Source organism: Solea solea, chromosome 10, assembly GCF_958295425.1.
Source record: "Solea solea chromosome 10, fSolSol10.1, whole genome shotgun sequence".
NCBI classification, from domain to species: domain Eukaryota; kingdom Metazoa; phylum Chordata; class Actinopteri; order Pleuronectiformes; family Soleidae; genus Solea; species Solea solea.
This window is the reverse complement of record NC_081143.1, coordinates 11,720,201-11,781,148: the sequence shown is the minus strand read 5'-3', so window position 1 is coordinate 11,781,148 and position 60,948 is coordinate 11,720,201. Positions and strand designations below refer to the sequence as shown.

Genomic DNA, 60,948 nt, shown 5'->3' with positions numbered 1-60,948 from the left:
TGAGGTAATAGTGCTAGCCATGTGTGTGTGTTATATGAAAAACAATTATTAATTAAAACATATTTCACAGTTAAGACCAGAGCTATATAGGAAAATAGCTTGTGTTTTGTGGGCCACACAGAATATTTGTCAAAAAAATAATTAAATAATAATAATTTTCCAGAAATAAAGGTATAATTATAGCAAATATTGAGACAGGGAATACAATTAGCCTAACATATTTTCACTTTAATTTGGCATTATAATCAAATCCAGTCAGCAGCCAGTCCTCTTTACAAGTGGTGGACATTCAAGAGATGTTCAAGAGTTAAATCCCATGCCAACACAATGGGCTCAGATATTTGTCCCGGCTATTGTTTATGTTTACCCACAATGCCCTGCATTGTAGTCTGCATTTGGTTCTCTTAAAGCAAACCAAGACCTTTGTTTTTAGGTGGACCAGAGTTCACTTCTTTGTTGCGCATCAGAGTTCAGTTGCGTTCAAACTGGCCACACTTTTGTTGCAGGCATCACATTATACTTTTTTGTAGTGGAAAAATACAATTAGGTTCGTTTGTGAAAACAATGAACATCTTTTCTTTGTACTTGAATCTGTTAAATAAAGCATTAAGTGATTCAACTAACTACAGATTTTAGTTTGAAAAGCATCCCAACTTTTCTAGAAATTTTAACATTAATATAGCTCTACGCTATTAATAACCTGAAGGGGGTGGCATGCAATCCGTCCATTTTATGTGAAAATAGTGTGAAATTATGCATCAAATGGGCCTTTTCATGTAAACACACGCAGAGCATGAAAAAGCAAGACTATAACCGCTGTCGTAATACTCGTTATCTCTGACTGAGGCTGTCAGCTTACTAAAAGAAAGTCTTGGTCTGTTGAACATGTTTTGCATAACAGCCCTCTGGTTCCTAATTCGTGTTAGTCTAATGTTTGGTGTTCAGCAGGTAGCAGCAATGTGTCCTTTGTTTTTGTTTTAAACAGCTGCTTAATGCATCAAATCATTTTGATGAGAGCAGCTAAAACACTAAAAAATACAAAAGCCAAAACATCAAATAGCTTAATGACAACACTTGGAAAACTACAGGCTGCTTTCCTTAGAAGCCTCCACAGCACATCAAGCACAATTATTATTTAATTATGATTGTACTGTAAGTGAACCTGTCATGCACCGTTCAGTCTTTTGCTCAGGCAATTGTGGACCTTCAGTAGACAAGAGTTCATGCTTTTTAATGAAATTGGTTTTAAAAAAACTTTAAAACTGTCGTTAGAGGTGGATTTCTAGGAAGTCCATGACGACACGACACAATGAACTTGAGGAATGTCGGCACGCCTCAACTCTATACGGTTTGGTTGGTTTTCCACTACAACGTGACAACGTGGGCGGAGTCATCACAGCACGGCTGCATGAAACTGGCGAGACTTCGTTTTTATACGCAGCACACACAAATGAGTGACTATTGACTTCTAAAGCAGCTTTCAGTGTAACTGAAAACATTAGAATCAGTTAATTAAAAAAAAGATTTGCTCACTGCTTCCTCCATGGCGAGAGCACAGACTCCATCTGACACAGTCACTGGACTGAAATACAATGGCTCGTCGCTCACGATCACAGGCTTTCAGCAGTGCTGTCGCTAAATACACTAGACTCCTCTGTTAAATATTGAGATTTTAGACATTTCCCTTGTAATTGTTGTAGATTAACGCACGTTTTCAGGATTGTTAAGTCTTTTTTATCTCATCTACAGTTCGGCATTGTTCGCTTTGATTCTTGTGTCGGACGTCTTGCTCGTGCCACTTCCAGTGACGACACTCTAATCAATCAGTCTAGAACTCTACTCTCAAAATACTGCCTAACAAAACATGACACTAACTCAACAAACAACTGACCGTACAAAGGCAGAATATATATGCTGAGAGAGCAGACCATTTTAAAATGAAAGGGGAACGAAACACACAATAATACTTATTAATAATTAAATAATTAAATAATTAAATAATAATTAAATAATTAACTCTATACCCCCCTTTGATAGTTCCACCAAGTTCCAGGTATTTTTAAAAACAGATGAGAATATTTTCAAAATTGCCCACCTATGTATTGACTAAGGGGCAGAAACATAAAAAACACAGGAAGTGAAACTAAGCAAGGGACACATACTAGGAAGAACTCTAAATTAAAACATGAAACTAATAAGAAGAAAAACAAAAAAAAACAGAAACAAAATAAAAACCCATGGTTGCTGAAAACAACAGAAAGTGAAATGCTACAGTCCAAACGGAAAACATGTCCCAAAAAAAGAAGCACAACCTCTTTGTAGCACGGAGCATGAGGCTGAGACAAAGACAACCAACTGAGAAGCACTCATGGGCACCGCATACAGGTCACGCAGACACAGCAAGGCAGAGAGGCAGCGATAAAGAAAGATAAAGTGAAACTTAACTCACAGCAAATGAAAAAGAAAATGGCTAAAACAGAGAACCAGTGGTGACCAATTTTGTGGGAAGGGGATCTAATGTACAAGTTGAGAATCATCTTTGATGTATAGATGGTGGAGGATATTTCAGTGTTGGATGGGAGATTGAAGCTAGATAGTTAATAATTAATGGGAAGGTGCAAAGCTAAAACGTTTGGTCTGTATTTGCAGTTAATATAGGGCTCACAGATCCTGAGCATTTGTCTCTTCAAGGGCAATACGTTGCCTATGTGTGGCCTCGTTCATATGTGTATATGTATATATATAATGTATTCTACCTGCATTTCTTTAGTCTTATTTTATGTTCTGTTCTAACAGCAGTTCAGTACTTGCTCAGAGCTTCTGTTTGTGGCAGACTGAATGATGATGTCTCACACTGTAATAAGCTACAGTCCCGCTGTTTTTCCTCATGTGTTGGGTTTCATAAACAAAATGCCTTGAAATAGTTTCTTCTTCCTGTTCGTTTCCTCTCTTGGCCTGATAACAGGATCAGGTACTTCTGTGCATGCTGTCAAATAAACAGCAGGCTGTGGCTGCACGCCCACATGAGCTTGCAAAGGTAGAAACAAAGTAATGTTGGAAACTGAGCAAAATAGTTCCTACTATTAGATTATTGAAGTTTGACTGAATCAGTCACATACACACACTTTGAAATCAGTGCTCAACCTATAAATGTACATTTGAAGAAAGATAAAGAATATCTTGGATTTATATTTTCTTTTGTGACTTAATTGCATGACAAAATGTAATGGTGAGAGCATAAGGTTAAATAATAATGTCGGATCCTCATGTAACACGATACAGTATGTAATTTGATTATCATATGCTAATGATACCAAGGAGAGGCTGAGATAACAGCTTGATGCTTTGTCACTATTTGCCTAATGATCTGTCCTTTCTTATCACCATTTGTTCCCAACGCGATTAAAGTAGGAGCTAAAGCTGATTTGACTTTAAAACTGCAGGATTATGCCTCGCTGCTTCTCCACTCGACAGCTCAGCATATGGCCGTTCTGCCACTCTCAATGCATTATTTGAGAGGATGAAGAGGAGGCACAGTGAAAAACATCTCACAAGAAGAAAACAAGCACAGAGGCACAGACAAGTGTCAGAGCAGTGAGCGCTGAGTGTCTGCCAAGCAATTGATTGGGCCATCACTGCTGTCTGAATACTGTTATGGAAATTTTGCTTGGTAAGATCTGAAATAAAGACTTGAGAGGCAAATAGTCTTTCTAGAGTATATTATTTGCAAAGAGGGGAAATATATATATATATATATATATATATTGTGTTACATGTTCATTGTTAAATCACACTGATGAAGGTCAGCTATGACCAAAAGCACAGAAATGAAAAGTGAAAAGACATCATGTATCTGACTATCAGTACAAATAGAACATAAAACAAGGTTTGTATATCCTGTCAACATAAGTGCTGCATCTTGTTTCCTTTCACAGCAATGTCCTCAGAAAAGGAAAATCAATACAAAGCCTTGTATTTGTAGCATTTAGATTTGTCACAGGGTTTCAGAGAATGATGACCCTCACACCAGCACAGCTTAATATACAAGAGCTGTGTGAAAAGGAAAAGGTCACTTGTGTGTCAGCGGCAGCTTTTAACAAGTTTCAGACGCAAACCCTCTCCGGGTGCAAGATCAGCAGATTTCCAAGACATAAGATTCCGTCAAACAAAGAGTGCAGCCACGCACGCACGCACGCACGCACGCACGCCTATTTTGAAGCCAGTGTTCCACACTGCCGTGGTACACAAACATTACATTTAGGCCACTTGGGTCTTGGCAGTGATCCTTGCTTGTTATCCTTGCTGATGTCAATATTTTGCCTCTGTTTGGTCTTTGTGAAAAGAAACAATGCAACATTATTTGAATGCTGCAACTGGGCTGGCTTAAAAAAAAAAGAAAAAAAGAATATTTTTTATAAATAATTTTTATCGCCCGCGACAGTAATTGAGACACGTAACGCGGACCATTGGTTCAATTTTTGGAAGGACATTGAGCTAGTCCAGTGAAGGCGCTCAGCCCTCCCCTCCCTTGGTGTCCAACTTATAGTGTTATTTTAGCTTGCCATAAAGCAATAGTTTGCCAGTGTTACAGCTTACAGTTATTATTGTGTAATATTAGTGAATCATTGCTTTGCCGAAATGGATGATTAATCATTGTTAGGTAACCAGTGGGGCTGCAACAATTATTCATTTAATCGATTGTTAATCGATGACTATTTTGATAATCGATTAATCAGTTTTAGATGTGTTTTTTAACAATTAATACAAGCTCTCTGATTTTTCAGCTTCTTAAATATTTTCTGGTTTCTTTGCTCCATTTGACAAAAAAATCATTCAAACTGAAAAGACATCATGATTTCCAGGTTTGTTAAACACTGATCGACATTTTGCAACGTTTTAACTACATTCTATGCACAAAAGAATACTTGATTCATCGATTCTAAAAATAATCGTTAGTTGCAGCCCTAGTAACCATTGAAAAAGCACTAGCTCTCTTCCATGTAGGCCACTGTTCTTTATTTTAATTTTTGAAACAACACGATGTGCGCATATATCCTCTGGTATGTCATGTGCATCGCATATCGTATGAATAATCATGGTGGGCTGCCATGGCCAAAAATGCCAGGGCCATTTTTTGGTCCCATTCCATCCCTGGACGGGAAGATTTATCCCAACCAAACTGCTGAAAGACTGGGGTTGTGAAACCTTTTGTGGGCACTTCTTTGTGTTTTCAGTACATAAAACAAATCATTTCCTCTACGCAGTACAAGAATTCAGCAAGCAACATAAGATCAAAACACTCCTATAATAAAAAAACACAGATTCATGTGCTTAATTGTTGGCATGTAACATTTGCTTATGTTTAAAGTTTTGAAGACACACATACACACACACACACACACACACACACACACATATATATTAGGGCATTAATGATGATCTTTTTTCAGATCAACTTACATGTCAATAAAGTCGAGTCGACAAGTAGTTTGATGACGTTATCACATTGACAGCGGAGGAACACAGCTGCACAACAATGAGCAACTTTTATTAAATTTCTCTGTGACATTAACAGTCAAAATGTATCGTAAAGTGCACTTTAAAAAAAAAAAAAAAAGATGCCTTCTCAAACACTTAAACAAAACTCATACCTTGAATTTTCAGGTAATTTTAAGTGCACAACAGAAAGTGAGTGAGATCTCTCCCACCCGGCTCTAGTCTGGGCTACATCTGAAACCGGAGGTGTGCTTCCCCCCCCCCATCCACTCATCTGAAACCCCCCCACCCAGGGCCGATGGACTCGACGGCGTCGCCTCCAACCCCCGGGTACCCACCTGGACTCGCCCGCTGCGATGTCTTCATAGAGCATGTACACAAACGTCTTTACCGTACATTTGTGAATGTTAAACTGGTTTGAAACAGCACGACACCTGCCACAGTATCACAGTAGGCAATTCTCTCTCTCTCTCTCTCTCTCTCTCTAACCCTCTCCCCCTCCCTCCCTCCCTCTCTCCCTCTCTCCCTCTCTCACAGCTCCGAACAATGGTCATAATGTTTGATCTTTAATCGATCGCCCACCCGTCTTTCTTCTATTCTTTTGATTTCTAAAAAACTTTGCAGCTGCAGATCAAAGTCTGTAGGATCGCATTAAGGCTCCATTACGCCACATAACTTGTAAACACCTTAATTTATGTTTGTTTTTTTGTAAGCCCCTTCAACCTTTTTTTTTTTAATCACCAGCTGCCACTGCTAACAGACACAGTCCAAGATCTGCAAAACAAGAATTTATAGACTTGCTCTTTCACACATATATGTGTGTTGACCTTTACAACAGAATTGTGTGTGTGTGTGCGTGTGTGTGTGCGTGTGTGTGTGTGTGTGGGGGGGGGGGGGTGTTGAAGTGTAACAAGTGTCACATTTTGTGATGAAACCGAGACAACAAGCATGCAGACTGGAAAGCAAAGGTTGGTGATAAATCTCCGTGGGATACAAGCAATAGTCATTGTTAGGACAAGTGTAGCCTTAAAGATTCAGAGAGCCTTATCAATAATGAAACAGTACATACATCAGACCACTTAGTGTTGTAGTTTGACATGATTTCTCGAAGAAGGTCCATTCCAATGATGCCATGTTCGCAGCTGGTGAACACTGTAAACACTTCCCATTATCATCTAACACGCACAGCTTGACAGAGCTCATGCAGCCTTGCTCACGGCTTTTGCTCGCCCTGTTGCCAGACTTGCACCAGATTGCGTCAATGCCACCATATCCACTGCTGACAACACCATTGTTCTATTTGTCAGTTGTTCTTTCAAAAACACATTGATCTGGACATATACTGTAATATGCCTGGTACTGCTGTCCTGGAGAGGTAGTGTGTGTGTGTGTGTGTGTGTGTGTGTGTGTGTGTCAGGTTGTATTTGTTAACTCTTGAGGACTTTTTCTGGCAAAAACACTGACCCTGTCAGGATCAGTGGTCCTGGAATTGTGGTACGGTTAAGGTTGGGGTTATGGTTGAGGTTAGAGATAGCACTTTGTTTGAATTAATGGTCAACGCAGGGTCCTTAGAAGAATAGCTGTGCTAACCTGTGTGTTTGTGTGTGTGTGTGTGGGAATGATCCCTACATAGCGACATGAACCTGTTGACAGATTGCAGTGAGGTGTGGGAACATTTATAGAAGAGTAAAGCCAACAATAAATGAGGCATCCTGTCCTCATACCCATCTTCTACCATGTGCAAGCATGCACATGCACATATAGCATGTGCAATGGGTAAAAACTTAGTATACATTACAAACACAGAAACAGACAAAAAAAACAAAAGTTGTCCACCCCTCCATTAAAGCTTTAGTTGAAAAGTGAAATCTTCAACAACTAGGCTATTGAAATATTGGCAAATGTAAGTGTCAAGTGCTCATAAAATTAAAACAAAATCTTATCAGAAAATAGAACTACAATATAGAAGATTAGGTTTTTTATGTTGCAATCTTCATTTAAATAATGCAGCCAGTTATCCATGAGTACTCTGAAGCAGAAGGAGCCTGAGGAGCATTTATCACAGACCTAAACAAACACGACTTTACAGAACCTGACAAATCCCCATCCATCATTTTAAATGTTTCTGTGGCTCTGCCTTGGTAAGAGATGCTATTTGCTATCAGTGATGTGTGCAACATGAACAAATGGAACTTACTCTATATTCTCATGTACCATAGTTCATGATCTGCTCACATGTGTAGTCTTGTATGTCTATAGCAATTAAGTTACTGTGTAAAGGTTTAATGACTCAGTCATTATGAGGTCGCCCAAGGATTTTAGGACAGATGTGTGGGTCTGCCTCCAGGAAATTTCCAAAGTCAAAAAAAACAAATCTAACCCAGAATCTTTGTAATATTAGCGACAAAATAATATATATGCTGACACAATTAAACTCATCCTTGAATATCCTCTTTCATTCCAAGCTCAGATCTAAACAAATAAGACATAACTGCAATTAACAGTCAAGTCCCCCATTTACATTGATTTCAATGAGAATGTGTGTACATTTCCTAACTGTAAATGTATGCATGCGTGTATGCATTGGTGTGCAGAAAGCCACCGACACTGCGTCTCAGGATGCCCCGTTCTTCAAATTTAGCAAAATAAACATGAAGCATTCCTTTAAATTTAACGAATGTTCCAGCTCTCTCCAAATCCCTGTCAGACCACTTCAGTAAATGCTTTATTAATTACCTGATTACTGGTTGTGTTCAAGGTCTGCTTGCTCCCAAAAGTGACTGATGTCTGTAAAAACCTTCAGTGAGGCTGAAATAGTAGATGAGCGTCTGTCAAAAGAGGTTAAAAAGGGCTGTATGCTGGGCCATCGGCCAAAGTGAACCGTGTGTTTGTCGCTACCTGAAATACAATAATACTAACAATAATAATAATAATCATAATAAAGTGCCATATAGGCTAATTCCACCACAGCCGTCGATCATGCATAGCATCAAGTCAGCAGGGGTCGGTGATTAATTGGGGTAAGCAGTCGTAACAGATACTGTGAAAGTCATGCCACTTCATCCCTCTCAGTGGCACGTCCGTGGAGTTAAAGTGGTGTTCCAAGGTTGACTTTGCTATTAAACTGACATTCGGTCGATGTAGTAGCATATTTTAAAAAACGTGCTAGAAACATTATGCTGGACACTCTACAACACTTCTACTAATTTAGGCATTCCTCTTTCTAAAGAGAAAACATAGGCCTTCCACAAGTTTGCAATTTCCCTGAATAACCCTCAACAAACTCTTTTGTATAATAGCAGCTATTAAGTCCACGTCCATGACAGTCTCTATAAATGAGATTTATTGTCTTGTTAGGTGCCTCATTTCCCATGGTTGTTCTTTTGTTCTCGTCTGCTACTTTTGGCTCATTTTGTTAAGAGCTTAAAGAGACCATGGTCCATGATCAGATATGCAATTCCGTTCTCTGGAACGGTATTTCCTTCTTTTACCATAACTTTAAGTCCTCCGACTCTGCTGTTCTTCACAGATGTGGTCCAATTTTGGGTTTTTGGGAGATTATAGAACGATGTGTGGTTTTGCAGATGTAAATAAAGTCTGATTGATGTGTCACTCTTTACAAACCAATTTGTCATTGCTTGCTCGCTATAGGGTAGTAATTAGAAGAGAAGGCAATGTGGTATTTTGCTGAATAGAAACTTGTGTTTGTGAACTATTACTGCACTGGGTTTACTGTTTTGCTGCCCTACTCACACAATGTTTAAATAACATCAGCTTCCTTTGTGTGTGACCAACAGATGGTTTGATGAAACCCAGGGCAAAAGATAAACATGAGGTGAGAGGTGGAAGAAATATTGTGTCTGACTATGGATACCTCCTACCGCGTCCTTACTAATGAATACAAGGCTGTTGTCAAAGGAAATGCAACCCTAGAGGCAGCACATATCCTCTGCCAGCACTGAGGGATTGGTTAATATCAAATGATTTATTTTCCCCATGTTTATCCTCTGACTCTTTGTCTGGTGAATTAATGATGAAGCTGATGAAGTGCAAGTTATCAGCAAGTGATCAAAAGAGGCATGAAAACACCTCTGTGAACTCACTACATTTATACCACTCTGTGTGTGTGTGTGTATTTGTGTGTGTGTGTGTGTGTGACGGCCCATGGTTGAGAGCAAAAGTTCACAGAGAATGAAAAATGAAACACAATTAAAGTTGTGTTTGATGTTGCAATCACCATCAGGTAAGATGCCCAGATAAAAGCTACTATTATGCTTTTAATGTGGTACCAAAGCACATCAAGCGCATTAAGGAATACACAAACATTAGTTGTATATGAGGTGTCATCAAAAGCTCTCGCTCTCAATCACTGTGGAATATTTCTGCATTGTACTTGACCGCCATCCTTCTCAATTTTGACCTAAGTTCTGCTTTGATGCTTCAGTCAGTGTGTAGTACAAGTATGATATTGCATTTCACTCCAGACTGGTAGTCTGCATTCGACTTTGAAATGTACTAAACATACTGTGTTAAACTAAGTAATCTGATCTAATCTGATTACAAATTCTGTGATGCTGTTTATTTGAGTGTGCATGTGTCTCACTGATATTACCCCCAAACATAGGAACAATGCAAATATGCCTCTGTACTGTAATGCTCGGGCTCCAATAAATGTTGTTATTATTATTTCCTGCTCTAATGCAGCACCATTGCAAATGGGATAGATAACTCCTGTGTCTGTACTTTAGTGTTTTTTTCTATTAAAATTCTGAATTTCAGTTGTTGCAATAAAAGTACACATGTCTGGCGGGCTCTGGTGACAGCTGTTGTCGGGGATAATTTGTCTACATGTCATACATCTTAACCAGGAGCATTCAAGGGATATGGGGGGCCCAAGCAAAAGGGACCAGGGGACCCTACATCACACTAAACCAAGCACCCTGCACCTTACATGGACCTTTCCCATTCTTGTGAACACAATATCTCAAAGGGAATCCTTTCAAAGTTGACACAGATATTCTGCTGGACTTAAATGTGGTTGTATGAGGTACTGACACATCGTCAGTGCTGACTGTGCTTGAGACACAAAGGCTGACTCTCACAGAAAACACCTAGCAGATGATTCCAAAGAACTGTGAGTAACAAGTGAGTAAGGTGCCATTAAAGCGGTGGCATCTCTTTGCAGTATGAATGCAAGCCCCTTCAATAATTCAATGATAAGATGGCTGCGTGCAAGGACGCTGCGGCTGTGAGCACTCCTAGATTTAACTGTCATCTTTGCAACTTATTTATATTGCTAATATATATTGGAATGATACAACAACAGGGGCTTTCATATACTTTCCAACACACACATGAAATCCCAGCAGTGCACCGGGTCTTTATGGATCGCCTCCCCCAACAGCAACCACAAGAGACCGCAAACAGAAGCAAGGGTGTAGAGCCGGCGTGTCTATGGCAAAGAGGTTGAACGATGACTGCAAACACAAAAGGTATCCACAAACCTTTCAGAACTGAATTCTACTGCTCCCAAAACCTTTCTGCAGTTTTACTAGATGAACACTTCATGCAGTTACACAATATATACACAGTAACACTCAGTCAGGTCCAATAGTATTCAAGATACTCAACAGAAGCAGAATAACAAAAAAGAGCTTTAAGTGACAAACTTTTTAAAATGTGTCCCTGTGAGCTAAAGACGCTGATTTTCTCTATGGACATTGATATGGGAAAGTAAGTGAACATAAACTGCAACTTTTTGTCAGTGGAGACTCTTTCATCTTTCAAATTAGAAACATTCTGTCCTTGAAGAACGCTGAAAAACTAGTTCATGCTTTTGTTACATCCGGATTAGATTACTGTAACAAGTATATTAAAAGTCTCTACACTGGCTCCACTTACAGTTAATAATTCAATTTAAAATCCTCCTCACGTACAAATCACTTAATGATCAGGCCCCTTCATACCTGAAATAATTAATTTTACCCTAACAGATCACTTAGGTCCTAAAATACAGGTTTACTTGTGGTTCCCAGAGTCTGTAAAAGCAGAATGGGAGGCAGAGCCTTCAGTTACCAGGCTCCTCTCCTGTGGAACCAGCTCCCAGTGACAATTCAGTAGATGGACACACTCTGTATTTAAAGTTAGACTTAAAACCTTCCTTTTGACAAAGCTTATAGTCAGAGCTGGCTCAGGGGAACCTTGACAATCTCTTAGTTATGCTGCTATAGACCTAGACTGCTGGGGGAACTTCCTGTGGTGCACTGACACTCACTCTCTCACACTCAGAGTATGAATATGACGTTATTAGTCATTAACTTTGTTCTCTCTCTCCCTAGTTTGTGTTTCTTCCTTTCCCCTCTCTCTCTGTCTCTCTCTGTGTACTCATCTTGGAGGTTGCAGGATCCAGATCCAGCTTCGAGGCTACTACTATTATTATAATACATATCATCACCATTATTATTATGCTACAATTAAAGTTGATATCAGTATAATTTTTTATCAACAATCTCTGCTGCTGCTTATATAAATGACATTGTAATTTCTACAAACACGTCAACACTGACTCAGAACTGTCCTGTATACACTTATAACTTGATACAATTGTTGTGTATCTGGTCCTGGTCTCTTTCTTCTGTCTCGACCTCATATCCCTCTTGTCCTTTCTCTTGCCCCTCTGTCCCCCATTGTTCCTTCCACCCCCACCGGTCGAGGCAGATGGCTGCACATATTTAGGTCTGTTTCTGTCAGAGATTTCTTCTTCTGTTAAAAGGGAGTTTTCTTCTCTCCACTGATGCCTAGTGTTTGCTCATTGTGTGAATTGTTGGGTGTCTCTGCTCTCCATCTTTGTGCCTTGAGATAATGTATGTTATGATTTGGCCCCATACAAATAAAATTTAATTGAATTTAATTGAATCTTGTGCTTTGCTTTACATACACACTTGTCCTTACTTTAACGTCACTTCCAGTAACCTTTGCTCCTCAACTTTCCTAACCTATGAGCGAGTCTGTGCTCCAGCTGATGACATTGCTCTTGCCATGGCTGAAATCTTTGTAATGTGAAATAAAATGGAACTGTGGGAGGGAGTGGGGATGACCAGACACTTTTACCAAGATCTTTGGAGTCTGACCGTTGCTGTGGGACGGCTGCAATGATTTTAGTGTGCAGTAATGGTCCTCGTTTCTCATGAGTCACTCGCCAGCTACTACTCGCTCTGTCATCTCTGACTGCTGGAGTCGCTCGTTAGCTCCTTATTAAAGGACAAAGGCCAACCCAGTAATTGTTGCCGACCCAGTAATTGTGTAACATATGCAACTGTTACCACAGCTACTGTGAGCCCATTTTTGCTATTCATCTAAATGACAATGTATAGATGTGACCAGCCCCCTGCTGGTTGTGCAGGGGCGGTACTAATGCCTTATGCTGAGTACAAACAGCCTTTATTGTGATTGCCTTTGTGGGCTTTCGGTGTCCCACCCCTTTGTATTTACTTCTCAAACTAAAATCTCTTTTACTTGTGTCTCACTAATTGCAGATCCTCTTTTGGCTTCTCCCTTTGGTGGTCGCTACAGCGGATCATCTGCCTCCATCATGTCTTGTTACACCAACTGTCCTCATTTCTTCCTTCACAACATCTATGAACCTTCTCTGTGATGTCCCTTTTTTTCCTCCTGCATCCTTAGTCTAATATAATCACTATCCCTCCTCTGCACATGACCACACCATCTCAACCTTGCTTCACTAACTTTATCTCCAAACTATTCAACCTGAGCTGTCCCCCAACTTCCTCATACAATTCCACATTTCCTCTTTTGGCACCCGATCTCACTCACTAACTTAAGATGCACAAATAAAAATGTCTCTTGCACTCAGTATACTGTTACATTTTTCTCACCCACCCTCCCTGCAGGTCAGTAGGTGTAAAAATATAAAGTGACAGCTTTGTCTTGTCTATGTCACAGTTTGACAACTTTGATGTGCATGAACCTCAAATAAGGAGTAAGTCATTGTGCCGTCAACTTTCCTATGACTGTTGTGAAATGTGTTGTTCTTCCAGAGCAGATACCATTCATATAGCAGAGCCTCGACGTGACAACATACATAATGATCACTGTCACTTGGCTGGCAGCCGTGTGCAGACAAATGGCTCCCACTCCATGGTTTGTCAGGGCTATATGTTCATAATGATTCTGAGTCACACTGGAGGGACAATATAGTTGTGAGCAGGCTTTTAACACCACACGCCTGAGCTATTTCAGGTGTCATTCCACTCTGTCTTTCTTGGTTTTTCCACTGAAGAAATGTTTAGATTGTGTACAGGAGCCCACAACAGGTGTGAACACAGCCGAATGTGGATTTAGAGACATTCTCCTGCCTTTGCTCTGGAAGCAGCAGGCAACTTATAATCACCTTTCCTTCATGGACTCAATCAAACAGAGTCCGAGAAAGAACATTGTGGGGGGGAAAAGCAGTGGACAAAAACAAACAAAAACACAAAAAAACATTATATTCCTGCCTGTCATCAGCGTGGGTTTATTTGTAAGTGTGTCCTTCTGTTACCAACTTCCTGCCTCTAGTTTTGACGGATCAATCTTTCTTGTGATGTGTGATCACCCAAGTTCCCATTAAATGTGAGATTTAATGCCAAGATTGACATCACAAAATTGATCATGAAATCCCCATATTTTATAATGGACAAAAATATAAAAAGTCATATCTCTGTCAAAAGGCATCAGATCTGGTATGTGTATGCAAGGTTGGACACATTAAATTTACTGGGAACTTAGGAACTGACCCACATTACGGATTTGGTGGCAATTACATTTTAATATAAGAAGTCCAATTAAACAAATTCAACTGTGTATATGTCAGTGACATCTTAAGAGATCAGGAAGAATTTTGTCATGCTTATGTAAGATAAGAGGGCAATAGCTATAAGCAGGTAAACTTCCATACAGATACAGAAAGTCTCATGTATCCAGTGGTCAGGGTAAGTAGTGCAACACAGAAATGGAAATAAACCAACAAATGAACAACAAGCCAAATTAAGTGCATTTCACTTGGGTGAACCAGCCTGACACTAGATGAGCTACTCTCGCTTCACTGATATATATTACTGTTTTCAAGTTTCCACTGTGTGCATGCAGTCTAAATATACAGTATTTGTAAAGGATTTTTTTGGTACTGAAGGCACATACTGAATTGTACTATACAACAGCTCTCTGACATATTAACAGTGGTGGGTGAACGTATTGACAATACATCTTTAACCCTTTAACCCTTAAAAATATCAGACGACAAGTTTGAACTACTGTAAATACGTGACGGTTTGTGCCATCGTAAAAAGCCAACGTGGTTTTTACGGTGATTTCACTCGCGCTGTTGCAGGAAGGCCGTGAATCAGCGTCTTTGTCGCCAGAGAGTAGAGAATTGGAAAAAACGCCTGAACATAGTTTCCAGTTTTTGGACACTAAGCCAAAGACTCCATTTTTTTTTTTTAAATATGTTTTATACTGTTCAAATTTCGAATTTAACACACAATCTGGTCATGTACAACTACAGTGTTTTTTCTCAATAAAACTTTTAGTTTTTCTTAACTTTAATTTTAACATGTAGTAAATTGTAAATAACTGCCATAAGTTATTCTGGAAAAATGGGCAAAAGCACATACTCAAACTCATAATTTTCTGGCTTTTATTTGGTTAAAATAAGCAAAAAGGTTCAGATGGACATTTTAAGCCTTAGGTTAAAATATTTATTATTGCTGTTAAAATATTAACACATACTAATTTAGCTTAAAGAAAACCTCACAAGCCTGAAACACATTTTTATCAGGTGTAAACCAGTGTATATGGTTATGTTATAATGCCATTTGCTGATCCAGGTGCAAATCTTTACAGGTTAGCATTGTAAGTATTACAATTATGCATGATGTGACGTTTTGTTTTGTTTTGTTCTGTTATTTGTCCATGTGAAGGAGCGACTCGTCACTAATGAGCACACACACTCGCTAGTAGAGCGCAAAGACGCACACACTCATCACACACTCGCTAGTACAGCGCAAAGACGCACACACTCATCACACACTCGCTAGTACAGCGCAAAGACGCACACACTCATCACACACTCGCTAGTAGAGCGCAAAGACGCACACACTCATCACACACTCGCTAGTACAGCGCAAAGACGCACACACTCCAACATGCACTCGCTGATAGAGCGCACAGACAGACGCATACACACACACAACTGCTTTGTAGACCGTCACGTGCGTACACTTGTGCCCCGACATAATCATCCTGTTAACATTTAACTTGGTTCAAACTTCCTTACCCCTCATCCTCAGTTTGCGTCGGAAGCATTCCAAACATTGTTTACGTCAGAGGCGCACCTAAATGACGACAATGGCCGGACGCTTAGTGTGACGTGACTTTTTGTAGTTCCATTAATTATCTATTAATATTGTTTATTGAAGGTGGATAGAATAATTATTGTGGCACCGTTAATTTGGGAACTATCTTGGCTTTTTTTTCATTTGGGTTGTTTGTTATAGTAATCATGCTTTATTCATTGATTGTGATTTTTTGGATAATTTATATTTGAATGGGAGGAGCGGTAACACCTATTTTGCTCACAACTGAATTTAAGTGTGTTGATTGTATAGATTTTTTGGGACATAGCATTTTGGAAAATTTTCATTTTTTTTTTGATTTTCACCTGTAAATATATTTCACGGTATGCACCTTGGGTTGGACAAATAAAAAGGGAAACACACGGCAGTTCATCAACTTACGTCGCCGACAGTCCTGCACTCTACTAACTGAGCTATCGAAGGGGATGGTCTCAGGGACCTTTCTACTTTATTTCGGCTTCACTTTCATTCCTGCTCACAGAACACAAACAGGACTTTCAAGAATTCCACATTAACAGCATTGTTAACATTTATTTCTCCAATCACGTTTTAATCAATGCTCCGTGGAATTTGCCTAGGCAGCAGCAGCAGCATGTTTTGTTTTGTTCTATTATTTGGCCAAATTGCTCTACCAACAAATGTGTTGCTCAAAAAGAAACACGGCCACAAGCACTATTTATTTGAGCCATTTAAAAAATCTTCATCTCATTTAGGGATAAACCTGGTTTTAAGCATTTTATGACGTTGCCCTATTGGTGTTCGTGAATTTTCCCCATCCTTTTTACAAACTGGAAGTGAACACAGCACCTGTGGGGCAATGGGGGTTGGCTGTTTTGCTGAGGTACCCTTGAGCTGCCCAAGGATGCCTAATTCATGTCCACTGCGCCATGGGCTGCCCATAAAAGCCTCCTTTGAGCATGGAGTTGAACCAGCGACCTAAGAATATCAACGTTAAGCAGTCCTACAGTCCTCCACTCTACCAACTGAGCTATCAAAGGGGATGGTTTCAGAGACCTTTCTACTTTTTTTCGGCTTCACTTTCAGTCGTGCTCACAGAACACAAAAAGAACTTTCAAGAATTCCACATTTACAGCATTGTTAACATTTATTTCTCCAATCACATTTTAATCAATGCTATATCAATCCACATGTTTAAAGGTCCAGCTCTTCATCTCAACTCTCCCTCTTTCTCTCACTCCGTGGAATTTGCCTAGGCAGCAGCAGCAGCATGTTTTGTTTTGTTCTATTATTTGGCCAAATTGCTCTACCAACAAATGTGTTGCTCAAAAAGAAGCACGGCCACAAACACTATTTATTTGAGCCATTTAAAAAATCTTCATCTCATTTAGGGATAAACCTGGTTTTAAGCATTTTATGACGTTGCCCTATTGGTGTTCGTGAATTTTCCCCACCATTTTTACACACTGGAAGTGAACACAGCAACTGTGGGGCGATAGGGGTTGGCTGTTTTGCTGAGATACCCTTGAGCTGCCCAAGGATGGCTAATTCATGTGCACTGCGCCATGGGCTGCCCATTAAAGCCTCCTTCGAGCCAGAGTTGAACCAGCGACCTAAGGATATCAACGTTAAGCAGTCCTACAGTCCTCCGCTCTACCAACTGAGCTATCGAAGGGGATGGTTTCAGAGAACCTTTCTACTTTTTTTCGGCTTCACTTTCAGTCGTGCTCACAGAACACAAAAAGTACTTTCAAGAATTCCACATTTACAGCATTGTTAACATTTACTTCTCCAGTCACGTTTTAATGAATGCTATATCAATCCACATGTTTAAAAGCTCAGTCCTTCATCTCAACGCTCCCTCTCTAACTCCGTGGAATTGGCCTAGGCAGCAGCATGTTTTGTTTTATTTTCCCCACCATTTTTAAACAATGGAATTGAACACATCCCCTTCGCAGTCCGACAGTCCTGCACTGATTGGGCTTGGCTGTTTTGCTGAGATACCCTTGAGCTGCCCAAGGATGGCTAATTCATGTGCACTGCGCCATGGGCTGCCCATAAAAGCCTCCTTCGAGCCGGAGTTGAACCAGCTACCTAAGGATATCAACTTTAAGCAGTCCTACAGTCCTCCGCTCTACCAACTGAGCTATCGAAGGGGATGGTTTAGAGAACCTTTCTACTTTTTTTCGGCTTCACTTTCAGTCGTGCTCACAGAACACAAAAAGTACTTTCAAGAATTCCACATTTACAGCATTGTTAACATTTACTTCTCCAGTCACGTTTTAATCAATGCTATATCAATCCACATGTTTAAAAGCTCAGTCCTTCATCTCAATGCTCCCTCTCTAACTCCGTGGAATTGGCCTAGGGAGCAGCATGTTTTGTTTTGTTCTATTTTCCCCACCATTTTTACACAATGGAAGTGAACACATCCCCTTCGCAGTCCGACAGTCCTGCACTGATTGGGTTTGGCTGTTTTGCTGAGATACCCTTGAGCTGCCCAAGGATGGCTAATTCATGTGCACTGCGCCATGGGCTGCCCATAAAAGCCTCCTTCGAGCCGGAGTTCAACCAGCGACCTAAGGATATCAATGTTAAGCAGTCCTACAGTCCTCCGCTCTACCAACTGAGCTATCGAAGGGGATGGTTTCAAAGACCTTTCTACTTTTTTTCGGCTTCACTTTCAGTCGTGCTCACAGAACACAAAAAGAACTTTCAAGAATTCCACATTTACAGCATTGTTAACATTTACTTCTCCAGTCACGTTTTAATCAATGCTATATCAATCCACATGTTTAAAAGCTCAGTCCTTCATCTCAACTCTCCCTCTCTAACTCCGTGGAATTGGCCTAGGCAGCAGCAGCTGCATGTTTTGTTTTGTTCTATTTTCCCCACCATTTTTACACACTGGAAGTGAATACAGAACCTTTGGGGTGATTGGGTTTGGCTGTTTTGCTGAGATACCCTTGAGCTGCCCAAGGATGGCTAATTCATGTGCACTGCGCCATGGGCTGCCCATAAAAGCCTCCTTCGAGCCGGAGTTGAACCAGCGACCTAAGGATATCAACTTTAAGCAGTCCTACAGTCCTCCGCTCTACCAACTGAGCTATCGAAGGGGATGGTTTCAGAGACCTTTCTACTTTTTTTCGGCTTCACTTTCAGTCGTGCTCGCAGAACACAAAAAGAACTTTCAAGAATTCCACATTTACAGCATTGTTAACATTTACTTCTCCAGTCCGTTTTAATCAATGCTATATCAATCCACATGTTTAAAAGCTCAGTCCTTCATCTCAACTCTCCCTCTCTAACTCCGTGGAATTGGCCTAGGCAGCAGCAGCAGCATGTTTTGTTTTGTTCTATTTTCCCCACCAATTTTACACACTTGAAGTGAATACAGAACCTTTGGGGTGATTGGGTTTGGCTGTTTTGCTGAGATACCCTTGAGCTGCCCAAGGATGGCTAATTCATGTGCACTGCGCCATGGGCTGCCCATAAAAGCCTCCTTCGAGCCGGAGTTGAACCAGCGACCTAAGGAAATCAATGTTAAGCAGTCCTACAGTCCTCCGCTCTACCAACTGAGCTATCAAGGGGATGGTTTCAGAGAACTTTCCGTGGAATTGGCCTAGGCAGCAGCAGCATGTTTTGTTTTATTTTATTTTCCCCACCATTTTTACACACTGGAAGTGAACACATCCCCTTCGCAGTCCGACAGTCCTGCACTGATTGGGTTTGGCTGTTTTGCTGAGATACCCTTGAGCTGCCCAAGGATGGCTAATTCATGTGCACTGCGCCATGGGCTGCCCATAAAAGCCTCCTTCGAGCCGGAGTTGAACCAGCGACCTAAGGATATCAACGTTAAGCAGTCCTACAGTCCTCCGCTCTACCAACTGAGCTATCGAAGGGGATGGTTTCAGAGAACCTTTCTACTTTTTTTCGGCTTCACTTTCAGTCGTGCTCACAGAACACAAAAAGTACTTTCAAGAATTCCACATTTACAGCATTGTTAACATTTACTTCTCCAGTCACGTTTTAATCAATGCTATATCAATCCACATGTTTAAAAGCTCAGTCCTTCATCTCAACGCTCCCTCTCTAACTCCGTGGAATTGGCCTAGGGAGCAGCATGTTTTGTTTTGTTCTATTTTCCCCACCATTTTTACACACTGGAAGTGAACACATCCCCTTCGCAGTCCGACAGTCCTGCACTGATTGGGTTTGGCTGTTTTGCTGAGATACCCTTGAGCTGCCCAAGGATGGCTAATTCATGTGCACTGCGCCATGGGCTGCCCATAAAAGCCTCCTTCGAGCCGGAGTTGAACCAGCGACCTAAGGATATCAACGTTAAGCAGTCCTACAGTCCTCCGCTCTACCAACTGAGCTATCGAAGGGGATGGTTTCAGAGAACCTTTCTACTTTTTTTCGGCTTCACTTTCAGTCGTGCTCACAGAACACAAAAAGTACTTTCAAGAATTCCACATTTACAGCATTGTTAACATTTACTTCTCCAGTCACGTTTTAATCAATGCTATATCAATCCACATGTTTAAAAGCTCAGTCCTTCATCTCAACGCTCCCTCTCTAACTCCGTGGAATTGGCCTAGGGAGCAGCATGTTTTGTTTTGTTCTATTTTCCCCACCATTTTTACACACTGGAAGTGAACACATCCCCTTCGCAGTCCGACAGTCCTGCACTGATTGGGTTTGGCTGTTTTGCTGAGATACCCTTGAGCTGCCCAAGGATGGCGAATTCATGTGCACTGCGCCATGGGCTGCCCATAAAAGCCTCCTTCGAGCCGGAGTTGAACCAGCGACCTAAGGATATCAACGTTAAGCAGTCCTACAGTCCTCCGCTCTACCAACTGAGCTATCGAAGGGGATGGTTTCAGAGACCTTTCTACTTTTTTTCGGCTTCACTTTCAGTCGTGCTCACAGAACACAAAAAGTACTTTCAAGAATTCCACATTTACAGCATTGTTAACATTTACTTCTCCAGTCACGTTTTAATCAATGCTATATCAATCCACATGTTTAAAAGCTCAGTCCTTCATCTCAACTCTCCCTCTCTAACTCCGTGGAATTGGCCTAGGCAGCAGCAGCATGTTTTGTTTTATTTTCCCCACCATTTTTACACACTGGAAGTGAATACAGAACCTTTGGGGTGATTGGGTTTGGCTGTTTTGCTGAGATACCCTTGAGCTGCCCAAGGATGGCTAATTCATGTGCACTGCGCCATGGGCTGCCCATAAAAGCCTCCTTCGAGCCGGAGTTGAACCAGCGACCTAAGGATATCAATGTTAAGCAGTCCTACAGTCCTCCGCTCTACCAACTGAGCTATCGAAGGGGATGGTTTCAGAGACCTTTCTACTTTTTTTCGGCTTCACTTTCAGTCGTGCTCGCAGAACACAAAAAGAACTTTCAAGAATTCCACATTTACAGCATTGTTAACATTTACTTCTCCAGTCCGTTTTAATCAATGCTATATCAATCCACATGTTTAAAAGCTCAGTCCTTCATCTCAACTCTCCCTCTCTAACTCCGTGGAATTGGCCTAGGCAGCAGCAGCAGCATGTTTTGTTTTGTTCTATTTTCCCCACCAATTTTACACACTGGAAGTGAATACAGAACCTTTGGGGTAATTGGGTTTGGCTGTTTTGCTGAGATACCCTTGAGCTGCCCAAGGATGGCTAATTCATGTGCACTGCGCCATGGGCTGCCCATAAAAGCCTCCTTCGAGCCGGAGTTGAACCAGCAACCTTAGTTATCAATGTTAAGCAGTCCTACAGTCCTCCGCTCTACCAACTGAGCTATCGAAGGGGATGGTTTCAGAGACCTTTCTACTTGTTTTCGGCTTCACTTTCAGTCGTGCTCACAGAACACAAAAAGAACTTTCAAGAATTCCACATTTACAGCATTGTTAACATTTACTTCTCCAGTCCGTTTTAATCAATGCTATATCAATCCACATGTTTAAAAGCTCAGTCCTTCATCTCAACTCTCCCTCTCTAACTCCGTGGAATTGGCCTAGCATGTTTTGTTTTGTTCTATTTTCCCCACCATTTTTACACACTGGAAGTGAATACAGAACCTTTGGGGTGATTGGGTTTGGCTGTTTTGCTGAGATACCCTTGAGCTGCCCAAGGATGGCTAATTCATGTGCACTGCGCCATGGGCTGCCCATAAAAGCCTCCTTCGGGCCAGAGTTGAACCAGCGACCTAAGGATATCAATGTAAAGCAGTCCTACAGTCCTCCGCTCTACCAACTGAGCTATCGAAGGGGATGGTTTCAGAGACCTTTCTACTTTTTTTCGGCTTCACTTTCAGTCGTGCTCACAGAACACAAAAAGAACTTTCAAGAATTCCACATTTACAGCATTGTTAACATTTACTTCTCCAGTCCGTTTTAATCAATGCTATATCAATCCACATGTTTAAAAGCTCAGTCCTTCATCTCAACTCTCCCTCTCTAACTCCGTGGAATTGGCCTAGGCAGCAGCAGCAGCATGTTTTGTTTTGTTCTATTTTCCCCACCAATTTTACACACTTGAAGTGAATACAGAACCTTTGGGGTGATTGGGTTTGGCTGTTTTGCTGAGATACCCTTGAGCTGCCCAAGGATGGCTAATTCATGTGCACTGCGCCATGGGCTGCCCATAAAAGCCTCCTTCGAGCCGGAGTTGAACCAGCGACCTAAGGATATCAATGTTAAGCAGTCCTACAGTCCTCCGCTCTACCAACTGAGCTATCAAGGGGATGGTTTCAGAGAACTTTCCGTGGAATTGGCCTAGGCAGCAGCAGCATGTTTTGTTTTATTTTATTTTCCCCACCATTTTTACACACTGGAAGTGAACACATCCCCTTCGCAGTCCGACAGTCCTGCACTGATTGGGTTTGGCTGTTTTGCTGAGATACCCTTGAGCTGCCCAAGGATGGCTAATTCATGTGCACTGCGCCATGGGCTGCCCATAAAAGCCTCCTTCGAGCCGGAGTTGAACCAGCGACCTAAGGATATCAACGTTAAGCAGTCCTACAGTCCTCCGCTCTACCAACTGAGCTATCGAAGGGGATGGTTTCAGAGAACCTTTCTACTTTTTTTCGGCTTCACTTTCAGTCGTGCTCACAGAACACAAAAAGTACTTTCAAGAATTCCACATTTACAGCATTGTTAACATTTACTTCTCCAGTCACGTTTTAATCAATGCTATATCAATCCACATGTTTAAAAGCTCAGTCCTTCATCTCAACGCTCCCTCTCTAACTCCGTGGAATTGGCCTAGGGAGCAGCATGTTTTGTTTTGTTCTATTTTCCCCACCATTTTTACACACTGGAAGTGAACACATCCCCTTCGCAGTCCGACAGTCCTGCACTGATTGGGTTTGGCTGTTTTGCTGAGATACCCTTGAGCTGCCCAAGGATGGCTAATTCATGTGCACTGCGCCATGGGCTGCCCATAAAAGCCTCCTTCGAGCCGGAGTTCAACCAGCGACCTAAGGATATCAATGTTAAGCAGTCCTACAGTCCTCCGCTCTACCAACTGAGCTATCGAAGGGGATGGTTTCAGAGACCTTTCTACTTTTTTTCGGCTTCACTTTCAGTCGTGCTCACAGAACACAAAAAGAACTTTCAAGAATTCCACATTTACAGCATTGTTAACATTTACTTCTCCAGTCACGTTTTAATCAATGCTATATCAATCCACATGTTTAAAAGCTCAGTCCTTCATCTCAACTCTCCCTCTCTAACTCCGTGGAATTGGCCTAGGCAGCAGCAGCTGCATGTTTTGTTTTGTTCTATTTTCCCCACCATTTTTACACACTGGAAGTGAATACAGAACCTTTGGGGTGATTGGGTTTGGCTGTTTTGCTGAGATACCCTTGAGCTGCCCAAGGATGGCGAATTCATGTGCACTGCGCCATGGGCTGCCCATAAAAGCCTCCTTCGAGCCGGAGTTGAACCAGCGACCTAAGGATATCAACGTTAAGCAGTCCTACAGTCCTCCGCTCTACCAACTGAGCTATCGAAGGGGATGGTTTCAGAGACCTTTCTACTTTTTTTCGGCTTCACTTTCAGTCGTGCTCACAGAACACAAAAAGTACTTTCAAGAATTCCACATTTACAGCATTGTTAACATTTACTTCTCCAGTCACGTTTTAATCAATGCTATATCAATCCACATGTTTAAAAGCTCAGTCCTTCATCTCAACTCTCCCTCTCTAACTCCGTGGAATTGGCCTAGGCAGCAGCAGCATGTTTTGTTTTATTTTCCCCACCATTTTTACACACTGGAAGTGAATACAGAACCTTTGGGGTGATTGGGTTTGGCTGTTTTGCTGAGATACCCTTGAGCTGCCCAAGGATGGCTAATTCATGTGCACTGCGCCATGGGCTGCCCATAAAAGCCTCCTTCGAGCCGGAGTTGAACCAGCGACCTAAGGATATCAATGTTAAGCAGTCCTACAGTCCTCCGCTCTACCAACTGAGCTATCGAAGGGGATGGTTTCAGAGACCTTTCTACTTTTTTTCGGCTTCACTTTCAGTCGTGCTCGCAGAACACAAAAAGAACTTTCAAGAATTCCACATTTACAGCATTGTTAACATTTACTTCTCCAGTCCGTTTTAATCAATGCTATATCAATCCACATGTTTAAAAGCTCAGTCCTTCATCTCAACTCTCCCTCTCTAACTCCGTGGAATTGGCCTAGGCAGCAGCAGCAGCATGTTTTGTTTTGTTCTATTTTCCCCACCAATTTTACACACTGGAAGTGAATACAGAACCTTTGGGGTGATTGGGTTTGGCTGTTTTGCTGAGATACCCTTGAGCTGCCCAAGGATGGCTAATTCATGTGCACTGCGCCATGGGCTGCCCATAAAAGCCTCCTTCGAGCCGGAGTTGAACCAGCAACCTTAGTTATCAATGTTAAGCAGTCCTACAGTCCTCCGCTCTACCAACTGAGCTATCGAAGGGGATGGTTTCAGAGACCTTTCTACTTGTTTTCGGCTTCACTTTCAGTCGTGCTCACAGAACACAAAAAGAACTTTCAAGAATTCCACATTTACAGCATTGTTAACATTTACTTCTCCAGTCCGTTTTAATCAATGCTATATCAATCCACATGTTTAAAAGCTCAGTCCTTCATCTCAACTCTCCCTCTCTAACTCCGTGGAATTGGCCTAGCATGTTTTGTTTTGTTCTATTTTCCCCACCATTTTTACACACTGGAAGTGAATACAGAACCTTTGGGGTGATTGGGTTTGGCTGTTTTGCTGAGATACCCTTGAGCTGCCCAAGGATGGCTAATTCATGTGCACTGCGCCATGGGCTGCCCATAAAAGCCTCCTTCGGGCCAGAGTTGAACCAGCGACCTAAGGATATCAATGTAAAGCAGTCCTACAGTCCTCCGCTCTACCAACTGAGCTATCGAAGGGGATGGTTTCAGAGACCTTTCTACTTTTTTTCGGCTTCACTTTCAGTCGTGCTCACAGAACACAAAAAGAACTTTCAAGAATTCCACATTTACAGCATTGTTAACATTTACTTCTCCAGTCCGTTTTAATCAATGCTATATCAATCCACATGTTTAAAAGCTCAGTCCTTCATCTCAACTCTCCCTCTCTAACTCCGTGGAATTGGCCTAGGCAGCAGCAGCAGCATGTTTTGTTTTGTTCTATTTTCCCCACCATTTTTACACACTGGAAGTGAATACAGAACCTTTGGGGTGATTGGGTTTGGCTGTTTTGCTGAGATACCCTTGAGCTGCCCAAGAATGGCTAATTCATGTGCACTGCGCCATGGGCTGCCCATAAAAGCCTCCTTCGAGCCGGAGTTGAACCAGCGACCTAAGGATATCAACTTTAAGCAGTCCTACAGTCCTCCGCTCTACCAACTGAGCTATCGAAGGGGATGGTTTAGAGAACCTTTCCGTGGAATTGGCCTAGGCAGCAGCAGCATGTTTTGTTTTATTTTATTTTCCCCACCATTTTTACACACTGGAAGTGAACACATCCCCTTCGCAGTCCGACAGTCCTGCACTGATTGGGTTTGGCTGTTTTGCTGAGATACCCTTGAGCTGCCCAAGGATGGCTAATTCATGTGCACTGCGCCATGGGCTGCCCATAAAAGCCTCCTTCGAGCCTGAGTTGAACCAGCGACCTAAGGATATCAACGTTAAGCAGTCCTACAGTCCTCCGCTCTACCAACTGAGCTATCGAAGGGGATGGTTTCAGAGAACCTTTCTACTTTTTTTCGGCTTCACTTTCAGTCGTGCTCACAGAACACAAAAAGTACTTTCAAGAATTCCACATTTACAGCATTGTTAACATTTACTTCTCCAGTCACGTTTTAATCAATGCTATATCAATCCACATGTTTAAAAGCTCAGTCCTTCATCTCAACGCTCCCTCTCTAACTCCGTGGAATTGGCCTAGGGAGCAGCATGTTTTGTTTTGTTCTATTTTCCCCACCATTTTTACACACTGGAAGTGAACACATCCCCTTCGCAGTCCGACAGTCCTGCACTGATTGGGTTTGGCTGTTTTGCTGAGATACCCTTGAGCTGCCCAAGGATGGCTAATTCATGTGCACTGCGCCATGGGCTGCCCATAAAAGCCTCCTTCGAGCCGGAGTTCAACCAGCGACCTAAGGATATCAATGTTAAGCAGTCCTACAGTCCTCCGCTCTACCAACTGAGCTATCGAAGGGGATGGTTTCAGAGACCTTTCTACTTTTTTTCGGCTTCACTTTCAGTCGTGCTCACAGAACACAAAAAGAACTTTCAAGAATTCCACATTTACAGCATTGTTAACATTTACTTCTCCAGTCACGTTTTAATCAATGCTATATCAATCCACATGTTTAAAAGCTCAGTCCTTCATCTCAACTCTCCCTCTCTAACTCCGTGGAATTGGCCTAGGCAGCAGCAGCTGCATGTTTTGTTTTGTTCTATTTTCCCCACCATTTTTACACACTGGAAGTGAATACAGAACCTTTGGGGTGATTGGGTTTGGCTGTTTTGCTGAGATACCCTTGAGCTGCCCAAGGATGGCGAATTCATGTGCACTGCGCCATGGGCTGCCCATAAAAGCCTCCTTCGAGCCGGAGTTGAACCAGCGACCTAAGGATATCAACGTTAAGCAGTCCTACAGTCCTCCGCTCTACCAACTGAGCTATCGAAGGGGATGGTTTCAGAGACCTTTCTACTTTTTTTCGGCTTCACTTTCAGTCGTGCTCACAGAACACAAAAAGAACTTTCAAGAATTCCACATTTACAGCATTGTTAACATTTACTTCTCCAGTCACGTTTTAATGAATGCTATATCAATCCACATGTTTAAAAGCTCAGTCCTTCATCTCAACTCTCCCTCTCTAACTCCGTGGAATTGGCCTAGGCAGCAGCAGCAGCATGTTTTGTTTTTCCCCACCATTTTTACACACTGGAAGTGAATACAGAACCTTTGGGGTGATTGGGTTTGGCTGTTTTGCTGAGATACCCTTGAGCTGCCCAAGGATGGCTAATTCATGTGCACTGCGCCATGGGCTGCCCATAAAAGCCTCCTTCGAGCCGGAGTTGAACCAGCGACCTAAGGATATCAATGTTAAGCAGTCCTACAGTCCTCCGCTCTACCAACTGAGCTATCGAAGGGGATGGTTTCAGAGACCTTTCTACTTTTTTTCGGCTTCACTTTCAGTCGTGCTCGCAGAACACAAAAAGAACTTTCAAGAATTCCACATTTACAGCATTGTTAACATTTACTTCTCCAGTCCGTTTTAATCAATGCTATATCAATCCACATGTTTAAAAGCTCAGTCCTTCATCTCAACTCTCCCTCTCTAACTCCGTGGAATTGGCCTAGGCAGCAGCAGCAGCATGTTTTGTTTTGTTCTATTTTCCCCACCAATTTTACACACTGGAAGTGAATACAGAACCTTTGGGGTGATTGGGTTTGGCTGTTTTGCTGAGATACCCTTGAGCTGCCCAAGGATGGCTAATTCATGTGCACTGCGCCATGGGCTGCCCATAAAAGCCTCCTTCGAGCCGGAGTTGAACCAGCAACCTTAGTTATCAATGTTAAGCAGTCCTACAGTCCTCCGCTCTACCAACTGAGCTATCGAAGGGGATGGTTTCAGAGAGCTTTCTACTTGTTTTCGGCTTCACTTTCAGTCGTGCTCACAGAACACAAAAAGAACTTTCAAGAATTCCACATTTACAGCATTGTTAACATTTACTTCTCCAGTCCGTTTTAATCAATGCTATATCAATCCACATGTTTAAAAGCTCAGTCCTTCATCTCAACTCTCCCTCTCTAACTCCGTGGAATTGGCCTAGCATGTTTTGTTTTGTTCTATTTTCCCCACCATTTTTACACACTGGAAGTGAATACAGAACCTTTGGGGTGATTGGGTTTGGCTGTTTTGCTGAGATACCCTTGAGCTGCCCAAGGATGGCTAATTCATGTGCACTGCGCCATGGACTGCCCATAAAAGCCTCCTTCGAGCCGGAGTTGAACCAGCGACCTAAGGATATCGACGTTAAGCAGTCCTACAGTCCTCCGCTCTACCAACTGAGCTATCGAAGGGGATGGTTTCAGAGACCTTTCTACTTGTTTTCGGCTTCACTTTCAGTCGTGCTCACAGAACACAAAAAGAACTTTCAAGAATTCCACATTTACAGCATTGTTAACATTTACTTCTCCAGTCCGTTTTAATCAATGCTATATCAATCCACATGTTTAAAAGCTCAGTCCTTCATCTCAACTCTCCCTCTCTAACTCCGTGGAATTGGCCTAGGCAGCAGCAGCAGCATGTTTTGTTTTGTTCTATTTTCCCCACCATTTTTACACACTGGAAGTGAATACAGAACCTTTGGGGTGATTGGGTTTGGCTGTTTTGCTGAGATACCCTTGAGCTGCCCAAGAATGGCTAATTCATGTGCACTGCGCCATGGGCTGCCCATAAAAGCCTCCTTCGAGCCGGAGTTGAACCAGCGACCTAAGGATATCAACTTTAAGCAGTCCTACAGTCCTCCGCTCTACCAACTGAGCTATCGAAGGGGATGGTTTAGAGAACCTTTCCGTGGAATTGGCCTAGGCAGCAGCAGCATGTTTTGTTTTATTTTATTTTCCCCACCATTTTTACACACTGGAAGTGAACACATCCCCTTCGCAGTCCGACAGTCCTGCACTGATTGGGTTTGGCTGTTTTGCTGAGATACCCTTGAGCTGCCCAAGGATGGCTAATTCATGTGCACTGCGCCATGGGCTGCCCATAAAAGCCTCCTTCGAGCCGGAGTTGAACCAGCGACCTAAGGATATCAACGTTAAGCAGTCCTACAGTCCTCCGCTCTACCAACTGAGCTATCGAAGGGGATGGTTTCAGAGACCTTTCTACTTTTTTTCGGCTTCACTTTCAGTCGTGCTCACAGAACACAAAAAGAACTTTCAAGAATTCCACATTTACAGCATTGTTAACATTTACTTCTCCAGTCACGTTTTAATGAATGCTATATCAATCCACATGTTTAAAAGCTCAGTCCTTCATCTCAACTCTCCCTCTCTAACTCCGTGGAATTGGCCTAGGCAGCAGCAGCATGTTTTGTTTTTCCCCACCATTTTTACACACTGGAAGTGAATACAGAACCTTTGGGGTGATTGGGTTTGGCTGTTTTGCTGAGATACCCTTGAGCTGCCCAAGGATGGCTAATTCATGTGCACTGCGCCATGGGCTGCCCATAAAAGCCTCCTTCGAGCCAGAGTTGAACCAGCGACCTAAGGATATCAATGTAAAGCAGTCCTACAGTCCTCCGCTCTACCAACTGAGCTATCGAAGGGGATGGTTTCAGAGACCTTTTCTACTTTTTTTCTACCCTTGAGCTGCCCAAGGATGGCTAATTCATGTGCACTGCGCCATGGGCTGCCCATAAAAGCCTCCTTCGAGCCAGAGTTGAACCAGCGACCTAAGGATATCAATGTAAAGCAGTCCTACAGTCCTCCGCTCTACCAACTGAGCTATCGAAGGGGATGGTTTCAGAGACCTTTCTACTTTTTTTCGGCTTCACTTTCAGTCGTGCTCGCAGAACACAAAAAGAACTTTCAAGAATTCCACATTTACAGCATTGTTAACATTTACTTCTCCAGTCACGTTTTAATGAATGCTATATCAATCCACATGTTTAAAAGCTCAGTCCTTCATCTCAACTCTCCCTCTCTAACTCCGTGGAATTGGCCTAGGCAGCAGCAGCTGCATGTTTTGTTTTGTTCTATTTTCCCCACCATTTTTACACACTGGAAGTGAATACAGAACCTTTGGGGTGATTGGGTTTGGCTGTTTTGCTGAGATACCCTTGAGCTGCCCAAGAATGGCTAATTCATGTGCACTGCGCCATGGGCTGCCCATAAAAGCCTCCTTCGAGCCGGAGTTGAACCAGCGACCTAAGGATATCAACTTTAAGCAGTCCTACAGTCCTCCGCTCTACCAACTGAGCTATCGAAGGGGATGGTTTCAGAGACCTTTCTACTTTTTTTCGGCTTCACTTTCAGTCGTGCTCACAGAACACAAAAAGAACTTTCAAGAATTCCACATTTACAGCATTGTTAACATTTACTTCTCCAGCTTTTTAATCAATGCTATATCAATCCACATGTTTAAAAGCTCAGTCCTTCATCTCAACTCTCCCTCTCTAACTCCGTGGAATTGGCCTAGGCAGCAGCAGCTGCATGTTTTGTTTTGTTCTATTTTCCCCACCATTTTTACACACTGGAAGTGAATACAGAACCTTTGGGGTGATTGGGTTTGGCTGTTTTGCTGAGATACCCTTGAGCTGCCCAAGGATGGCTAATTCATGTGCACTGCGCCATGGGCTGCCCATAAAAGCCTCCTTCGAGCCAGAGTTGAACCAGCGACCTAAGGATATCAATGTAAAGCAGTCCTACAGTCCTCCGCTCTACCAACTGAGCTATCGAAGGGGATGGTTTCAGAGACCTTTCTACTTTTTTTCGGCTTCACTTTCAGTCGTGCTCACAGAACACAAAAAGAACTTTCAAGAATTCCACATTTACAGCATTGTTAACATTTACTTCTCCAGTCACGTTTTAATGAATGCTATATCAATCCACATGTTTAAAAGCTCAGTCCTTCATCTCAACTCTCCCTCTCTAACTCCGTGGAATTGGCCTAGGCAGCAGCAGCTGCATGTTTTGTTTTGTTCTATTTTCCCCACCATTTTTACACACTGGAAGTGAATACAGAACCTTTGGGGTGATTGGGTTTGGCTGTTTTGCTGAGATACCCTTGAGCTGCCCAAGGATGGCTAATTCATGTGCACTGCGCCATGGGCTGCCCATAAAAGCCTCCTTCGAGCCAGAGTTGAACCAGCGACCTAAGGATATCAATGTAAAGCAGTCCTACAGTCCTCCGCTCTACCAACTGAGCTATCGAAGGGGATGGTTTCAGAGACCTTTCTACTTTTTTTCGGCTTCACTTTCAGTCGTGCTCACAGAACACAAAAAGAACTTTCAAGAATTCCACATTTACAGCATTGTTAACATTTACTTCTCCAGTCACGTTTTAATGAATGCTATATCAATCCACATGTTTAAAAGCTCAGTCCTTCATCTCAACTCTCCCTCTCTAACTCCGTGGAATTGGCCTAGGCAGCAGCAGCTGCATGTTTTGTTTTGTTCTATTTTCCCCACCATTTTTACACACTGGAAGTGAATACAGAACCTTTGGGGTGATTGGGTTTGGCTGTTTTGCTGAGATACCCTTGAGCTGCCCAAGGATGGCTAATTCATGTGCACTGCGCCATGGGCTGCCCATAAAAGCCTCCTTCGAGCCAGAGTTGAACCAGCGACCTAAGGATATCAATGTAAAGCAGTCCTACAGTCCTCCGCTCTACCAACTGAGCTATCGAAGGGGATGGTTTCAGAGACCTTTTCTACTTTTTTTCTACCCTTGAGCTGCCCAAGGATGGCTAATTCATGTGCACTGCGCCATGGGCTGCCCATAAAAGCCTCCTTCGAGCCAGAGTTGAACCAGCGACCTAAGGATATCAATGTAAAGCAGTCCTACAGTCCTCCGCTCTACCAACTGAGCTATCGAAGGGGATGGTTTCAGAGACCTTTCTACTTTTTTTCGGCTTCACTTTCAGTCGTGCTCGCAGAACACAAAAAGAACTTTCAAGAATTCCACATTTACAGCATTGTTAACATTTACTTCTCCAGTCACGTTTTAATGAATGCTATATCAATCCACATGTTTAAAAGCTCAGTCCTTCATCTCAACTCTCCCTCTCTAACTCCGTGGAATTGGCCTAGGCAGCAGCAGCTGCATGTTTTGTTTTGTTCTATTTTCCCCACCATTTTTACACACTGGAAGTGAATACAGAACCTTTGGGGTGATTGGGTTTGGCTGTTTTGCTGAGATACCCTTGAGCTGCCCAAGAATGGCTAATTCATGTGCACTGCGCCATGGGCTGCCCATAAAAGCCTCCTTCGAGCCGGAGTTGAACCAGCGACCTAAGGATATCAACTTTAAGCAGTCCTACAGTCCTCCGCTCTACCAACTGAGCTATCGAAGGGGATGGTTTCAGAGACCTTTCTACTTTTTTTCGGCTTCACTTTCAGTCGTGCTCACAGAACACAAAAAGAACTTTCAAGAATTCCACATTTACAGCATTGTTAACATTTACTTCTCCAGCTTTTTAATCAATGCTATATCAATCCACATGTTTAAAAGCTCAGTCCTTCATCTCAACTCTCCCTCTCTAACTCCGTGGAATTGGCCTAGGCAGCAGCAGCTGCATGTTTTGTTTTGTTCTATTTTCCCCACCATTTTTACACACTGGAAGTGAATACAGAACCTTTGGGGTGATTGGGTTTGGCTGTTTTGCTGAGATACCCTTGAGCTGCCCAAGGATGGCTAATTCATGTGCACTGCGCCATGGGCTGCCCATAAAAGCCTCCTTCGAGCCAGAGTTGAACCAGCGACCTAAGGATATCAATGTAAAGCAGTCCTACAGTCCTCCGCTCTACCAACTGAGCTATCGAAGGGGATGGTTTCAGAGACCTTTCTACTTTTTTTCGGCTTCACTTTCAGTCGTGCTCACAGAACACAAAAAGAACTTTCAAGAATTCCACATTTACAGCATTGTTAACATTTACTTCTCCAGTCACGTTTTAATGAATGCTATATCAATCCACATGTTTAAAAGCTCAGTCCTTCATCTCAACTCTCCCTCTCTAACTCCGTGGAATTGGCCTAGGCAGCAGCAGCTGCATGTTTTGTTTTGTTCTATTTTCCCCACCATTTTTACACACTGGAAGTGAATACAGAACCTTTGGGGTGATTGGGTTTGGCTGTTTTGCTGAGATACCCTTGAGCTGCCCAAGGATGGCTAATTCATGTGCACTGCGCCATGGGCTGCCCATAAAAGCCTCCTTCGAGCCAGAGTTGAACCAGCGACCTAAGGATATCAATGTAAAGCAGTCCTACAGTCCTCCGCTCTACCAACTGAGCTATCGAAGGGGATGGTTTCAGAGACCTTTCTACTTTTTTTCGGCTTCACTTTCAGTCGTGCTCACAGAACACAAAAAGAACTTTCAAGAATTCCACATTTACAGCATTGTTAACATTTACTTCTCCAGTCACGTTTTAATGAATGCTATATCAATCCACATGTTTAAAAGCTCAGTCCTTCATCTCAACTCTCCCTCTCTAACTCCGTGGAATTGGCCTAGGCAGCAGCAGCTGCATGTTTTGTTTTGTTCTATTTTCCCCACCATTTTTACACACTGGAAGTGAATACAGAACCTTTGGGGTGATTGGGTTTGGCTGTTTTGCTGAGATACCCTTGAGCTGCCCAAGAATGGCTAATTCATGTGCACTGCGCCATGGGCTGCCCATAAAAGCCTCCTTCGAGCCGGAGTTGAACCAGCGACCTAAGGATATCAACTTTAAGCAGTCCTACAGTCCTCCGCTCTACCAACTGAGCTATCGAAGGGGATGGTTTAGAGAACCTTTCCATTTTTTTTCGGCTTCACTTTCAGTCGTGCTCACAGAACACAAAAAGTACTTTCAAGAATTCCACATTTACAGCATTGTAAACATTTACTTCTCCAGTCACGTTTTAATCAATGCTATATCAATCCACATGTTTAAAAGCTCAGTCCTTCATCTCAACGCTCCCTCTCTAACTCCGTGGAATTGGCCTAGGGAGCAGCATGTTTTGTTTTGTTCTATTTTCCCCACCATTTTTTCACACTGGAAGTGAACACATCCCCTTCGCAGTCCGACAGTCCTGCACTGATTGGGCTTGGCTGTTTTGCTGAGATACCCTTGAGCTGCCCAAGGATGGCTAATTCATGTGCACTGCGCCATGGGCTGCCCATAAAAGCCTCCTTCGAGCCGGAGTTGAACCAGCGACCTAAGGATATCAACTTTAAGCAGTCCTACAGTCCTCCGCTCTACCAACTGAGCTATCGAAGGGGATGGTTTAGAGATCCTTTCCATTTTTTTTCGGCTTCACTTTCAGTCGTGCTCACAGAACACAAAAAGTACTTTCAAGAATTCCACATTTACAGCATTGTTAACATTTACTTCTCCAGTCACGTTTTAATCAATGCTATATCAATCCACATGTTTAAAAGCTCAGTCCTTCATCTCAACGCTCCCTCTCTAACTCCTTGGAATTGGCCTAGGGAGCAGCATGTTTTGTTTTGTTCTATTTTCCCCACCATTTTTTCACACTGGAAGTGAACACATCCCCTTCGCAGTCCGACAGTCCTGCACTGATTGGGCTTGGCTGTTTTGCTGAGATACCCTTGAGCTGCCCAAGGATGGCTAATTCATGTGCACTGCGCCATGGGCTGCCCATAAAAGCCTCCTTCGAGCCGGAGTTGAACCAGCGACCTAAGGATATCAATGTTAAGCAGTCCTACAGTCCTCCGCTCTACCAACTGAGCTATCGAAGGGGATGGTTTCAGAGACCTTTCTACTTGTTTTCGGCTTCACTTTCAGTCGTGCTCACAGAACACAAAAAGAACTTTCAAGAATTCCACATTTACAGCATTGTTAACATTTACTTCTCCAGTCCGTTTTAATCAATGCTATATCAATCCACATGTTTAAAAGCTCAGTCCTTCATCTCAACTCTCCCTCTCTAACTCCGTGGAATTGGCCTAGGCAGCAGCAGCAGCATGTTTTGTTTTGTTCTATTTTCACACACTGGAAGTGAATACAGAACCTTTGGGGTGATTGGGTTTGGCTGTTTTGCTGAGATACCCTTGAGCTGCCCAAGGATGGCTAATTCATGTGCACTGCGCCATGGACTGCCCATAAAAGCCTCCTTCGAGCCGGAGTTGAACCAGCGACCTAAGGATATCAACGTTAAGCAGTCCTACAGTCCTCCGCTCTACCAACTGAGCTAAAGATGGGGCGAAAGGGACTGCCCGGGTGGGGGAAAGAAAAAAAGAGAGAGGAAGGAAGGGGGGAAAGAGGGAAAAAGAAAAGGAGAAAAAAGGAGCAAAACGTACACGATATCCATTTCTTCTCTACTCTCTTGTCTTCTCAACATTGTTTACACAAACTTCTGCACTTATTGCAAGGTTAATCATGACTTTAATTTTCATGTCTCTTGCGGGATTTGAACCTGTGCTTTGGCAACATCCCAATGTACCACAGCGCTTTGGACATTCCTAAAGTCTACTGTAGGTGGCAGCATGCACCAAAACAATGTATTAACACTGTATAATTGTAAACATAAACTTATTAAATTACTTAGTAATTTATTTTTTATTATATATATTATTTTTTCTAGTATCTACTAAGGAAGTACTTAGTACTTCGACATGTTTTACCGCTCCTTTTTTTGGTCAAATCTGTGCAGCACAAGTGAATAAAACAAACTCCAAATTGAGCACAGAAAGTACTTTTCAAAAATCTTTGGTTGAGACAAAGAGTGTCAGGTTTTGTTAACAAATTTAAAATGATTCTGCAAGTAACTCTGGCTTGACACTCACTGTCATCCTGTTTTTCAAGTGGAAATTAAATAAAAATGTGAAGGCTGTTCTTGGCTCAAATAAAATTAAATTTATTTGAACAATATTGAACCACACAGTAAGTGTAAAACTAGAACCCATCTGCGAACAGACAGACATGAAGAGAGACTGAACATTAGAATATTTTTCAAAAATAACAGACACAAATTATAAACAATACCAGCATTCACTGACATTTCGTGCCGCAGCTGGTAACAATATAACAATGACAGCAACTACTTTAAACTGTTCTTCCACTGATCCAGTGTCAGTCCTGAGGCTGGACAGTACCACCGCCCCTTCAGCTGGGTGTGTCCAGTCTTTTTATTTTTTTCATGGCCACACCCCTTGCAGGTGTAGTGGTAATGTTCCTTTGCCAGCCTTTTTCGTGGTTGCGCGCCCATAGCCACTAGCTCCTCATCTTCCTGGGAAGCTTTCTGCAGTCTCCAGGCACGTTGCCTTGGCTGAGGTGGAAGGCACGCTTGCTGGTGAGGCGCTTGCTGGTGAGGCGCTTGCTGGTGAGGCGCTTGCTGGTGAGGAGCTTGCTGGTGAGGAGCTTGCTGGTGAGGAGCTTGCTGGTGAGGAGCTTGCTGGGAAGAAGGAGCTTGCTGGGAAGAAGGAGCTTGCTGGGAAGAAGGAGCTTGCTGGGAAGAAGGAGCTTGCTGGGAAGAAGGAGCTTGCTGGAAAGAAGGAGCTTGCTGGAAAGAAGGAGCTTGCTGGAAAGAAGGAGCTTGCTGGAAAGAAGGAGCTTGCATGAACGGAGGCGCTTGCATGAACGGAGGAGCTGGCATGAACGGAGGCGCTTGCATGAACGGAGGCGCTTGCATGAACGGAGGCACTTGCATGAATGGAGGAGCTGGCACAAATTGTGGAGGGAATCGGGGAGGTGGCAATGGTAGATAGGACACAGGCCTGTTTGCCGCCAGGGTGCGCTGGCGGGGGAAAGCTTCCCCCTCGTGGTTTTCAGGCTCCTCAAATGTCATCACTTCATGAGCATGTTGCACAGGGGCAGCCGGAAGTGTGTTTATCGCAGGGAGAGACTCCTTAGCCAGGTGCAGCTGTTTGGGAAGTATAGTGCCTTGCAGCAGCATGTCCCTGTCCTTCCTCTTATCCCTCCTAAGCAGCCTACAAGACAAACATTGATTATTTTATACATGTGAGCCTGTCCCCCTAAGGTTATTACATATTTTCAAGCATACAGTTGGAGGTTTTTCCTGAGGTTAAATATTTATATACGGTCTTGACTGTATGGGAAAGGTAAACGAAATAACACACACCATGAAGACACAGTGGTGTTGTTAACCGGCACCAGAACCAAGTTGGTCTGGTCCAGGACAACCCTGCTGTCCTCCAGCAGTTGTTTGACATGGCTGTAGACGCTGACAATGGACTGAGGGATGGGCATGGTTTTTCCCTTTGTGTCCCTTGGCCTGTTGCGTGGTTGCTCAAACTCTTTGGCAAGTCTGAGGCAAACACACTCACTGACCCTGTGTACTTCAGGGTCCTGGGCTGCTTGGCCGTGAGTCATGTATAGTCTGTGGGAGAGAAACATGCTATGATCTGGACTGTGAACAAGGATGTAAAGTCATGAAGAATCAGGTGACGATGTCAACAGGGATTGCAATAAAATAATTTGCACTCACAATGGTGAGTGCGGTCTCTAATTCAATGATTTGTATTGAACCAAAATGATAGCAAATTGTGGTCAAGCACCTCTCTGCCGCCTGCTGTCCAGGAGCAGAGCCACTCGGCTTCCTGGGTGATCGCCACGGTCCTCCTGATGTACGTCCTTTCTTCTTAGCCTTCTGGGTGTACCTAAACAGTGAAAGAGACCTCCATATGCTTCATTGTTCCACTGAATGTTTGTTTGTTGTAATTAAGGTGTACAAATAATTACTATTTTGTACCTAGAAGGTGACTTGTCCATGGTATGGAGAGCTGTATACAGGTTGACTATGTCCGCCTCCTCCTTGACTGACAAGGCAGTGATTGTGCGATTCAAGCCAACTAGGTAGACTGCTAGGGCATCAACTGCCTCCCATCCCACAACTCCTCTTGAGTCACATTGGCTGGTCTGAAAAGTGATAAGTGAGATAAAGAAAAACCAAGCAAATAAATGTACACTCTTGTTTCTAATTATGTGAGTAATGATGATTTTATATTAATTTATCTTATTAAAATGTAACAAGATTTACTTCAGTTAAATATTATGTTTTTGAGTGTTACAGAAAGTGTTATTGACCTCTGTGACAAGGGGTCCGGGTTCAGTGTCACCCTCCAACAACACCTGGTCTTCCACAGAACTTGGAGGATCAGGATCACCAGCCCCAAGCTCAGCTGACTGGCAGAGAGCAGTGTCAGGCTCTCCAGCCCCAAGATCACCTGGCATGCACACAGTGATATCTGGCTCATCCTCGTCCTCCTCAAGCACCTGCAAGGGAATTTCAGGCATCTGCTTTGGAGCAAGCAGGTCACCTCTGTTGGTCTGGGCCAACAGATACTCCACAGCAATGAGCTCCCCTGTAACCAGTATAAACACAAAGATGAAGGAAGGACATACATACATACACACACATCCATCTCCTACTGCACAATCTTCACACCCAAGAAATGCATGTCCTATGAGTAGGGGGGTGCGAGGAGGAGGGGATGTAATACTATGGTCCACCAGTGTTGCTCTGAGATCTCTCTTACCAGTAGGTTTCCCAGGTGGGGTGAACTCTGGAACCAGAGCACAACCATGGACCCGCTGGCTCATGTTGTTGAGGTGAGACATCAACCGGACATCAAAGGTTCTGAGGGTTGAGGCTCCCTCCACAGCTACTGCCTCCTTGGCCCGGCCCATGTTCCACCTTGATGCTCCCTCCAGCATGTACATTTGTGTGTGTACTGCATTGCACCGCCAGCCTAAGAAACAAAATACTCAATCATTATTGTAAAGTGAATACCCAACAGTGGTAACTGTTATTTTGAATAATCACAACACATTCTCTGTCATAAGATAGAAAAGAACATTAAAAAAAAACACATAAAATACAGTATGTCTTGATGCGAATGTACCTGGAATGAAAGCACACTGGTGTCGGTGAAAACTCTCCAGGGAGGAGGACCCCCTACCACACCTAAGGATGTCCAGCTCTTTGCCGCCCTTCTGGAGAGTCCCCACCTTTGTGTAGAGTGCAACACCTGCAGGGTCTTGGAGGCACTCCAGGTGCTTCTGTTGCACCTCCCAAACATTGTGCATGCTGCCATGGTTCACCAGATGCAGCCCTGTGGTGTCTGTCAGCTCCCACACTGATTCCAGCAGCCCTGAAATCATGCTCCGTGTCTCTTCCACTCCACGCGTCCTCCTCCTGCAGTGCCTCTTCAGTTCCCCTGGGCTGATGGTGGCCATAAGCTGTTGCTCAGTGGGAGCATGTCCGCTGTGGCTGCTCTTCCACTCCGCTCTCTTGGCCTCCTTCAGGCGTTGCACATCTCCCTGGTCCCATTCAAATATACAGGAGGAAAGCTTGGCGCAAAAGATGCCATACAACGGGTGGTGCTCTGTAGTGAGGCCGCAGTTAAAGCGTCGCATTAAGTGGAAGCTGTCCAAGCGCACTGCACACCTCCATGGGCGAAAGAACTTGACCACTGAAGACACACCTGTGAAAAACACCCAGTTATAATTACATAGACCACAACACCTGTGTGTGGTTACACCTTGGTTAAGTAAATTCAGGTGCTGCCCAACTGCCAGTACCACTACTCCACCTAGTGGCGGGAGTGTAACAAAAATACAAATAAACACATTTAATACAAATGGCTCTAACAGAGTGTGTGTGTGTGTGTGTGTATGTGTATGTGTGTGTGCGTGTGTGCGTGCGTGCGTGCGTGCGTGCGTGAGTGAGTGAGTGAGTGAGTGCGTGGCACACAGTTTCTGAAGCGTATATTTGTTAAAGAATTTTATAATTTTAACCCACCTGACTGGCTGCAGCAGTCCCGGTCGACATAGATGACCTCAGGTTCAGCTTGGCCCGCATTCTTGTAGCGAGTGACGATGCCTTGGCACAACTCTTCCAACCCTGCACCTTCACCCGTCGTCAGAACAGAGTTCAGAACCTGGCCAAACTCATTGCCGATGTTTGTCATCCATGCAGCACTGTCCCCGATCCCGCCAGCCAGCTTCTTGGTGATCTGTAAAACAAACACTACTTTCAAACTGAAGACATTGCCCCACTAAGAAGTAAACTCATTTTCTGTTTTGTTGTAACATGTTCTATTTTCTATATTTTTTTAACTGTTGAAACCCTAACCTTCTTTGTTGAATCCATCTTGAGAATTCTACCATAGGTAGAGGTGATCACTCCCTTCATCTCATCCAGATGGCTGAGGATTTCGTTGGAGTGGACTGTCTCAAACCATTGGGCAAGTGGAAGGGGCCTGAAGGGTGGTGGAGGACTAAAGACAGCTGCAGAGGGGACAAAGGTAGCCATCTTCATATGGCGTTCACAGTCCGAGAGGTAGCGGATGGTCTGACGTGCCCACTCCTCGCTGTGCGCTTCCTCTATTGCAGACTGGAGGTAGGAGGAACTGTTACCACTGGTCCTCGGCTTCAGGAAAGTCATACATTTCCTGTCCAGAGCCAGCTGTGTTGTGAGGACAGCGGGGAACAGGCTCCTGTGTGCGACATCCAGCTGGGAGAGCATATCCTGGCTCCATGGGCAGACCGGCTGAGAGCACTTGCTACAACGTGGATAGTCCCCTCCCACTAGGTAGTAGCGGCTATCCACATCAATCACCTCCCTGACCTTTCTGTAGATCCCGGAGCTGTTCATTTTCCGGGAACATTGTGGGCATTTCAATGGAATCCCCCACATCCTCATTGGTGCCCAGATGAACATCCTCTTCCTGTAGTACCACCCAGGCTCAGGCGGAGATGGTTTGGGCGCCAGTGGTGGGTGAAACCAGCATGCCTTGATGATGCGTTTCAGCTGGCCTGTAGGCTCATATAGGCACTTTGCAATCCACACCTGATCTGCTTCCTGGATTACTTTACAGAACTGTTCGGGAAGAAAACCTTTCCAATTAACTGAACTTGTTTTAAGTGGAGTTGAAATTTGGTGTGATGGGTGAGTGGGCGTGGCAGAGCTACTTGAAGGAGGGAGCAGAGATGGCATTGGCTTTGGTGGTAGTGCTGTTGGCTTTTGCGGTGGTGGTGTTGGTTTCTGCGGTGATGGCAAGATGAATGCTGAATAGTGAGCCAGTTGTATGTGGTTCAAAAGACCAACAGTACCCTGCACCTTGGCCCCACAGGTGTCACACATCTCCTCCGTATGGTGGTCAGAAAGGTGTTCGGAGAACTTTTCTCCTTCCACAAGCTCGTTGCACTTATAGCACTGCACTCCCTGTCCTGCCACTGATGCTCCTGCCTCCGTGTCTCCTCTCCCTGCCTCTGTGTTGTCTTGGACTCCCCCTGCTTCTGTGTCTCCTCTCCTTGTCACTGTGTCTCCTCTCCATGCCTCTGTGTTGTCTTGGACTCCCCCTGCTTCTGTGTCTCCTCTCCTTGTCACCGTGTCTCCTCTCCCTGCCTCTGTGTTGTCTCGGACTCCCCCTGTTTCTGTGTCTCCTCTCCTTGTCACCGTGTCTCCTCTCCCTGCCTCTGTGTTGTCTCGGACTCCCCCTGCCTCTGTGTCTCCTCTCCCTGTTTCTGTGCCGACTCGGACTCGTCCTGCCTCCGTCTCAACTTCTCCTGCCTCACTGGAGCCAGATCCTGATAACAGATCTGCTGGCTGGGGGGTGGGAGTACAAAAAGAGGGCCGTATTGTTCAATAAATAAATCCACATGCTACAGTGACTTATCATGGCTTAGTAAATAATTTCACCTACCTTATGGAAGCCACAGGAGCACCGAAGGCTTCTCCCAAACAGATCCTTTGTATGGCTCTGAAGGGGACAAGCATCTATTTTCTCCAAGGCCTTTTTCCATTTCTTGACCCCTGGCCGTTTGCCAGTTGAGAAATGAAATTGGCCCTTGGCATATTTTATGCAGATGTCCCGCCAGTAAGTGTCTGGTTTTCCTGTCTTAGTCATCTGCAAATATCAAACAGGTTAATGTCAAGCTTGTAGGCTATGTGTACGTACAGTCAGACACAGAGCGTAGGACTAATGTATATGTAAGTACATAATGTATGTATGTAGGTATGTTTTACATTATTGTTTTAATATTGTTAAAGCACTTTGTAAATGTATGTTTTAAAAGGTGCTATATAAATACAGTTATAATTATTATTATTATTATTATCATCATCATCACCATTATTACAGTGCTGGTATGTACCTCACCGCCCTTATACACTATATATTCTTATATTTAGAGATGTCTGACTTGCACCAACAACACCAAAACAAATTCCTTGTATGTGTAAAAAACGTACTTAGCAATAAAACTTTTTCTTATTTCTGACAGGCAGAACCTCTGTTAGCAAAGCCGCTACGCTACACGTATGAATGTAACGTAGTTACAATCGCGCTGACGGGAGGGAAAATTAAACTGTGTATCTTTTTCCACACGGTTCAACATTCGGCTTATAGACGCCGTTTCATTTATGAGTATTAATCAAGTTTCCAAACCTTTATTCGCGCTCGTTGTGTCAGGTGTATGCGGTGAAAAATAATGTATATATGTCCGACACGCTAACGAGATAACCACGCCCCCTACATCACGTGGCTTGTTCGGAGCTGTGTTCGGAGCTGTGTTCGGACCTCGATTGAAACTCTTTGATCTCGTTAGGACTGTGTTCGGACCTGGTTAGGACCTGTTAGGACCTCAGAGGCAGGCCAGAAACTGACGGGTACGGCCATCGAAGGGGATGGTTTCAGAGACCTTTCTACTTGTTTTAGGCTTCACTTTCAGTCGTGCTCACAGAACACAAAAAGAACTTTCAAGAATTCCACATTTACAGCATTGTTAACATTTACTTCTCCAGTCCGTTTTAATGAATGCTATATCAATCCACATGTTTAAAAGCTCAGTCCTTCATCTCAACCCCCCCCCCTCTAACTCCGTGGAATTGGCCTAGGCAGCAGCAGCAGCATGTTTTGTTTTGTTCTATTTTCCCCACCATTTTTACACACTGGAAGTGAATACAGAACCTTTGGGGTGATTGGGTTTGGCTGTTTTGCTGAGATACCCTTGAGCTGCCCAAGGATGGCTAATTCATGTGCACTGCGCCATGGGCTGCCCATAAAAGCCTCCTTCGAGCCGGAGTTGAACCAGCGACCTAAGGATATCAACGTTAAGCAGTCCTACAGTCCTCCGCTCTACCAACTGAGCTATCGAAGGAGATGGTTTCAGAGACCTTTCTACTTGTTTTAGGCTTCACTTTCAGTCGTGCTCACAGAACACAAAAAGAACTTTCAAGAATTCCACATTTACAGCATTGTTAACATTTACTTCTCCAGTCCGTTTTAATGAATGCTATATCAATCCACATGTTTAAAAGCTCAGTCCTTCATCTCAACTCTCCCTCTCTAACTCCGTGGAATTGGCCTAGGCAGCAGCAGCAGCATGTTTTGTTTTATTTTCCCCACCATTTTTACACACTGGAAGTGAACACATCCCCTTCGCAGTCCGACAGTCCTGCACTGATTGGGTTTGGCTGTTTTGCTGAGATACCCTTGAGCTGCCCAAGGATGGCTAATTCATGTGCAGTGCGCCATGGGCTGCCCATAAAAGCCTCCTTCGAGCCGGAGTTGAACCAGCGACCTAAGGATATCAATGTTAAGCAGTCCTACAGTCCTCCGCTCTACCAACTGAGCTATCGAAGGGGACGGTTTCAGAGACCTTTCTACTTTTTTTCGGCTTCACTTTCAGTCATGCTCACAGAAAACAAAAAGAACTATCAAGAATTCCACATTAACAGCATTGTTTACATTTATTTCTCCAATCACGTTTTAATCAATGCTATATAAATCCACTTGTTTAAAAGTCCAGTCCTTCATCTCAACTCTCCCTCTCTCTTTCTTCGTGGATTTGGCCTAGGCAGCAGCAGCAGCATGTTTTGTTTAGTTTTGTTCTATTATTTGGTCAAAGTGGCGGCAGATTTGTTTGTTGTTCAAAAAGAAACACGGCTACAAGCACTATTTATTTGAGCCATTTAAGAAATATATATCTCATCCGTTTTGAGATTTATGTGGAGTTTGTGTGGAGCACATAAGTTACTTACGGAGCCCTGGATGTGACATACACAAAACCTTTTTCAAGGGTACGCACACTTTATAACTCAAACGCGCAAGATAATAAGTCGCACTCTGTCCTATAGTGGAAACAATTGTCATTTAAGCTAGTGCAAGTCCGAAAGGACCTATGCATTTATTTTCCTAAATATTATATCACAACTTGTGACAACACAATTGTTAAGGTCCTTAGGGTAATGGCTGTTGATGGTTAGTGTTAGTATTATTTACTTGTCAAAATTGTCATTTTAGGGGTGTTTATTGATCTGCCAGTTGACCTAATATATCATGATCTTCCTTCTCAGTTATCTCATTCACCTCAGCTCCCAGTGTTTCCACCAGCCCCTTTTTCTCCTCACCTGCCTGCCAGCCACTCCCTGCTCGTTAGTCCAACTCTCCCCACCTGTTGCACTCAGCTGCCTCTGATCACCAATCAACCCAGTATGTAAACTCACCTCTCAGTTCACTCAGTGCCAGATTGGTCTATGTCATTTGCACTAGTCTCGCCCACATTTTTTGGACTGATTCCCTGGTTTCGACCCTGCCTGACTACGGATTCTGCCTGTTCCTGTGACGGAACAGCTAAGCCTCAGGTCCGTTTCCCGCTATCTCCTTAGAGTCTTTTTGCTCGTCATTGAACTATCGCTGAATTTTAATAAACGTCATTACCAACTGTCTGCCTGCCTTCGTGTACTGCATTTGGGTCCTTCCCTGACCCGTTGCATAATATGCTACCGGAAGCGTTCACTTGTCTTCACAGCAACTGTACTCTACTGCTAACATCCTGTGTTCGCAGAAACAGGCAACGTGTATATCCGGCTATTAAATCTGATGTAACACCCTTTCAAAATATGATTTCTGGGTCTAAATGCTTCGTTGAATCAAAACAGACAACAGAGGCCAGATATGTTATTTAAAAAAAAATAAAAAAAACTCAGATCTGTTCAAACAACAGGGAACTACGGAGCTCTGGAGGTCACACGCATGCTTTAAAAAAAAAAAAAAACAAAACATCTATCTCACCTGCATGGCTCCATAGTTGCCTCTAATATTGGTCATTAAATGTTTCAGTAAAGTTTTGCAAAGCAGCTTGATGCATTTAAAAAACAATTTCATTTATCTTACTTCTATCTCTGTTACCCTCCCAGTCCAGGCAGGAGAAAGCATGTGTCACTTTGGTGCCATCGCAAGATCCAGATACAGACGAGGAGCTCTAGAATACCATCAGTGTGCGGAACAAAAAAAACGCTCAAGGATTTCACTGTTCTTTACGTTTCCCCGTGTCTCCTTGTGTTTTATAATTGTTTTTATTTCAAAGTATTTTCTCCAGTCATTGTCTCTCTCTCACTGTCAAACAGACACATACTTCAGTTTTGGTCTGGTATTCTTTCTTTTTGATCTTTATCTTTATTTGTCACAGTCCTGCATGTTTTCTACTTTTGTCCTCTCTTCTTCTGTCTCCATGCATAGCTCCCTCCCTCCTGTCTCTGTGTCACTTTCTATGTCTCTTTACTCTTTAATTTTGACTGTTTGACCACAGGCACAGAAATGGTACTGGACATTTTCCATTTGTGTCCTCGCCTTCTGTTGTCCTCACAGTGGCACTGCCATCATGTCCAGCAGCCATGCCTCTCCTCCTGCCTCCATTACCCATCCCACAGAGGGCTTTGCAGGGCTTCCATAAATCATTCCTCCCTCACAGTCTAGTCGAGTTTGGGCCAGTTCACTTAAATGAATAATTAAGCCCTTCCTGCAACACCACCTTCACCATCACCTAATTAAGAGCTCAACCATAAAGAGTTATGGTGGCTGCATTTGTAAAACACTTATGGAATGTTTAAAAAATGAGTGAATGTACGAGGTAGTGACACATTATTGTGCTGTGTGCACCACCTACGCTGAGAACTGACCTGAAATACTGACAATCACTGTACAAAAGGCTTACCTAATAAAATCTTCACCAAACATGTCTTGAGGATATGTTTGCTGCTTTATTTGACTGTTTAACAGATTGTTCTGGCAGGGATGAGGGGTATGTAACTGCTCAACATCCTACACCAAAGTACATAGAGAAAATCCATATTTTTAGTTCACAGGGCCACAGTAGCTGCTGGTCTACTCCTGCCATTTTGCTAAGTGTGTGTCACTTCATCATATCATAATGTTCAATTTCAAAAACTGAAAATACAAATTTCATTTAAACATGCTGGTTTTCTCTATAGACTTCAGTTAGACAATGTGGAATTGTCTTAACTTCAATTTCTGGTCCAGTCTAATAGGCCTGTTAACTCAAAAGCCTGCCATACCCAGAGGTGGAGACATTCTGTGCTAAATTCTTTGATAATGAATCACCAAGCTTAATTAAATGTTAAACCTCGGCACTGTGGGCAGGGGTTTAGCAAAAACAAGGTTGCATCCAGGCAGTTGCAGTGCTGTTACACGGTCATCATTGTTTAGGCCTCCAGTAAACTAAAGATGAAGAATGCGCCTTTCCTGAATTTGAAAAGCTGGCTTCTTCATTTTTAATACTGCTAATTAATAAAATCCCTGGTATTTGCTTTGTTGGCCCTTGCAATGCTTTTTTGCCGGTACCACAACACTGAAAGTAATATAATATTAAATGGAACAGTGTCGTTCATAAACAGTGCTTAAACATATATACATTTTATTTTTACTTCTATATGGATGTATGCTTTGATTTCCATGTGATTGTTTATTTTATTTTGTCATAGTTTAAATTATGTGTACAACTTAGTACAGTGATACAGCCTAAATATTATGTGCTATGAGAATTCTATTGTTCCCTGCTTCTCCTGTGCAGTGCAGGGCTGTTGTGGCACATGCCCCCTGCACTGTGCATCCCTTCATCACATGAGCAGAGGATTTCTCTGGAGCCCATTGGTTAATTGTTTTTCACTTGCAAATGCTGGAAAATGCTAGCAAATGGCCAAAGGAGAAGATTTTTGGAAGAGGAGCACAACTTAACTATTCGCTGGGCAGATTTGTTTGCTAATTTTGGAAATTATTTTGCTGTGAAGGCCTGGAAAACCACATACAGATGATAACTTGCAACAAATCTACTAAGACTTTGAGCAATACATTTACATAATTCAGACACATGCAACTCAAGTGTGGTTTTTCTGAGTGGTCAACAGTTTTCAGCCCTCAGATCACACATTTATCACCATAAAGATAGAAAGAGTAGGATTGTGAATAGCACAGATTTAGCATGCCATGTTGATTTGATGAGGTTTAATATTGCGCACCAGTCATACCCACCTCATATTTAACTCTGTGTTTTAACATTTTTTTAGGCACTTTGTTGGTCTCAACCCTGAGAGGCGTATAAAGGCCAGCCAGGGGAAGGTGGTGCCCAAGAAGACGGGGAAACTGATCCAGAAAAAGAAAGCAGCAAGGTGTTCATGTTGTTTTACGGTTATACAGTAAGTCTTGTCGTTGTGTTCTTTATAATTGTGTATAGTCAGTATTGAGTTGCTGTGAGTGTGATTGGTTGTTTGTCTTTGTATGTGACACTGCGATGGACTGACCACCTGTTAAGGGTGTACCCTGCCTTTCACCCTTAATCAGCTGGGATTGGCTCCAGCTCAACCCACGACCCGACCCTCATGTGGAGGACAAAGCGATTGGGAATGAATGGATGAATGAATGTAGCCACTGTGTGCAGGCTATCCCTTGCCATAGTAAAAAAAAAAATGCTGAATTTGGAGTACATAAAACATCCTGTTTTGTGTTTTACAAAAAATTTAATAACTTTGCATTTGTCAGCTGTTGAAAGTGTAATACAGTGACATTAATTTGTAAAGGCATCTTTTGTCCAATCCCTTTCCAATGCAATTGAGCCCAATGTAAGCAAAGCAGCTGCAAACATACTGTACTACCATTATGCTAATAGCAGTACATACTGTCGTTAAGGTTAATGAACTGGTTTGGTTAACGTAAGGACCTACAGCACTTTCTCTGTGTGTGAGTATAACCTCCTCACTCTGTACTCACTTGTCCCAATGCTCTTTTTCATGAATGGATACACCTGTTCTCTCTGGAGGTTACAGGACTCATGTCTGCTGCAGTGGTTTTGTCTCTTCTTCACCTCCAGCTGTGAACTGTTCTACTGCAGCTTCCTCTCGGAGACAATAAACAGCAAAGTGTTGCACACATTATTGCTGATGCTACATGACCGATGTCTTTAACTCAACACGGCAGCATTTTGTCTCGTACACCTACACATCACAAGAGACTACAAGCAAATTAGGAAACTTTGGATCCCCAGACATGACATAGGTGGAAAACAACTCTATTTTAATTTAATTAGTCCCCAAAAAATGTATATTTTGTGTGCATGAAATACTAATCAAATATCCTTGAGAGATGGGTAAGCAAAAAGGGGTGCAAGAGGGCTGAAGCTGCATGATGGACAGAGATAGTGTGATTGAGTTGTATTTTAGGGAATGAGTTAGAAAGATATTCACAGATTTAAACTTCTGCAATCAATAACATTTAAACATTATTGAAACACTAGCGAGACATACAACCTTCTATAAATCAAACCGACAAACCTACAAAATACTATTTCATGGCCACAAAATAAGTATAACTAGGGGTTTATGTCATCAAATTATGCACTTTATTCTTGTGTAATATATTGTGATATATTATTTTGTCAAATGTCATATTGTTAATCAATGTGAGCTACATTTTATGTATGACATGTTGCTGCACTGGTTTGGTGACTGGACTCACAGGAAGCATTAAAGGCCCAGAATGCTCTGTGCCACCAGCCTGCTGAGAACTGCTCATAGGCCCACAGCCAAAAACTCTGAGCAAGTCTTTTATTGTTCCCTTTTTAAATTTGCTCTAGATGCAAATGCAAAATGCACTTTAATGTGAGTGCCAATGATTAGATTAGCTATAGATCAGAGGTCACTAATAGGTGGACTGCAGTACTGACTTATTTCCATAAATCATTGACAATTGCTGCATTTTAATGGAGTATGTTCTTTTCTAGTCTTTATGGCACCAGGAGCTCAGGAAATGCAGAACAATTGCATGTGATGTAAATCGCCACGTCGCCAATACTATCAGTGAATTCAGATGATAATCTTTTGATGTCAGCCTCAATTGTAAATTGTGTTAAGAATCAAACACTGTAGCAAACAGTAGACATGTTAATTAGGACTGGGATAAAAAAACAAAATAAACACACATTTTCTGATTCATATCGATTTGTATTTGGAAGACCTAATGATTCATAAAAATCTTTGATCTTTCTTATATTATGTTTGTCACCCTGTATCATGCAAGACTTTCACAGTCACACAAGACTTGACTTGCGGTAGTATTTTGGTGTTGTCTAAAGCAGGTATGCATTACTTTGAGGTAATGTATGTTAATATTATTTTGTAATGTACCAGGTTAGGCAGATACATATCATCCATGTTACACATTACACCTTCATGACTAATTTGATATTTAAAATGATTTTGAAAATGACCAAAACTAATAGACTCCACACCAAACTGAATATTTTCAATGTTAACTGCACCAAATATGTAATATATATCTGCCATAATGAAAGACAATCCCAGCAAAAAACAACAACAAACAAACATGAACAAGAATTCCTTTTATACCATTAAAGAGAGAAGCACTTGCTAAAGCTGACCTGTATTTTTTTTATCGTACACTGTCATCAGGGGAATTAAATTTATCAATGAGAGTCATTACAAATAAAGTGTATGAAGTGACAGAGTGGGAGTGGTTTTAGAGGAACCCACCCACTTCAGACAGAAACAAGGAGAGACAAAAGATAATAAGAGGGGGAAAAAAAGTAAAGTGACTAAAGAGTAAACAAAGAAAAGAGAGCGGTTTACATAATTAATTTCTTATTTTCCCCCATTTTCCATTTATTGATTTCCCATTTCCTAAAATGAAGCACTAGTTTACAATTAATTCCCATAAGCTGCGTCAAAAATGGCCCCGAAACTTTATTGGTGTTAAACGTAGCACACACAAGGGACACAATATGTTGCTGTTGGTATGATGACTATTTTTAGCTGCTAAGAGTCACTTGTTTTTTTACTGCCCTCTCTTAACTTTAAAAAAAACACATTTTTAAGCTTGTTTGTGTTCACACAAGCAGCCAACCTTGTGCTGACAGTTCAATGTCACATCACCTGGACTAGTGTAAAAATGACCTGTTTTAATTGTATTTAGTGCTGGAGCAACACAATACCACAGCCTCACTGGTGAAAGCCAGTTTCTTTGGGAACATTCTCAAACTCAATAGCGATGTTAGTATGTGTGTTTGTATGATTCTGCTATAGACTGACTCACCCTGCAATCCAATTTCACAGATAATAAATGTGTGAAGCATTTGATCGAGCAGGGTCACATAATGGCCGCTTTACCACTTGTGGACAAGGTCTGATTACGCCCAGAGCAAACTACTGCCAAATTAAAACACTGAGCATAAAAACTGCGTAATTACAGGAGGAGAACTTTTGTCCTTTTGTTCAACATGACCAGGTCTTTTAATAAAGTAAGAATTGTTTTCCCTGAGTATCGTAATGGGTGGTTTTAAAGCTGCACAACAGCGCCCCCACAGGCTCGGAGCACTTCCCTTATTGAATATGCAGGTGTTTTCTCTCCTGAGGTTGGGTTTCTGTTGAAACATGTTTTCTCTGTTTTGATCTGTATTTTTCAATGACTCACGAGGAAAATGGAACAGTGTCTTGGCAGTGGATCGAGACATTCCAGGTGAGAATATACAAATTATTGCACAAGTCGAATGTAATTCTTTGTAGGACTATTTAATATTGCAATACTTTTACGCCTTTGCTCATCTTATTTACAGCTGATCATGATGAGCAAGTCACCATAGGAACCAGAGGGAGAACTGGAGGGTTCCATCAACCCAACACCAACATTGACTTTGCTTTAACCTCTTGGACGACTTTGGGATTGTGAGAGGTAATCACATTAACATCGCTAAATATGTTGCCCCCTGAAAAGTAAGAGCACATAAGTCAGAAAATGTTGTTGCGTTATCAACAAATGTTGTGTTGTGATTCAATCTTCTTAAATGCCTCAGTCACATGGCCTTTTCACACTTACATTTTTCACATTCAAAAATGATATTCATCATTAGTTGCATTCCTGTGCATATACAATGCATAAAAAAAGCAAATGTTCTCTTATCAAACAAGTGTACAGCTATTTATTTTTTCATTGGCATATTATGATCACCTGTTGATCAATTACGGTTACATTTCACTCGATATCAACTATACGAAAAAAATAAAACAAACTATTTTCTTGCACTTATATTTATTGAAATTGAACTTTCACTGCATCTCCTGGTTTTGGCTGCTGTCCACTAAGTCTTTGGCCTCCATCAATCTTGCTGGCTTGACCTGTGTTTTGGTCTTTCTCCTGACGAGCGAGCTGACTGCTCGGTCTTCCACATCCTGACATATAGTGTTGACTCACAGTAAACTGAGCTAAACTAAGCTGAACTGAGACAGATGGACAGGTGTGTGTTTATGTGTGTGTAAAGACAGCAAGATAAATATTTATACTGCTGTGTACTAAACTAACTGTGACAGTGTCTGCTTTTCAAATGCCTGTTTTTTCAGCTTTTCGTGTGGAAATTTAAAAGAACAAACTTGCATGATTTACAAGGACAAGCACATCATTGTATGACTTAGAAAAAGTGAAACATCCTGTTCATATTAAAACAAAAATCATGCATGTTTTGATTTCCCGTGATAACTGCATGTTGTATGAAATCACATGCATGCTTTCATATGATCACTCAATAAAATATAGATACTCAGTGTCGGTATCAGTCTGATACTGGTCAAAATCAAAAAGTCTTAAGTGTTAAAATGGTAGCCTTCCTTATTATTCTCTATCCTTCAGTAAGCTCTCGTTCTCACAAAGGTTAGTGACCCCTGATATAGGATATATTCCACAATAAAATTGTTCTGAAACTGAACAAGCAGATATTTCTAATACACATAACATTGAATCGTAGATATCAATAAAATATAATTGTATTGTCTAGAACTGAGCTTGTTGGACTTGGTGTGTTTCCATGCGATCCCTGTTGAGGTTGTAACTGCTGATGACCTTCATGTGGGCAATTAGCAGCTGTAACATCGGGCTTGTGACATGTGGTCAATGATACTTCACATCATAAAGTTAGACTGGGGATCACATGGGCAACTCTACGAAAATCAGACAATTAATGAGCCAGAGAATCAGCTGACCTTTCTTTTTCCGCACCTATCATCATTTGTCTGGTCTCTAATAGAAACTGCAGCATGGAAGATTAAACAGTGATATGTGGCTGGCTCTCATTACAGACTCTCACATGCAGGGGTAAATGTACTGCACATTTCCAGTTGAGGCACTATTATGTGTGAATCACCTGTGTCTCCCTCCCTAGGAATCTCCACTCTAATCAGATTTGAAGTAATGAAATTGAAGGTTAACCTCTGTTAGCTTGTGTTTTCTGGCCTTTTATTGATAGGAATGAGTTTGTTGTTGTGTGTTCACCCAATATCGATTCATATCTCTCTGCCACCTTTGCCAGGATACCCATGTTATGTACAGTAGAGAAGCAAAATGAAAGGTTTCTCTGTAATTTCTCGTCTCTTTTGCAGACACACTCACACACACACACACAAAGAGCTGCCATGTAAAACAGGTACACGCTTAGCTCCACTAACGCATGTTGTTGAATCATTACTCTTTTCACTTTAAAATTTCTCATCTCCTCCCAACTACAGAAATGGAAATTTCAAGGTGGAATTAAGACGCCTGTCTTGTCCTCTTGTTGCTAGGATCCCAAGTGCTCTCAATCACTCGCTGGCTTAATTTTCATTTGCAATCAAGTGCTTATCCTGAACCTGTGTGCAGAAGTTCTCACATTAGAAAGAAAGGAAGGGATCTTTATTGTCATTATACAACCGAAATTGCTCTGCCACAATAGGCCAACCTGACCGAAAGTGTCTAACATTCATACAGATATACACACATACTGATGTGTGTGTATATATATATATATATATATATAAGTTTTCAGACTTCCCTCCGAAGCTACAGCTCCAGAGCTCAGGAACGCGCAATGCTTGTTCACGAAGAAGTTGGTTACACAGATTCACGAGCATCAGAAACTCTCGGTACTTCTCTGTGACATTTGTGGATACTTGTTCAAACGTAATGCCAAAAAGCAACAAATACTCAAAATATCACAAAGACATAAAATTAACCTAACTGTCCAGTAGAAACAGAGCCACTTTCAGTTGTTGCCACCCTTCAAATGTAGCACCGGTGTTCACTCTGGTCTTGATCACTCTGCACCAGTCTTTCACCTGTTGTTGGCACCTTTTCTGCCATAACATTGCTGCAACTGTTTCATGTCTCATTTAATTTTTAGCAAGCTTACATAAGCTCTGGTGTTGTCTTCTGAGCATGCGCGATTAGTGTGCGAAGAGGGGTACACGCATATGGGCAGGGGGGGAGGTAGATGGCAGTTTGATTGATGCATCCCGATCCAATGAATCCGCTCGAGCCGTTCAATATGATTGGAAGTTGTTTTTACAGGCCTGTCTGTTCCACAGGTGACTGTTATGTTTGTGACAATGCATTAATTAATTGGTCACAATTGGATTTGAAGAGGATTTTAAACAATACAGTCAATAAATGCTCCAGAAAATGATCTCCCACCCTCCCTTTAAAACACACAAGATTGTGGCTGATTACTGTATTTTTGGACACAGAGTGAATGATGACAGAGACAACCTGCTGGCAGTAGGAAGTTGGCCGACCTTGGATAATATCAGCAGATTGGATCACCATGCATGGTCAGCCTCCCAGCCATCTGTTGGTACTATGGGAGCCTTGTGTATTGATCCCCCCACTGCCGCTGCAGCCTCAGCCCAGTCCCGTCTATCCCTGGACTGTGTTCAGGTGACTGCTATATATGTCGTCATCTCTGAAATGGTACTAATTACTTTTCAGCTGATGTGTGTGTAGTCAGCTGCCTAAAGGCTAGCAGGTGGTCTCTGTGCGGGCGTGGTTGAGCAGCTATAAAGTCAGTGAGCTCATCTAAATTCCCCAGTGAGGAGTTGCGAGAACAGGGAGGCGAACCACTGACAGACTGAGCAGCATCAGAAGACTTATGCTGTTAAACACACCAACAACAACAAAAAAAAAACTGGGGGGTAATCACACCAGGGTTTAATTTAACCACAGTAAATAAGGCTGGTGTGGACACACTTTTAGATTCCAGTTTGAATTGTCATCTATGACTAGACTGTAGAGTTGTGTAGTGTGGTCATAATAAATAAAAACATTAATATAAACAAATGTTTAATTTAAACATGAATATTTATGTTGCACAACTTTAGAGGGCTCCAATTTATTTATTTTTTACAATTTGTAGCATTAATAATAATCAAGCTCAATTGGTATGGAAATTGATATGGAATCTAATCGCATTGAATATGAAATCATGACCTTGTGATTTGGAATCAAATCAGTTCAGGAAATGAACTGCAATTCCCAGCCCTAGTGTCTCATGAGACTATTGCAAAGGCATAACATTCAGAGGTTTATCACATAGGTGTCTCTGAAACACAGTAATAGTTTCTCAGCACCTTGAGGGCACACCTTCCTCCCACTGACGGATCTCTCCTGTTTGATTTGGTCTATTTTAATGTCTGAAGTAAAAGCTTTTTCAAATTATAGGCTTAATCTGATGCACCTCAAATGACCTGACTTTTTTTTTTCTTTTGTCTATCGCAGGACTTTTTTTTTTTTACACAAATATGTAATTATTTACAGTCTCGACGGGATTCTTTTCTGGAAGTGCTCAAGGCCTTTCATGGAGACAAAATAATTCCTCTAATGAAATGACTGAATATGAATATGATTTAATTGTATGTGCCTGAAAATAACATAGAAGGGAAATCAAGTAGAGACATACCTGTGTGTATACCTTTCATAAACAAACAAACAATAACTACACTCAATTAATTTGAAGGCATACCAGTCAGTGACAGACAAACATACTTTGTGTAAAGAGGAAACGTGAACAAAGTGCTTTTAAAGCAGTTCAAAACAGGACATTGTGTTTGTCATGTCCTAAAATAAGTGATGCTTTTAGAAATTAGATTACATTACATCACATAACATTAAACTTTATTGATCCCACGCTGGGTAAATTCACTATATACAGCAGCAAAAAAGGTCAGAGGTAGACAAATGACACATGTTTAATGAGAATAAAAGAAGCAATAAAGATGTGACAAAAAAAAGAATATGAAACAAATGCAATACAAAGTCGTACAAACATTATCAAGATAAAAAAAAAATACAGTATACAATACATGTTCACTTATAACATGGAAAGTACATGAAAGTGGCACTTCATATGTTAGGATTATTATGCAAGACATTATTATGTTTTGTCGTTCTGCAGGGGCAGCCTGTCACGTTACACACAGCCAACATACTGAACAACACTCTTTTCTTGATTACAATAACTTACAATGACTTCCTCTCTTGACTTGAGTTGAACACACTATCATTCATTCGGTGATCTGGTGTTGTCTTATCTGTTTGCATTACAATCAAATGCCTTTGCAACTAGTTAAAACGTACCAATTGTGCTCTTAAACCACACTAAAACTAACTTTACATCATTCATCCATCCATTTTCTACCACTTTATCCATGAAAAAAAAAAAATGAAATATGGCTCATGATGTTAAATATTCAACAAAGAACACAGATACAGCCACTCTGGCAAGGCCATGCTTGTGATCAGTATTTATTACTCACTTAAGCCCCTCTGCAAGTCTTTAAAGGGATAATATAGGTTATTTAAAGTGTGGTTGCATGATGTATTAACACTTTGTCAACACTGAGAACCGGCTGAAGACACAGACTCTTAACTCTCATTGAAAACATGGCTGCCAGAAGCCAAAAACAGATTTTAGCCACTTAAAATACTCATTTAATAAAACTGAAATAATCGTCTGTCACCAAAACACTTCTATTGTTGATAACCTGAAGTTCTCAGTAGCATAGCTGTTATGCTACTGCCTTCACTCCACCAGTCAAATCCTGTGTCTCCACAGACATGAAAACAAAACACTGCTACACTGAGAAACACCGAGGTAGTGATGTGGAGCTGATGGACTTAATCAGAGTTGTGTGAACTCATTTGACAATGGTTCATTGGAAATCACCCCCCCCCCCCCCCCACACACACACACACTGTGTGTTGTCTGTGAGGGAATGGTTGTCTTCCTACAGATATATTGCACAATTAGAATGTATCATAGCATTGTAACACCAAGCCAAGGCACAATATTAGGTGCTAGTCAAAGCTATTACAAACAACATCAACTTCCATTATGAATATCTGTCACCTTTTGCCCAATGTCAGCTGGAATTAGCACCAGTGCATCCCATGACCCTCATGTCGAGGATAAAGCGGTGGAAGATGGATGGATGGATGGATGAATATTTGTAGCTAACTATGATATGAGGATTTTTAAAAGTTTCTTTCTTTTTTTATTTTATTTTCAAATTGTATTTTGTGCACTTTTAAGTAGTTTTATTCATTGCAGCTTCACATGCCTGACTCACCAATTCAAGGGTGGGTTTGAAGTCACCACTTTATCTCACCATTAGTTAAGTGGCTAAAATCTTATGTTGTCCTGCTGTAGCCATGTTTTTACTGAAACAGATCATGGGTGTCTCAAGCTGTGTCTGTTGTAGGGGGGTGCAGTTAGCACTGAATGTGTCAGTACATCTTACAGCCACCCTCAAAAAAAACCTTAAATACCCCTTTAACATATAAATATATTAAGCATAGCCAACATGAGTTAAGACCCCTCCTCCCCATGACAATACATTTAAACACTTTCTCCCTCAGCTAACATAAAAAATCGAGGAAAGTGTCATGGATGAAAATCAACTGTCAACTATAATTCTACACAAGAGAGTAGTGTCTAGCACTGTTACCTCACAACAATAAGGTCACAGGTTCCAGCTTTGACCAAGGGCCTTTTGTATGGAGTTTGCATGTTCTCCCTGTGTGTGCATGGGATTTCCCAGAGTCCAAAAACATGCAGAGGTAAACTGGACTCTCTAAATTAACTGTAGGTGTGAATGTGAGAGTGAATGGTTGTTTATCTTTATGTTTGCCCCACAATGGTCTGGCGACCTGTCACCCTACGTCAGCTGGGATTGGCTCCAGCTCTCCCTCAATCCTCATGTGGAAGATAAAGCAGTAGACAATAGCTATATTTACATGGACAGAAGTAATCAAAATAAAAAATATGGCATGTAAACTAGACAGTTTAAACATATTAATCTGTTATTCTGTATTCAGAACATGGTGTATTTCCATAGTGGACAGGAAAGGGGGGGAGAAAACATATATATAGTGTTTGTTTACGACATAAGCAGTGAAGCTTCTTCTGGAGAATGTCAGAATAGTCCATTATGACACAAATCACAATCAGATCCTTCAATGTCGTGTCCATGTAAACGACGGAATAGTAAATTCCAATTGGAACAGAGATTTTCAAAATGAAGACATTTCACAAATGTAAACATAGCTAATGAGTGAGAACAATATTTTCCCATCATGCCTCGTGCCGCTTTCAGAAGCATGTGCGTACACATCAACTGCTGCCGTCTTTCAGTTTAGCACGTGTCACAGCTTTAACATATCCTAACCGCAGAAGTGATGGATGAGATTCAAGTTTAAAAGCCCAACTGTAAAAGCAAACCGCAGCCTTATTAGAACATAAATCATCAGTTGAGGAAAAGCATCAGACTATATCTGATGCCACACACAGCCATCGCACCCACACACAGCCATTGCAATCACAGACTGAATCCAGGACTCTGCGTTGGCGGCTGACCACCAGGTGATATACTGCATGAGTTTTACACTGCCTTGATGTGCGCATGTTTGCTGCGCTCTCCTGCAGCTGTGTCTACATCCTTAATCACCCCGCAGAAAATCTGTGAGTGCTTAAAGCAGCAATTACAGTAAAGTCAATCGATAATGACAGGTTCTGGAGGAGACCAAATGACTTTTAATGGATTTTAAAAGGTGACATAAATAATGCACAGGCTTAGGTGTATAATTACAGCTGACTGCCAGCTGCTGTTTAAGTGACTGTATGTAAAGACAGACAGTTCCTTTTTTTCCCTTTTTAACACACACACACACAAAGAGGTAGAACACAATATAAAGGTTGACCTCTCTTATGCAGCCCTGCTGCTGATGAAAGCCAAACTGTCACAGTAAATTAATGTCATCCCCAGGCTTCCTTTTCCAGAGTGCTTCCTCTGTGCACACAACACACAGGTCAGGGTGCTGTCTGCATTACTGTGCCACAGAGGTTTGATGCGCTGGCTCTACCCGGGGTTTATGTCAAGTCATACACCCCAACAGACAAACTTAACATTCACTTGAATCCATCTCAGAAACCTGATGTTAGCATGTGTTGGGCACTCTAATGTCATCACCTCAGCTTTATTTGAACAGCTGGGGCTAACCTGAGAGGTGTGAAGCACAAAACGAATCAAGAGGACTGTTCGTATATCATATTACAACATGGACTGATTTATTTTTTCACGTCTTGGAGGGTAAGACTGCATTGATGCCTTTGAGGTCATATTGTGGGGGGGTGAAAAAGGAACAGGGATCAGGTGAGATGGGGGATGACCTGAAAGAAAATTGGTAGTTAATGAATAAATGAAGAAAAAATGTACACCATAAAAAAAAAGAAATCCTAATTTTATGTTAAATAATACTTTGTTTTACACAGTGGTGAAGTGGCTAGCATTGTAACCTCACAGCAAGAAGGTCACTGGTCTGGAACACAATTAGGGGCCTTTCTGTGTGGAGTTTGCATTATCTCCCTGTGTGTGTGGCTTCTCTCTGGGTCACAGTCCGAAAACGTTAATTGGACACTCTAAACTGACCGTAGTGTGAGTGAATGGTTGTTTTTTTTTGGAGGATTAAGCAGAACACAATGAACGAATGAATGGACATGGATTTATTTCCTCACATCTGAGAGTAAGTTAAAAAACTTAATTACAGACTAACCTGTCCTGAAAACCAGTCTGAATCATTGAGGCTCTTGCTTACGAAAAAAAATGGCTACCAAGGGGACAACATTAAAAGCTTATACGACTAAAACACTAAATCCTATGGCAACTTGATTCTAAATCAAACTAATAAACTGTGTGCAAATCCACTCAGGTGCATTTTCCATTTAACAAGGAAAGTTTGTTATTTCCCATATTGAAATAAAAATACTCACTTCTGTGCATCTGGGAGTATTGCACTCAACTCAGCTCCTCACAAATACATGTGTTCCAAGAGTGGGTCACACACGTATTACACACGTATCACCAGCCAATTTACTTGCCTTGTCAATTGCGTAACAGGTGGCTCACTACTTTTATCCTTCCATTGATGATAATATATACTTTGCATGAAAAACAAATTGACTGTTTACAAATTAAAAATGCACTCTAGTGAATTGATCCTAAAATTCAGCTTGGGATGATCAAAGCTATTATTATTAGCAGTCACATTATGTGTGTGTGTGAAACGTGTCAACCACCTGTCCTGCCTCCTACCTAGGACATGTAATATGGTTGACTGCATGCCTTCTTGCTGTGCACAGGATGATGATCAGCCTGTAGTTATTATTTTTATTCTTTTTTATTCATTTTATGATTATATGGTGTGGGCAACCGGACTGGACAGGGAGATGGGAAGTGGACAGACAAGAGGAGGGAAAGACGGGGGGGTTAACGGAGAGAGAAAGAGAGACTGATAGATAGACAAAGTAAGGGGGAGGTAGAGTGAGTTTATTGTTTATTGTTTATTGTTAAGGATTCCCATTAGCAGTCACTAAAGTTGGACAAGCTAGTCTTCCTGGGGTCCACAAAAAAAAAAAAAAATCACTTAACAATGATAATCTGAAAGCAGTAAAACATTGTAGACATCATTATAAACATTATCAGAAAATATTCAGAATAAGTTATTACAGCATTACATTCATTATTACATTCACACAGTAAATACTGTATGTCCATTCCCTACTCATTTAAATTTAAATAGTGCATTCTCAGATGGTACGTGATAATTCATGGCGATGACGATAAATAACTGATGTATTTAAAGCATTTGATTTTGGGTGTGGTAACATCAACTGGTCATTATCAGCTGACCTAGTCAAATGAGATTGAACCTGATCACACCTGAAAATGTGGTTATATAAGAAAACGGGTTCGGAAGAAAAGACTGTTTCTGAAAAATGTACCAATCTGTTCTCTAGCGTTAACCATGAGAGTCGACAGTGCCTACTGATAGTGTTTGTTCTTATGGGACAATGTAATACTAACCTGGCAGCTCTGTTCTGGGCAGTTTGTAATTTCTTTAGTTGACCTTTAGATGCAGATGACCATACAGGTGCACAATAATCCAGGTGACATAAAATTAAAGATTTAGCCACCTGCACCACGATGTGTGCAGGGACATGAGAGAGAGAGAGAGAGAGAGAGAGAGAGAGAGTGAGACAGGTGTGGACAACAATATCAATGACAGTATATGTACAGGTTAGCAACATGAAACTATTAAACTTAAATGGAACATACTTGACAAAACAAAACATAAACAACATTAAAGTGACATTCATTTTTATGATAAGTTCACTTTCTTCATCTGCATCTAGCAATGCTCCCAGACCACCATCCCCAACACAGTGGAGGAGCG

At 42.1% G+C, this 60,948-nt stretch overlaps 40 non-coding genes across 40 annotated transcripts; all 40 read right to left on the bottom strand.

Annotated features, from left to right (window-relative positions):
• Nucleotides 1-17,451: 17,451 nt before the first annotated feature.
• trnay-gua (transfer RNA tyrosine (anticodon GUA)) lies at nt 17,452-17,541 on the bottom strand. Its single transcript is given in 2 exon segments — nt 17,452-17,487; nt 17,505-17,541. It is a non-coding gene; the product is annotated as a tRNA-Tyr (tRNA).
• Nucleotides 17,542-17,932: 391 nt separating this feature from the next.
• trnay-gua (transfer RNA tyrosine (anticodon GUA)) lies at nt 17,933-18,022 on the bottom strand. The gene is given in 2 exon segments: nt 17,933-17,968; nt 17,986-18,022. It is a non-coding gene; the product is annotated as a tRNA-Tyr (tRNA).
• Nucleotides 18,023-18,417: 395 nt separating this feature from the next.
• trnay-gua (transfer RNA tyrosine (anticodon GUA)) lies at nt 18,418-18,507 on the bottom strand. Its single transcript is given in 2 exon segments — nt 18,418-18,453; nt 18,471-18,507. It is a non-coding gene; the product is annotated as a tRNA-Tyr (tRNA).
• Nucleotides 18,508-18,892: 385 nt separating this feature from the next.
• trnay-gua (transfer RNA tyrosine (anticodon GUA)) lies at nt 18,893-18,982 on the bottom strand. The gene is given in 2 exon segments: nt 18,893-18,928; nt 18,946-18,982. It is a non-coding gene; the product is annotated as a tRNA-Tyr (tRNA).
• A 384-nt stretch (nt 18,983-19,366) lies between these two features.
• On the bottom strand, nt 19,367-19,456 carry trnay-gua (transfer RNA tyrosine (anticodon GUA)). The gene is given in 2 exon segments: nt 19,367-19,402; nt 19,420-19,456. It is a non-coding gene; the product is annotated as a tRNA-Tyr (tRNA).
• Nucleotides 19,457-19,678: 222 nt separating this feature from the next.
• trnay-gua (transfer RNA tyrosine (anticodon GUA)) lies at nt 19,679-19,768 on the bottom strand. The gene is given in 2 exon segments: nt 19,679-19,714; nt 19,732-19,768. It is a non-coding gene; the product is annotated as a tRNA-Tyr (tRNA).
• Nucleotides 19,769-20,164: 396 nt separating this feature from the next.
• trnay-gua (transfer RNA tyrosine (anticodon GUA)) lies at nt 20,165-20,254 on the bottom strand. Its single transcript is given in 2 exon segments — nt 20,165-20,200; nt 20,218-20,254. It is a non-coding gene; the product is annotated as a tRNA-Tyr (tRNA).
• A 396-nt stretch (nt 20,255-20,650) lies between these two features.
• Nucleotides 20,651-20,740, bottom strand: trnay-gua (transfer RNA tyrosine (anticodon GUA)). The gene is given in 2 exon segments: nt 20,651-20,686; nt 20,704-20,740. It is a non-coding gene; the product is annotated as a tRNA-Tyr (tRNA).
• A 377-nt stretch (nt 20,741-21,117) lies between these two features.
• Nucleotides 21,118-21,207, bottom strand: trnay-gua (transfer RNA tyrosine (anticodon GUA)). The gene is given in 2 exon segments: nt 21,118-21,153; nt 21,171-21,207. It is a non-coding gene; the product is annotated as a tRNA-Tyr (tRNA).
• An 844-nt stretch (nt 21,208-22,051) lies between these two features.
• Nucleotides 22,052-22,141, bottom strand: trnay-gua (transfer RNA tyrosine (anticodon GUA)). The gene is given in 2 exon segments: nt 22,052-22,087; nt 22,105-22,141. It is a non-coding gene; the product is annotated as a tRNA-Tyr (tRNA).
• Nucleotides 22,142-22,525: 384 nt separating this feature from the next.
• Nucleotides 22,526-22,615, bottom strand: trnay-gua (transfer RNA tyrosine (anticodon GUA)). The gene is given in 2 exon segments: nt 22,526-22,561; nt 22,579-22,615. It is a non-coding gene; the product is annotated as a tRNA-Tyr (tRNA).
• A 222-nt stretch (nt 22,616-22,837) lies between these two features.
• trnay-gua (transfer RNA tyrosine (anticodon GUA)) lies at nt 22,838-22,927 on the bottom strand. The gene is given in 2 exon segments: nt 22,838-22,873; nt 22,891-22,927. It is a non-coding gene; the product is annotated as a tRNA-Tyr (tRNA).
• Nucleotides 22,928-23,323: 396 nt separating this feature from the next.
• On the bottom strand, nt 23,324-23,413 carry trnay-gua (transfer RNA tyrosine (anticodon GUA)). The gene is given in 2 exon segments: nt 23,324-23,359; nt 23,377-23,413. It is a non-coding gene; the product is annotated as a tRNA-Tyr (tRNA).
• A 385-nt stretch (nt 23,414-23,798) lies between these two features.
• Nucleotides 23,799-23,888, bottom strand: trnay-gua (transfer RNA tyrosine (anticodon GUA)). The gene is given in 2 exon segments: nt 23,799-23,834; nt 23,852-23,888. It is a non-coding gene; the product is annotated as a tRNA-Tyr (tRNA).
• Nucleotides 23,889-24,265: 377 nt separating this feature from the next.
• Nucleotides 24,266-24,355, bottom strand: trnay-gua (transfer RNA tyrosine (anticodon GUA)). Its single transcript is given in 2 exon segments — nt 24,266-24,301; nt 24,319-24,355. It is a non-coding gene; the product is annotated as a tRNA-Tyr (tRNA).
• Nucleotides 24,356-25,199: 844 nt separating this feature from the next.
• trnay-gua (transfer RNA tyrosine (anticodon GUA)) lies at nt 25,200-25,289 on the bottom strand. The gene is given in 2 exon segments: nt 25,200-25,235; nt 25,253-25,289. It is a non-coding gene; the product is annotated as a tRNA-Tyr (tRNA).
• Nucleotides 25,290-25,673: 384 nt separating this feature from the next.
• On the bottom strand, nt 25,674-25,763 carry trnay-gua (transfer RNA tyrosine (anticodon GUA)). The gene is given in 2 exon segments: nt 25,674-25,709; nt 25,727-25,763. It is a non-coding gene; the product is annotated as a tRNA-Tyr (tRNA).
• A 223-nt stretch (nt 25,764-25,986) lies between these two features.
• Nucleotides 25,987-26,076, bottom strand: trnay-gua (transfer RNA tyrosine (anticodon GUA)). Its single transcript is given in 2 exon segments — nt 25,987-26,022; nt 26,040-26,076. It is a non-coding gene; the product is annotated as a tRNA-Tyr (tRNA).
• A 396-nt stretch (nt 26,077-26,472) lies between these two features.
• trnay-gua (transfer RNA tyrosine (anticodon GUA)) lies at nt 26,473-26,562 on the bottom strand. The gene is given in 2 exon segments: nt 26,473-26,508; nt 26,526-26,562. It is a non-coding gene; the product is annotated as a tRNA-Tyr (tRNA).
• A 385-nt stretch (nt 26,563-26,947) lies between these two features.
• trnay-gua (transfer RNA tyrosine (anticodon GUA)) lies at nt 26,948-27,037 on the bottom strand. Its single transcript is given in 2 exon segments — nt 26,948-26,983; nt 27,001-27,037. It is a non-coding gene; the product is annotated as a tRNA-Tyr (tRNA).
• A 376-nt stretch (nt 27,038-27,413) lies between these two features.
• On the bottom strand, nt 27,414-27,503 carry trnay-gua (transfer RNA tyrosine (anticodon GUA)). Its single transcript is given in 2 exon segments — nt 27,414-27,449; nt 27,467-27,503. It is a non-coding gene; the product is annotated as a tRNA-Tyr (tRNA).
• An 844-nt stretch (nt 27,504-28,347) lies between these two features.
• On the bottom strand, nt 28,348-28,437 carry trnay-gua (transfer RNA tyrosine (anticodon GUA)). Its single transcript is given in 2 exon segments — nt 28,348-28,383; nt 28,401-28,437. It is a non-coding gene; the product is annotated as a tRNA-Tyr (tRNA).
• Nucleotides 28,438-28,821: 384 nt separating this feature from the next.
• trnay-gua (transfer RNA tyrosine (anticodon GUA)) lies at nt 28,822-28,911 on the bottom strand. The gene is given in 2 exon segments: nt 28,822-28,857; nt 28,875-28,911. It is a non-coding gene; the product is annotated as a tRNA-Tyr (tRNA).
• Nucleotides 28,912-29,134: 223 nt separating this feature from the next.
• trnay-gua (transfer RNA tyrosine (anticodon GUA)) lies at nt 29,135-29,224 on the bottom strand. The gene is given in 2 exon segments: nt 29,135-29,170; nt 29,188-29,224. It is a non-coding gene; the product is annotated as a tRNA-Tyr (tRNA).
• Nucleotides 29,225-29,597: 373 nt separating this feature from the next.
• On the bottom strand, nt 29,598-29,687 carry trnay-gua (transfer RNA tyrosine (anticodon GUA)). Its single transcript is given in 2 exon segments — nt 29,598-29,633; nt 29,651-29,687. It is a non-coding gene; the product is annotated as a tRNA-Tyr (tRNA).
• Nucleotides 29,688-29,785: 98 nt separating this feature from the next.
• On the bottom strand, nt 29,786-29,875 carry trnay-gua (transfer RNA tyrosine (anticodon GUA)). Its single transcript is given in 2 exon segments — nt 29,786-29,821; nt 29,839-29,875. It is a non-coding gene; the product is annotated as a tRNA-Tyr (tRNA).
• A 385-nt stretch (nt 29,876-30,260) lies between these two features.
• Nucleotides 30,261-30,350, bottom strand: trnay-gua (transfer RNA tyrosine (anticodon GUA)). Its single transcript is given in 2 exon segments — nt 30,261-30,296; nt 30,314-30,350. It is a non-coding gene; the product is annotated as a tRNA-Tyr (tRNA).
• A 382-nt stretch (nt 30,351-30,732) lies between these two features.
• Nucleotides 30,733-30,822, bottom strand: trnay-gua (transfer RNA tyrosine (anticodon GUA)). The gene is given in 2 exon segments: nt 30,733-30,768; nt 30,786-30,822. It is a non-coding gene; the product is annotated as a tRNA-Tyr (tRNA).
• Nucleotides 30,823-31,207: 385 nt separating this feature from the next.
• trnay-gua (transfer RNA tyrosine (anticodon GUA)) lies at nt 31,208-31,297 on the bottom strand. Its single transcript is given in 2 exon segments — nt 31,208-31,243; nt 31,261-31,297. It is a non-coding gene; the product is annotated as a tRNA-Tyr (tRNA).
• Nucleotides 31,298-31,682: 385 nt separating this feature from the next.
• Nucleotides 31,683-31,772, bottom strand: trnay-gua (transfer RNA tyrosine (anticodon GUA)). The gene is given in 2 exon segments: nt 31,683-31,718; nt 31,736-31,772. It is a non-coding gene; the product is annotated as a tRNA-Tyr (tRNA).
• A 98-nt stretch (nt 31,773-31,870) lies between these two features.
• On the bottom strand, nt 31,871-31,960 carry trnay-gua (transfer RNA tyrosine (anticodon GUA)). Its single transcript is given in 2 exon segments — nt 31,871-31,906; nt 31,924-31,960. It is a non-coding gene; the product is annotated as a tRNA-Tyr (tRNA).
• Nucleotides 31,961-32,345: 385 nt separating this feature from the next.
• Nucleotides 32,346-32,435, bottom strand: trnay-gua (transfer RNA tyrosine (anticodon GUA)). The gene is given in 2 exon segments: nt 32,346-32,381; nt 32,399-32,435. It is a non-coding gene; the product is annotated as a tRNA-Tyr (tRNA).
• A 382-nt stretch (nt 32,436-32,817) lies between these two features.
• On the bottom strand, nt 32,818-32,907 carry trnay-gua (transfer RNA tyrosine (anticodon GUA)). The gene is given in 2 exon segments: nt 32,818-32,853; nt 32,871-32,907. It is a non-coding gene; the product is annotated as a tRNA-Tyr (tRNA).
• A 385-nt stretch (nt 32,908-33,292) lies between these two features.
• On the bottom strand, nt 33,293-33,382 carry trnay-gua (transfer RNA tyrosine (anticodon GUA)). The gene is given in 2 exon segments: nt 33,293-33,328; nt 33,346-33,382. It is a non-coding gene; the product is annotated as a tRNA-Tyr (tRNA).
• Nucleotides 33,383-33,767: 385 nt separating this feature from the next.
• Nucleotides 33,768-33,857, bottom strand: trnay-gua (transfer RNA tyrosine (anticodon GUA)). Its single transcript is given in 2 exon segments — nt 33,768-33,803; nt 33,821-33,857. It is a non-coding gene; the product is annotated as a tRNA-Tyr (tRNA).
• Nucleotides 33,858-34,252: 395 nt separating this feature from the next.
• On the bottom strand, nt 34,253-34,342 carry trnay-gua (transfer RNA tyrosine (anticodon GUA)). Its single transcript is given in 2 exon segments — nt 34,253-34,288; nt 34,306-34,342. It is a non-coding gene; the product is annotated as a tRNA-Tyr (tRNA).
• A 395-nt stretch (nt 34,343-34,737) lies between these two features.
• trnay-gua (transfer RNA tyrosine (anticodon GUA)) lies at nt 34,738-34,827 on the bottom strand. The gene is given in 2 exon segments: nt 34,738-34,773; nt 34,791-34,827. It is a non-coding gene; the product is annotated as a tRNA-Tyr (tRNA).
• A 368-nt stretch (nt 34,828-35,195) lies between these two features.
• Nucleotides 35,196-35,292, bottom strand: trnay-gua (transfer RNA tyrosine (anticodon GUA)). The gene is given in 2 exon segments: nt 35,196-35,235; nt 35,253-35,292. It is a non-coding gene; the product is annotated as a tRNA-Tyr (tRNA).
• Nucleotides 35,293-43,123: 7,831 nt separating this feature from the next.
• Nucleotides 43,124-43,213, bottom strand: trnay-gua (transfer RNA tyrosine (anticodon GUA)). The gene is given in 2 exon segments: nt 43,124-43,159; nt 43,177-43,213. It is a non-coding gene; the product is annotated as a tRNA-Tyr (tRNA).
• A 395-nt stretch (nt 43,214-43,608) lies between these two features.
• trnay-gua (transfer RNA tyrosine (anticodon GUA)) lies at nt 43,609-43,698 on the bottom strand. Its single transcript is given in 2 exon segments — nt 43,609-43,644; nt 43,662-43,698. It is a non-coding gene; the product is annotated as a tRNA-Tyr (tRNA).
• Nucleotides 43,699-60,948: the final 17,250 nt, after the last annotated feature.